This window comes from Nicotiana tabacum, chromosome 3, assembly GCF_000715075.1.
Source record: "Nicotiana tabacum cultivar K326 chromosome 3, ASM71507v2, whole genome shotgun sequence".
NCBI classification, from domain to species: Eukaryota; Viridiplantae; Streptophyta; class Magnoliopsida; order Solanales; family Solanaceae; genus Nicotiana; species Nicotiana tabacum.
The window spans coordinates 176,111,447-176,183,535 of NC_134082.1; the positions used below are offsets into that span (position 1 = coordinate 176,111,447).

The following is a 72,089-nucleotide window of genomic DNA, read 5'->3' on the forward strand; positions in this document are numbered from 1 at the left end:
CCCGTTAGGCCCGATTGAACCGGCTCAGGCCCGCCTACCGGTCCCGGGCTCGCAGTCTCAACCTGGAGGACCGACCCACAGTGGGCTCCAACGATCGTTTGGGACCGGACCGTTTGAACCGGCCCGTGGTCTCACGGTCCTAGGATGGGCCCGGCCCACCATACAACGGTAGATGAAAGTGAACGGAAGAACAAGTGAAGGTAACATATTCCTTTAAAGATTAATTAGCTACGGTTACGTCTTCATGTGGTTGGAGGGGTCCGTTTGTAATCCTCTTAAGACGATTTCTGAATACATATATAGTCGGACTGCTTTGAATTATATAAGTACTACCCAAATAAAAGGAAATAGACCAAATTTAAAATAGAAGGGCACGATAAGTTTTGTATTTGTAACTACAGCCAACTTATAGCAATATAATACACATTCGACTGTATGACCGAAAACTAACACTAATATATTTGGTTCCTAAAAGAGGAAGCAGAAGGATGGAGAAGAAGAAACGAAATTGAAACTAAGTGGTTTTAAATTTCTAAACAAACGAAAAAAAAACTGTTCATGATGTACTTTCACATTTTATAATTTTATTAAAAGGTAATTACCAAAAAAACTTCAGAATATTTCCTGGAAAAAAATTCTCTACTTACCTTTTAAAAACTGTTAAAATATCAATATATATATATATATATATATATATATATATATATATATTAAACCATCTTCAAGCGACTATGAAAGACAATTGTCAATAATTACAAAAAATTTACGTTATCAATAAGCAATTCCACGCCACTACTATTTTACTATACAGTCAGACATCTCTATAACAACATTCTTATATAATATCATTCACTATAAAAGCAAAGTTTTCCTCAGAACGATTTTTTAATTAAGCTATATTTTACCTCTCTATAACAGATTTTTACTTATAACAATAACAACCATATTTATAGCAGAACACTTTTTGTAAAATTACCCCTCTATAACAATCACATAGAGTCTTTAAGATTACTAATAATAATTCTAAAAATATGCCCATAATCTTTTCCGTTAAATAAAGTTCTATGTGAATATTCACACATGATATGTATTCTATTGGACAAATTCCAAAAAATATTTAGATAGAAAATATAACTTCAAACTCTCAGATTGTCTTCAAGGAAAGCTATGGAAAACCTTTTTGCTGAAAATTTGGATACAAATTTTCGCCAATTCAAGCATTATATCGCTAGTAAAGGAATAAAATATACTAAAAAAGTTATAATTACAAAGTTCTTCCATCAATCTTAAAAGAATTTATTTTTTTTTAGATAGCTTTAAAATGCCGCCTTAGAGTTTATATCTTTATACATTTAGTTATGAATTTATTAATAGTATATTAGCTTTCTTCAATCTTTAACTCGTGAAATATGCATATCTTTTGAGTTTTTAAACTTGAATAATTTTCTTATCTTTTATATGTAACATTAAAAAAAGGAAAAATAATTAATTTTTGAATATTTTTTGTTTATAATTGTCAAATAATATTTAAACGTCAAATGATGTTATAGGTGTATAATAGTTATTTACTGTAAAATTAAAAAAATATCGAAACAAATAAGACTGTTACAAAGAGTTTTTTTGGCGGTACCAAACGAGACAAATGGCCAATACCAATCTCTCTTCGACACAACAACCAAGCATTAAACAAACGGAAAAAGGTCATATACGTTTAAAACTAGAATATGGTAATGAATGAAGAACACGTATAGAAATTAAGGAAAGTCAACTACCCAACAAGCAAGAACTTTCCAACTTATTTCCCTTCTCTCTTCTCCCTGCAGCTTCATAGAAACTCAAGAATTTATCATCTCGACAAATGGTTGAACAACCCAAGAAACATCTTCACCATTTGAACATCATCACTTCGACGACTACACGTTTATACCTGACTCTTGACAAAGAAAATTAACGTCTTCTACTGGCCATAATTTTTCAGAGTACATATAAATGGCGGGGAATCTCATCGGAGGTGCAGCTTTAGGACAAGCATTCAGAATGTTATCCGAATCAATGTCACAAGTTGGCCAAACTTCCGTCTGTTTCGATTCCAATTTTCGACGATTAAAGTCGATCCTACAGTCAATTAAGCCTGTGCTTGAGGATATAGAGAGACTGAACAAAGCCTTGGAAGGTAGAGAATCAGAGATTGAGATATTCAAGAAGCGATTGGAGGAAGGGGAGAAGCTTGTTCGTAAATGCTCGAAAATCAAACGTTACAATCTGTGTAAAAGGTGGTACTATTCTAAGAAATTGGCAGATCTTGAAAACTCAACACTCAAGTTCTTTTCGGTTCATGGCTTAATACAAACATGCAGAGATCGGAAACAAATACTTGTTGCACTCAAAGAAGAAGGCGAGAAGTTGGATGAAATTTACTCAATTTTGAAGAATATGAAGCTTGATAAAAGCCGACTGATCTCTTCCACATAAACTGCATATTATCTGGCATCACCAGCTAAATGGTCACGACTCACGGCAAACGAAAATAATTTGCCAGAAAATGTTTACCTATGTCAAACTACAATTTTTATAGAATTACATCGGGTTTGTTGTTGTTGTAAACTACTATTTTTGCTTCAAGTACATAATCTCACACATCATCAAAAAAAATATAGTCATACCTAAATAATACAAAAAAAAAAATTATCCAAAGTAAATGCAACTGGGGTTTCAGATTTATCAATTGTTAGTGTAAAAAATACGTATCTGGTCATTTAAATTTTAAAAGCAGCATACTGGAAAGTCCCATATATAAGTTGGTAACGTACAAAGAAGTTGGTATGCTCTTTCAGTCATTCAAATTCAAATTAATGTGTTTGTGAAGAAATTTTAAATTCATATAGCTATTTATATTCCTGAGACAGTATTTCTGGATTTTTTTTTTTTTTTGTCTAAATAAAATTATGAGAAACATAATTGTGCAGGTAGTCTACCTTTTCTTTTGTTTCGACCAGTTCCAAATTTTTCCATCATAATTCATAATGAATATTGTGGAAACACCAAATCAAAAAAGACATAGTTTTTGTGGAGCTAACGTTTTGATTTTTAGAAAGACATGTTCAAACAAAACTTAAAAATAGAAGCGTATAATAGATAATAGACAACTATCTTTATATTATAATCGGCAAAGGGCCAAATATACTCATGTACTATCGGAAAAAGTTTAATTGTATCTCTCGTTATATTTTGAGTCCATATATACCCTTGTCGTTATATTATTGGTTCGAATATGTCCCTTTTTCCGTTAAGTTTGTCCAAAGTGGACATCTAATCCTACGTGACACCGACATTTAATGAGGTGGATATCATATAGCTTGCCTCAGTGCCCCTAACCCATTTAACCCCTCCCTTATTTTTTTTTTCCGCCACTAAAATTTTCTTCCCCTCCACCATTGTTGCCACCATTACCGCTCCCATGAAAAATATTGTATTTTAAATTTTAGTCTTTTATATATGGATTAGGGTGTTACAACCCATATTCACGTACGTTAGTTCATGCCGTAGGTTAGTCGACGTAAATCCAAGAAGAGATTATCTTTGAGATGATAAGAAGTTAATCCTATTGGTCATAAATGATACAAGGGTATATAAGGGTGGTTAACAAGTATTAGAAGTTAAACGAATCAAGGATGTTGTAACACGTATTTTCAGGTAAACCTGGAGGTGCTTAATATACTCAAGAGGTCGTGTTTTAAGGTATTTGAATCATATAATATCTATATCATAAGTCTTGAAGTCAAACGAGTTATGAAACAAAAGTCGTCAAAAGTTGCCGCAATTTAGGTTCAGAATTTTACTTAAACTTTAGGACAAATGTTACTAAGCTTTTCTTCCAATTTACTTGGAATTACGGGGTGATCTACCTACCAAATTGAAGATCTATGGGTCTAGTTTCCAAAGAATTAAACAGTTTGTCAATACGATCTCGGAGTAGAGAGATATTCGCATTTTTTGCGAGACTGCGCCAAGTAGCTCTCTATGGGGCCCACATAGGCGGTTTAAGACATATGGATATATATAAGATACCTCAACTCCATTTTAAATCATTATTTTTCAGTATATTCAACCTCGTTTTAACTCTTTATTTTTCAGTATCCTCAGAACCTAGACACCTAAAAATACTCTCTCAAGGTTCTCTCATGATCCAAGACCCAAACAACACAAATCAAGTGTCGGGAATCCCGTGGCGCTAGTAAGTTTCTTGCTCTTCTTGTTGTTGCTCATTTTGTGTTGTTCTAGCTCGTGTGGTAGGTTTTTTTAAGTGGTTTATGTTATGTAAATACTCCCTCAACTTTTTAATATCAACCTTAGGTGATTTCAAGTCTTCTAAAGTGATTTTAGTGCCGAAAAAAACCCTAATTGATTGCTAATTTCGCTTTCTTGTTCTTGTGACAGCATTGGAAGATATTTCGTGGAAAATTAAGGTCAAATTGGAGTTGTTCTTTCTGTTTAAAGGTAAGGAACCTCTTACTCTACATGTATTTAAGATTATCCAAGTTGCGTCTAAGTCATTGAAGCTAGAATTTGTGAAATATATATTGAAAGGCTTGGTAGTAATGTTGTTGGTTGGTGGACTATTTTGGGAGGCTCAATATTATTATTATTGATATTGTTTGGGTTGTTTGGTGAATATTTTGACTTGTTGAAAGTCATATAAATAGGGGAGGTGTTGTCCGTTTTATCGTAAAATAGGTTGTGGTCGATACATAATAGTTGCGATAACTTATTGTAGACTAAGGAGTCGTGACATTTGCATAACTTGAGGTTGGGCAATATATACAAGGTATATGAGGCTATCTCCTTCCTTCTTTTGCACGACTCCGATTGTAAATAAAGTAATGAATGAGCTTCCAAAGATACTCTATTCTTAGAAGCCAGCAGTACCTATATTATTTCTCATCTTATGGAGCGATTGATGTTGATGTTGCTTCTCTTATTGTTATGTTATCAATGTTGTTGGTACTTCCTGATTCTTGCAAGATTCATGACGAAGAGTTAGTCCTAATAACGTCTACAGAGGATACCGACCTTACGTCACTCTGAAAGGTCACAATATTATTCCAATGAGTCCAGTATGCATTATATATATATATATATATATATATATATATATATTTTTCTCTATCGAGTCGCGTTATAGTCATCTACAACACCTATTGTGCAACCACTGATCAGTTGGATTTTACCGAGCTCCACGTGGCCGGGTACGATTCTACCTAGTCTTATGATGGTCGGGTACGTTTTTACCGAGCCTATTACGATCGGGTACGATATGATGATGGTGATGCCCTTTCCCTCATATTTTTTAAATATATATATATATATATATATATATATATATATATATATATATATATATATATATATATATATGTGTGTGTGTGTGTGTGTGTGTGTGTGTGTGTGTGTGTGTGTGTATGTGTGTGTATCATGCATTTCATGTCAGTAGACCTCAGAGGTACCCAGATGTTACAGGTTGTTTATTCTCTATCCCTATTTACATTATTGTTCTTACTTATGCTTTCCTACCGCAGCTCCCCCACATAGTAGGTTGCTCAGTTCAACGTTTATTGGCGAGATCCTTTCTCCAGACTTGCCGTAGTCTTGGTATGCATTTTTGTTATAGACATTATGGGTATGTCGGGGCCCTGTTCCGGCAATGTTGCAGCACTTATATTCCTTTAGAGGCTCATAGACAGGTGTCGATTCATGTATAGTTTGGGATGCCTTGTCAGCTGATTTTTGTTGTATAGTCCTTCATGGCAGCGTGGTAGCTTGTAGCTTATATATAGTTTCTTAACAGTCTTGTCGTCCCATGTTATGTATGTTTATGCCATTATCTTTCATTGTTGGTTGTTCATGATCCATGTCTATTTATATTGATCTCGTCGGCCCTTAAAGATAATAAGGAAGGTTAGATAAAATGTACGTTGGTGCACGACAAGTATGGTTGGGTGCTAGTCATGACCTTCCAATTTGGGTCGTGACATAGGGGCTCTGAGGTGACATGTCATATGGCATCCACCTCATCAAACATCAGTGCCACGTAGGATTGGATGTCCATCTTGGACAAACTTAACAGAAGAAGGGTATATTTGAACCAATAGTATTAAGACATGAGTATATTTGGACCCAAAGGATAATGAAAGGTATATTTAAACGTTTTCTCATAGTAAGGAAGTATATTCGGCCCTTTGCCATATTTTAATTAATGAGGTAATGTTATTTACCAAACATTTTGTTTATTGTATTTATCTACGAATAAATTTGACCAATAGCCTATAGGAAAAAGAAGAAAAAAAACATGACTGTAGATCCTCCATTTATAGAATTCATTTCTTGTAATCCTTATACTATAGTTCTCTTGATATTCGAAAACTCGGTCATTGTACGCACGTGTAGTTTTGAAATAGGAGTATTTTTTCAGACATATAGATTATAATTTGAATTTAATTTTTGTAAATTCTAAGTGAAAAATTCTTTTAAGAACTTTTGCGAGAAAGGTAGAAAAAAGTATTTTGACAAAAGAAGAAGAAAAAAGGGGTAAGGTGAAATTCTTTACCATGTCCAGGAGTTTCACATGGAATTTTAAACTCCATAGTGGTTATTTTCTGTTAAAAAGCTAAAAAGCAGCTATTTTGCAGTAAATTTTATCCCTAGTAAGTGGACTTCAGATATAGAATAGTTCAAAAAATAAAAAGTTTGCCGTTTCCATTTCAGAATTTTCTACACGTCCACGGTCAAGTTTAAGTTAGTAGATGATGTATCTAAAGAGCTTTCTTTCCTTTTATATTAAAAAGACTCTACTTTTATATTAAAAGTATCAAATATTATTTTTTTAAATACCAATAAATTTATTGTTTTTAAAAATGGGGCGCCCAATATTTGGGTGCCTAAAGCACAAGTCTAACTACTCAACACATTAGAGCCGGCCAACATAGATTATTGGCCCTCATGGGTATGTGTGACATTTAGAGAAGGTGCTGTTGGGCAGGCAAATGATATGCGAAAGAAAAAGCTTAGAGCTCACCATTTTGACTCAAAGGCAAAGAAAAGGTCTAGGAGATGAGGTTGATCCAATTTCCAGGGTTAATTGAGTTGATTTGTTGCTCTTCCAGCATGGTTTTCGGCTTTTTTAGCGTACAATTGGGATGGAAAAATCTGTACTTGCACATTTACTATCATGTTGGTGATATCTTGAAGATACATGATTTATGTTTTTCTCTTCATACTCTCACATCTTTTGTGTGATTTCAGCCCTGCAGGTCACTGGTAGATCACTATAACCTCATTGCTTCTAGTAATTATTTTTTGTTATCAATTTTGAAATGTTACGGTAACTTTTGAATAACTCATTGAGTCAGATTTTAACTAAGAGCCCGTTTGGATTAGCTGATTTGAAGCAGCTAATAATTAGCTGCTAAAAAGCTCTTTTAAGTGTTGAAACTAATTTAATAAATAAGCAATTACGTATTTGGGTACAAGTACTAAAATTAATAATAAGTTGTTGCAGTATTTGATAAAAAAGTGATGATAAGCTCTTTTTCTGTTAAAATGACTTAAATAACCTTAGAACTATTTACACTTATAAGGGCGTAATTTCTTTAAAATTTTAGATTCCATATCGATTCAAATACAAAATATTTTATTTCTCATTTTATTTTAAAAACAATTGTGCTTAGATAAGATAATTTTTATGATAAATATAATTTATTTTATGATAAGCATATAATCATAAGTTATAATAATTAATAAATTGACAAAAGTTTCTCAGTAAAAAATAAACATAAACATGACAAAATATTTGATGCAATGAGTATCGATGTAGGAGTTTTGTTCTAGAAAAGAATATTTTAAGGATAAAATAGTAAAAATCTTGGTCAAACTTAAAGTGCTTATAAGTTAAAAATTTATAAGCTGAGAGTGACCAGCTTATGACTTTTGGCTTATTTTTGACTTATAAGCACTTGACTTATAAGCACTTGACTTATAAGCACTTTTAACTTTACCAAACACGTATATAAGTCGAAAAGTGTTTATAAGCTAGTTTGACCAATTTATAATATTAGTCAAATTTAACTCAAAATTTTGCACTATTTCATTTTCTTACTCTTTTCATGATGGATTGTACTTGAATGCTAGTTCCTACTATTTAGAAGCAGGAGTAAGTAGGACTTCGTCGTCCTGTTGCGGCTCAAAAGGTCAGTTTTACCCCTCTGCTTAGTTTACATTATTTCCTAGCTGAACTTAAATTGGGCCACTTTAGAGTTCTTTTGGGTAAAGAAATAGTGGTGTTTGCCTTTTAAATCGGGCGATGTAACGAGTACGGACATGTGTACATATTGTTTTGAGTTTTAATTTGGTCATCTATAATGCTTTTGCTAATTTCTGTGATTCAAGGAGAAAACTTGCATATAATTTTTGTTAATTTATAGCTCAAAGCAGTGTCTCAGCTTGGAGGGACAGTGGAAAACATGTCAGTAGTTGGCCTCTACTTTTTGAGATGGACAAAATTATTTCAGCATCTGATATGGAAAGAGTGACTTGTGCCCTGTGGTGACATCTCATTATATTTGGTATCTATTATTTAACCAAAAAGTGGGATTTCGGTCAAAGCAATATTTTAGAAGAACTCGGATTACTGATAATCAAAGAAAGTATAGAAGAAAGTAATTTTACTAGCAATGATATAACCAGAAGAAAACAAGTAAATCAGTATATTCAGATAGTCTTTCGAGTCATAATAAGGTCATTATGGACAATTAAAGACATTAAATGTTATGTTACATAATCATTGCATTTAATACAGATTCTCTAACGTTTTTAGTATTTAAGGCTCAATAAATACTGTATCTATACTCCTGTGAACTATCAGATTCATTCCCTTTGATTTGTGGACTTAAATAGGTACGGGCATTGAATCTTTTGAGTATCTGCCCATGCTTCCTCTTATGCCTCTGCTCGTATCTGTTGCAACTCGTGCCTCTTTGTCAATCATAACTTTTTGACCAGTCTACGTGTCATGGCACATCATCTTCCAATCACTTAAATATGTAAACTCAATTTTTCCCAATACAGATAGTCCCCCTACTTGCCATTTATTCATCAATTGAATATTTGGAAGTGGAATTCAGTAAAACGGAAATTTCTATCACCATTAATGCTTTAATAAAATCAACACTTCATTTGTTACTTCCATTTAATGCTCTTCACGCGTGGCACCCTTCTACTGGATCTGCGACGTTGCAACGCTTTTAGGGCTTTTTCACAACTTCACTAATCACGAAGCGTCAGTTCTCATTACGACTTTTCCATCAGTGCTCCTTTTCCTTTGACGGTTGCTTCGTAGTATAAATATAATTTTCTTCTTTGTCTTTATCACATAAAGTTTTCAAAATATTCAGTTCTTGAATCTTTGTTCGTTTCTTCCTCGTACTGTCATGTCTTCATCAAACCCTAACCCTAGAAGGGTCCCCATAGTCGATAACTCCCTGATGTCCCCAGTAGGAGTAGAAGATGAGGTAGGCTTCGTAACTTGGGATCTTCATCCTTGCGTGGCTCTTCTCTTCCTTCGCCTAGTTCTGGCCCCTCTTCTAGAACTAGGGGTTCTCTTTCACAAAGATCTTCTTCTAGGGGTAAAGAACCTTCTGAACCTCTTCGTGAACCTTTAGTAGAATAAATAGTTCCTGCGGAATTATCTTCTTTCAATGACAGAGAATCTCTTAGAAATCAAGTATCCTCTTTAGACCGTGCTGATATTTATCCCACTCAAATTACTGAAGGTTTGATTTCTTTAGTTCGTAGAGACTGCCATTGGGATCATGACTTTCCTATCATTATTCCCAATCCGAATGAAAGAATTACCTCCTACTTAACCGGATTTTCATTTATCTATACGTACCCTTTCACTTTAGGATTCAAACCTGCTATTGATTATGTTATTCTCGAGATCTGTCGTTTCTTTGATGTTTGCTTAGGTCAAATTGGCCCAATAATATGGAGGGTTATCGCCTGTTTGAGTCATTTGACCAACACAGCCAGTGTGCCTTTTACTTTCCCGCATCTGATTCACCTTTACTCCCCTAGACTCTTTTGCAATGGTGTTTTTACACTAGTGGCTAGGAGCAAAAAAGTTCTAGTTAGCCCTGAAGATGACAAAGACCGTGGCTGGTATGCCAGATTTGTTGCTGCCCCCACTGTTGGTTTAGTGGGTGATGAAAACGTTCACTTCCATGAGGAGTGGAATTTTGCACGTGAGTCTTCTAACTTTCTCGTACCTTTTTCTTCAATTTTGTTGATTTTTCTAATTTTGCCTTTTTTTCAGCAGCCATGGGAGTTGTAGAAGATGTTCCCAATTTTCGTGATTGGGTAGACAAGCTATTGAAGATTGCGCCAATGGATGGTAGATCTTGGAAGGCCATTTCTCAACGATTTGGTTGGAAAGTAAAAACTCATGGTAAGAGCTTTTACCTTACATATATTTTTTTATTTCTCTGAACTAATTTCAATCCTTCTTTCTATCAGGATTTTCTATTCAAGGAGTTACTGCCGAGGCGGTCACGGCTTCTCGTATCTCTTTGGAAAGGGACCAAGAAATAATCTTGGGTTCTTCATCGAAAAGAGAAGTCGTTAATGACCAAAGCTCTGAAGAAGAGGAAGACGGGGCTCTTTGATAACAAGGTCACGGGCTCGGAGACGTATCATTTTTGATGATGAAGAAGAAGTATCCCCTGGCCGTTATATTCCCCTTACCGAGTCTATTGAAGCCCCGGTAGTGATTCTTGACAATGATGTTGCTCCCGCTGCTGCTCATGACTCTGTTGAGCAGCTTTTTATCAGCGGGTTTGGTGGTGAAGGCTTAGGCCCAGTTTTGGATGAAGCACCTCTAGCTTCTTTTTCTACACTCGTGTCTGTGACTCCTTCTTTGCAGATCTCGACTGTTTTCGTTCCTCCCCAGATTGTTTTTACTACTTCTAATGTTCCTCCTTCAACAATTCCTCCCCCAATCATTCATTGTGCTGAAGTTGGCTCCTCAAGTAGGAGTGGTGCTATGAGGCAAGTGATTATTGAAGTCCCCGCTGAATGCAATCTCTTAAGGAAATCGGGTCAAGCAGATATATGGTTGAAACCTTTAATTGGACCAATTGAAAGAGCCAAGCTAGAGAGCCATAGCTTCTTGACTTTGATGAATGATATTGTGCACGCTTCTTTAAAGGTATTCCCCTTCTCTTTTCTCCTTTGTTGTGCTTTAAAATTTTGCTATCTTTGAGATTCTCATTTCCCTTCCTTTTTTTATAGGCCAATCTTATTGGCACAGAGATGATGAAAAGGGTTGCCCTCTCAGAGCAATTAGTGCGTGATTCTCAATTAGAGGCGTGCAATTAGAAGGAACAGTATGAAAGCCTTCAGATTGATGTGGAGTACTTAGAAGAAAGTAAGAGTACCTTGGAGCAGCAAGTACGGGCCTTGACTTTAAAGTTGGCAGTTGAAAAGGCTTCCTCAAGTCAAGCGGATAAAGAAAAGTCTCATATTGAAACCTCTTTCTCTGAGCAGCTATCCAAGGCAAGTGAAGAGATTAGAGAGTTGAAGGCTCTCTTGGATGAGAAAGAGGCTTATGCTGGAGAGCTCGTGCAGAATTTGACTCAAGCACAAGAAGACCTCCGAGCTTCTTCTGATAAGGTTTGTGCCTTGGAAAGTTCTCGTGCCTCTCTTCAAGCTTCTTACACTTCTGCCTTGGCTGAAAATGAGAAATTAAATAATGAAATTGCTAACTGGGAAAGGGATTATGAAATCCTTGAGGATAAATATGCCATTGAAGTGAGTTGGGTGTTTTTGAATTCTCGCCGTGATACCCTAGTTGAAGCTAGCCAAGAGACTTTTAACTTGAAATCTGAGTTAGCTAAAATCAATGAAACTATTGAGAAGACTCAGCAAACTCAAGATTTTCCTTCTCCTGTAACTGAAGCTTCCGTGAATGTTGAAGTTGATACGGGTATCCCAACTCCTTCAAGCCCAGTTAAGCCCGATGTTGTTGATGCACCTACTTCAATTCCTACATCTTCTTAGTGATAAGTTTAAGTCTCTTTTTTTTGGAAACATTGTCGTAAAACCCTTGGTCTCATTTAAGGGTTTGTTTTAGAAATTCAAGTCCCCGGACTTTTCATGGGGCAATTTGTATAAATAATTTGCAGTTTATGACTAAGTTTGTACTTAGTCTTAAGCTTTTTAATATTAAGAAGTTTTCTTGTTACTATCTTGAACTTCCGTTTAGTTTATCTTGCCTTTATTTCTAAGGACTTATAGAATAATTTGCATTCTTATTCTTCAAAAATGCTTCTATTAACTTCATGAATATTTACATTAATCATGAATTTATAAAAGAGGGCCCTTTTATATTCGACATTTAATGAAAAAGACGTCTCAACTTCATAATGGTGTTAACATACGATAAAAGAAATAGGAATACACATGTTTCTTTGAAATAACTTTGACAAGTTTTTATTTGAACTTTGTCTAGTTTTGAATAACACTTTATACGTATTTAAATTACATCTATAACTTTCTCGTAACTGTTTTTCTTGTAACAGATTTAAAAAGGAAAAATAAACACGAGGTTTTTATCTATAACTCATTTCAGTACATAGCCTTTACCCTAACTATGGTAAGGTAATAAACACGAAGTTTTTATCTATAACCCGTTTCAGTACATAGCCTTTACCCTAACTATGGTAAGGTTTTAAACACAAGGTTTTTATCTATAACCCGTTTCAGTACATAGCATTTACCTTAACTATGGTAAGGTTTTTCTTTGGCCTTAGCTCGTGACTTTGCTCTGTACTTCATTCAATGAGTGAACTTTTCAGGGCTTGATCTTCTTTGCCTTCCTTATACACATGCCCGTGTATATTATGCAGTCCCCAAAGTGTTTGAGCGTTGAAGTATGAAGCCTCGAGCACTTTATTGTTCCTCTCATTTGGTCCTTTCCCTGTAAAGGAAAAACATACGGGACTCGGAGGTACGATTATAGATGAAGACTCCTTAACCCTTTTGAATTTCTATTAGAATAATTGTAACCCTAGGCCAGGAAGTTTAATTTATTCCACGTGCCTTGCAGGTCGTGACTCATCATTTAGTATGGGTTAGCGTTTTGCCTATCATCTAAAATTGTTAGTAAAATTTTAACAATTCAAAAATAAAATTTTAAAATATGGATACCTGACAGTGGGTATTCTTCAGAAATAATATCTCTTTAGATGAACAGCATTCCATTGTGACGGAAGTATCTTGCCATCCATTGTTTCTAGCTCGTATGCTCATTTACCTGCAATATCATGAATTCTATAAGGTCCTTCCCATGTTGGATTTAATTTCCCTAAGTTAGCTGCCTTCGTAGATTGAAAAACCTTCTTGAGCACGAAGTCCCCAATTTTGAAGAATCTGAGGCATGCTTTTCGGTTGTAGTATCGTTCTATGACCTGCTTCTGTGCTTCCATTCTTATTAGTATAGCTTCTCTTCTTCCTTCAAGAAAATCAAGATTTACACGCATTTCCTTGTCATTAGATTCTTCTGTCGCCTGTGTGAATCGTCTACTCGGTTCTCCTATCTCAACTGGAATTAAAGTTTCAACTCCATAAACTAATGAAAATGGTGTTTCTCATATACTTGTTTTTGTTGTTGTGTGATATGCCCATAAAACACCAGGTAATACTTCTAGCCAGTTACCTTTGGATTCTTCTAAATGTTTCTTTAAATTGTTGATAATGACTTTGTTTGTTGACTCAGCTTGTCCATTACCCACCGGATGATAAGGTGTGGATGTAATCCTTTTGATTTGCCAATTTTGAAAGAACTCTGTGATTTGAGCGCCTATAAACTGAGGGCCATTATCACACACGATTTCCTTTGGCACACCGAATCGGCATATGATATTCCGCCAAATGAAATCTCTAACTTCCTTTTCTCGCTCATGTTTGAATGCTCCTGCCTCCACCCATTTAGTAAAATAATCAGTGAGTGCGAGCAAAAATTTTACCTGACCTTTTGCGTGTGGTAGTGGACCCACAATATCCATCCCCCACTTCATAAATGGCCACGGTGCAATGACCGGATATAGTAACTCTGCAGGACTATGCATATTATTACCGTACCTTTGGCATTTATCACATTTAACCACGAAACTTTCTGCTTCTTCTTCCATTTTGGGCCAATAATAACCTGCCCTAATTAAGGTTCTTACCAATGACCTTCCTCCTATGTGATTCCCACAATGCCCCTCGTGTATTTCTCTCATTACATATTCCATCTGAGAAGGTCCGAGGCATTTTGCTAAGGGACCACCGAACATTTTTCGGTAAAGATTGACTTGCTTTAAGCAATACCGAGCAGCCTTTTTTCGAAGCGCATGAGCTTTTTTCTTATCTTCAGGGATGGTACCATACTGCAAAAAAACAACAATCTCGTTCCTCCAATCCCAAGTTAAGTTATTAAAATTTACCTCATTCTTATCGAGGTCGAGAACTAAATGAAACAAATGAATAACTGAAGCATTTTCATCGCTTGCCACCTCTGCCGCAGATGCAAGATTAGCTAGGGTGTCGGCTTCAACATTTTCATCCCTTGGTATTAGTGTTACTTTCCAGGTTTGAAATTGCTTTATCAAGTCTCGTACCTTCGCTAAGTATTGTTGCATCCTTGGTTCCCTAGCCGTATAAGTCCTCAACATTTGATTAACTACGAGCTGTGAATCGCTTTTGATTATAATCTGATTTATGCCGAGTTCTCGTGCCAGTTCTAAACCTGCAATCACAGCTTCATACTTTACCTCATTGTTAGTTATAGAATGACATTTTACGGCTTGTCGAATGGTTTCACCCATAGGTGGTACCAAAACAATCCCTAAACCAGCACCTTTTACGTTAGATGAACCATCAGTAAACAAGGTCCAAGTTCCTGGGTTAGCTTCATTGAACACCTGCAACTCTTTTTTTGCTTCTAATTGCATCCCTTGGCTAAAATCAGCGACGAAATCAGCTAACACTTGAGATTTTAACTAACCTACCTGACAATTCATGCTTATGTAATATATTGTGTAATGGATAAGCAGTTACTACAGCAATAGGATGACATTGAAAATAAGGCCTTAATTTTCTAGATGTCATGATTAATGCAAGTGCAAGCTTTTCCAACCAAGGGTACCGTGTCTCTGCATCTAACAAAGATTTGCTAACATAGTAGATCGGAGATTGTTTACCTTGGTCCTCATGGACTAAAACAACACATACCGCTACTTCTGAAATAGCAAAGTAGATGAGCAGTCTTTCCCCAGCCTTGGGTTTTGCGAGCAACGGTGGGTTTGATAAATATGTCTTCAAATTTTTGAGTGTCTGCTGAAATTCCTCGTTCTATTCAAAGTGGTCTTGCTTTTTAAGAGCTGAAAAGAATTTAAAACATTTTTCTGATAATTTAGAAATGAATCTTCCCAAGGCTGCAATTCTTCCTGTCAACCTCTGTACTTCTTTTTTGCTTGAAAGCATATTAGGAATTTCTTCAATGGCCTTAATCTATGCGGGATTTACTTCAATACCACGGTTAGAAATAAGAAAACCCAAAAACTTACCTGACGCTACACCGAATGCACATTTCTCTAAATTTAATTTCATATTAAATTTGCGTAAAATCTGAAATGTATCAAACAAGTGTGATATATGATCTTTCGAATGCTGAGTTTTAACGAGCATATCGTCTATATAAACCTCTATGGTTTTTTCCAGATGTTCTTGAAACATTTTAGTAACCAGCCTTTGATATGTTGCACCAGCATTTTTTAGATCAAAAGGCATTACTTTATAACAGTAAGTCCCCTTGTCTGTTATGAATGAAGTTTTTTCTTTATCTACCGGATCCATTTTCATCTGATTGTACCCTGAATATGCATCTAAAAAACTTAATAGTTCATGCCCTGCAGTAGCATCAATTAGCTGATCTATATATGGTAGCAGAAAAGAATCTTTAGGACAAGCTTTATTAAGGTCTGTGTAATCCACACAAACTCGCCACTTACCATTCTTCTTTGGAACTACAATAGTATTGGCTAACCAATTAGGATACTTTACCTCGCGGATGGATCCAATCTTTAGCAATTTTTGAACCTCTTCTTGAATCACCTGATTCTTGAAAGTTCCTTGCTTTCTTTTCTTTTGTTTGATAGGAGGGTACGTTGGGTCCTCATTCAATTTGTAAGTCATTACCTCCGGTGGTATTCCTGTCATGTCAGAGTGGGACCAAGAAAAACAGTCCACGTTAGTTTTCAAAAAATTCAATGAACTTACCTCTCGTGCCTTGGCTTAGATTGGCCCCTACATAGACTTTCTTATCAGGCCATTGTTCAAATAACATCATAGCCTCTAGTTATTCAATTGTTGTTTTGATATTTTCGTTTTCTTCTGGTTCTTGAATGGTATTAGGCCTTGAATCCGCATCAGTCCGCCCTTGTTCAGTTGAGGTTTGTGATGTGGTGCCCTCAACTGTCTTCTGTGATTGCTATTTTTCTTCTGAATCTGCTACATAGTTGATGCTCCTGGATGTAAGTTGATCCCCGTGGATTTGATATATTCCCCATGGTGATGAAAATTTAATAACTTGATGCAAGGTTGAAGGAACAGCATCCATTTCATGGATTCATGGTCTCCCAAGGATCATATTGTAAGCCATCTTCATATCTACTACTTGAAACTTTGTATCTTTGATACCTCCTTCTGTGAATGTGGTGAGTGTTACCTCTCCTTTCGTCACAACACTAGAATTGTCAAATCCAGATAAAGTATGCGCTTTTGGTATTAATTTATCCTCAGCTTGCATCTCACGTAATACTCTTAGCAAAATAATATTCACGGAACTACCTGGATCAATCAAAACTCGTTTCATATTAGTATCATGTACTAAAAAGATATTACCAGGGCGTCGTTATGAGGAGATAATACGCCATCCGCATCAGCATCATCGAATGTAATGTTGTCTTCCTCTAATACATGTCGCACCGGTTTCCCTTGAGTAATTGTGACTTTGAAAATTTTATTAGCTGCAGCATACGTTACGCCATTGATGTCTTCACCCCTGCTTATAACGTTGACGGTTCTTTTGGGAGAAGGTGGTTTAGGGGGTTCTTGCTTATTCTTCATATAAGCTTGCTTCCCTTTCTCACTGAATAGCTCGGTGAGATATCCTTGTTTTAATAAATGATCAACTTCACTTCGTAAAAATCTACAGTCTGTTATTTTATGCCCATGATCATTATGAAACTCACACCAATGATCAGGGTTGCGCCTATTTGGATTCGATCTCCTCTCTTTTGGCCACCGTACCTTGTCACCCATGATTCTCAAAACAGCTATGAGCTCGGAAGTGCTCACATTGAAATTGTAACCACCAAATCTCGCCTTCAAAGTTCTATCATCATCTCGTGACTCATGGGTGTTTCGATCATTTCTAAATCTTGATGAAGAGCCTGGCTCTCTATTTCTTGATCTATGATCATACCTTTGATTGTCTTGTTTTGACCGTGAATCTTTTCCCGCAGGTCCCATGTATGGCTCGTACCTATTTTTACCGTACCTTTTTCAGTTTTCGCCCGTCTCGGACTTACTTTTTCTTCTTTTTGGAATCGTGAAACAGTATCTTCTTCTATCCTTAGCTTCGTGTTATATCTGTTGTAAACGTCATTCCATGTTGTAGCTGGGAATTCACAAAGACTTTCCTTGAGTCGCCTCGTAGCTTCTGAGCTCTTTTCATTCAAATTACTTGTGAAAGCTATAGCTACCCAATTATCAGGTACACGTGGTAATTTCATTCTTTCACGTTGGAATCTGTCCACGAATTCCCTAAGCAATTCTGAGTCCCCTTGCTTGATCTTGAAAATATCTTTCATTCTTTTTTCGACTTTTTGAGCTCCCGAATGTGATTTGATGAAAGAATCTGCAAGCTTAGCAAAAGAATTTATAGAATTTTCGGGTAAAAGAGAATACCATGTTAATGCACCCTTGGAGAGTGTTTCACCGAATTTTTTGACTAATACTGATTCAATCTCCTTCTTGGTCAAGTCGTTGCCTTTTACGCCTGTTGTGAATGCAGTCACGTAGTCTCGTGGGTCTGTTGTTCCATCGTATTTTGGAATATCAAGCATTTTGAATTTCTTTGAAATCGGGAGGGGAGCAGCACTTGACTTCCAGGGTTGTTACGTGTATTTATCCGTATCTATCCCTTTGATTACGGGTGGCACCCAGGGTATTTGCTCTATGCGGTCACTTTGCTCCTTGAGCTGTTTCTGCAATGTTAGTACTAAATTTTGTAAATCAGAATTGACTAAGTTACCTGGTTCTCCCTCATGTGATTCGCTGGGGGTTCCACCGCTACCTGAGTTGACAAGCCCGGAACGAGGGTTCTCCAAAGTGTTGTTGTTTGGAGTGGGTGTGGGTGGTGCAGTAGGTAACTGGCTAGCAAAAGCTCAAGAGCTTTACTGACCTGTGCAGCAATTAGTTTCTGCAAAAACTTCATCGATAGCTTCAATATTTTCAAATTGAGCGTTTCCATTCGTATGAGATCCATCAAGAGAGCCTTCACGAGACCGCCGAGGAGAGCCTCGTGGAGAAGGGACCGGGGTTTGATTACCCTGTGGATTTCCCTGAAGTTGTTGGTTTCCTTGAATGTTGTCATTGTTGTTCGACATGGTTGATGCAACAAGGAAAGTTAAGCTAAAAGAGGATAGATTATCAGATTCCCGGTAACGGAACCAATTTGTTTAACCAAAAAGTGGGATTTCGGTCAAAGCGATATTTTAGTAGAACTTGGGTTACTGATAATCAAAGAAAGTATAGAAGAAAGTAATTTTACTAGCAATGATATAACCAGAAGAAAACAAGTAAATCAGTACATTCAGATAGTCTTTCGTGTCCCTTACAATTGGTCCACTCTCCCCCTTTTATAGCTATTTTGGGGATATGCATTTTGCCTTTATCATAATAAGGTCATTATGGACAATTAAAGACATTAAATGTTACGTTACATAATCATTGCATTTAATATAGATTCTCTAACGTTTTTAGTATTTAAGGCTCAATAAATAATGTATCTATACTCCCGTGAACTGTCAGATTCAATCCTTTGATTTTTGGACTTAAATAGGTACGGGCGTTGAATCTTTTGAGTATCTGCTCGTGCTTCCTCTTATGCCTCTGCTCGTATCTGTTGCAACTCGTGCCTCTTTGCCAATCATAACGTTTTGACCAATCTACGTGTCATGGCACGTCATCTTCCAATCACTTAAATGTGTAAACTCAATTTTTCCCAATACATCTATATAGAAGGAATGTGTTTCCAAGACCTGTTGATTTGTCCATATTCATTTTATGGAATTGCTGGTGTCCCTCATCATCTACAGTATGATTGGATTCGATTCTTCACAACTGATTATCCGGGGAAAATTCCTAGAGGAGCAGACGTCCCAAGCGATGATGCCGGTGTGGAGCATCCAGATGGATTGCCTAAATGATTTGAATCGCGGGTAACCGAAAATTTTAGTTTGGAATGTTTCTTTCGAAGTAAGAAAGTGAATGCTCATGTGCTTAAATTAGCGTTATTAGGCTGGCCAAGGGGTGTCAGTTTTCTGAGAAATTTTATTCAAGCAAGTGCTAGTCTGGTTTCCTCTAGGGCACTACTATGTCGTACAAGTATCATTAAGTATTTATCGTTGTTGTAATATTTTATACAACACATTAATTAATAACGGGAGACAAAAAGACAGGAAGGTTGCCTGCCTTTCTGGCATTCATGGAAGTGATTGAAGGCTTGTGGCGTATGTTCACCCAAGATAGCTTTTTCCTTGCAATATTTCACTCTCTCCAATGTGAGTTCAACCAAGAGTGTCGAAAATTTGTGTTAGTTTGTATTTCTCAGTTGAAAATCTTAAACATCTGAAAATCAAAATTGTCGGCATGAAAACAGAACTTTGTATAACAATAATTTCTGGATTAGCGTAAACTCACCCCCCCCCCCCCCCACCAAAAAAAGAAAAGAAATTTATAAACGTTTTAATTCATGGCAAGAGTACATAGGACTATTAGAAGAGAGTAACTGATATTTGTTCTCACCACAATTTTTTGTAAGCCACAGTATTAGCTAGGATGACCTGGCAACAAATAGCACAACTCCTAGAACAATTGATATAACAAGAACCAAAACAACAATCATGAAGCTAAAACTAGATAGTTTCGTAGATTTCTGGTCACTTCCCAAGCTCGTACCAGCTCTATTCTGCCTTGAGAGAGAAGTGTCTGGCTTCGGTAGCAAGGAATATGGAATTGACACCTCCTTAAATGATTTTGTAGTGGTAGATACCAATGCAGGAGCTTCAGTTTCAGGCTCCAAGATCTTGGCAGAATCGTTCGGGAACTCTATAGACATGAGCTCGGCAAAATGATCCTTGAGAACCTAAGTCAAACTATAGCACATCAGAGCTGAATGTATGTTATAATCTCAAAATTATGACATTGTTTAGTTGGCATTGAGCAATATGGTAGGTAAAAAATGATCTAACAAATACAGCTCAAACAATTAATTTACCAATTAACTTAGTTGCCAAGGGAGATCCAATTCTTTAGCAGTTGAACCTTTAATGTACAGCCCCATACACAATTATCACAGGGAGACAACAAAATGTTGCAGTAAGATCTCAGCAAGAGTGACATCGACAAAAGTGTGCTCATGGTTCAGTGAGATAAAGGAAGAAGCTTCAGTTAACGACAACCAATATAGAGAGGTATTGGTTGAATCATTTTTATCCTAAAAATTCATAAGGAACACATTCCTTAAGGCGGTCAACTACTGAAGAACTGTACAAGAATCATGTATTCTACCACCAAGCTCTCATAGTGTTTTAGAGATGCAAACAAGCAAAGAAAGAAGTGCCTGCAGCTTCAGTATAGTTACAGGACTTTGAAGTAGTGCCTATTCCAACACATTCAACATCAAAGACATAACTTCTTCTGCTTTTAAGGCAAAAAGGCAATAAGACTAAAGAAAAATGTCATTTATGTTTCATTATAAGACCAATAAAACAAACTATAGCTGAGAAATATTACTTGCTTCACCAAAGAATATGGGCACAACTCACCTCAACTGATTCAGACGGTTGTATATAGTCACAAAGGAATGTATCAGCCAGCCAGGGTAGAAATACTCTTCGAGGAAATGACAGGCTGCACTCTTTTCTGTTTAAAAGATCAAGTTAACCATTTCAGCATCATTAAGAAGCCAACTGCTACCGACTACCGTCCAGTAAAAGATGAAGGTCAAAGTGTGAGAAACTACAAATCTGATAAGCAAAATGAAATTCTTTTAATCTGAGATTTTAATAACAATAATCACGCTACTCTATCAAAGAAAACTACAACAATATAAAAACGACTGTAATCATCATCGGTATGATCATCACGCCACTATGGTATGGAAACAACAGACAAGCTACTGACCATGATTCTCAGTTTAAATTCATTTAAATTCATCTAAGTCAGACCAACTACAGTACACACTAATGTTAATGATGGGGGATCTCCTGCACCAGGTTCAATTGTGGCCCAACTATACATACAGGAAGATATATGGCAAACGCATAACACTTCCACATGCTAGGAAAAAAAAAAGTGATCACCACTGAAAACAGAGGAACACTTGTCGAGAATGAGTTGTCACTATATGCCCCGAGTATCCCATATTCAACATGTAACGAAACAAACTGTGGCCCTGTATATTGACGTAATGGATCTTCCTTCTGTGAGTATAAGGTTATTTTCACCGACAAAGCAAAATAACTTAACTATCTGTACCTCATCAGGGAGTACATTTTGATTATGAATATGGTGTAAGCAGAACATGATAGAACGCTGCTCGGAGACAATAAACACAGCTAATGAGACCCACCAATAAGGTCAAAAAGAGGTCACATCTTTTTCAGTCATAGGGTCATAAATATGACCAATGAAAAATTAACTTTTGTAGTTCTACATAAGAAAATGATAGAGGAAGTGTCAAGTTCTCAATTTTGAATTTAAAGTTTATAAAGAGTCAAATGAATCTCTATAAAATACTAAAGCTTAGACCAGAAAAAAGATAAAGAACTAGAGAATTTTACAAACGGATGAGGATGTCATGGTGAAAAGAAGTCACAGAGTTGATTTTGGACATTTAGAGGAGAATAGATTCCATTAGACAGTGCTATACCTCAGTAACTGTAAATCAAGTTGCAGAACTGCACTCCCATTCAATATCTGGTTGCTGCTCTCTTCAGTTTTGTCATCTTTAGAATCTGATTCTCTGTCTGCCTCATCACACATGATATCCAATCTGCTTCTTAGACTCTTAATTATGTCTTCCTAAGCACCAAGAAGACCAGAAGTTAAATGCTGACCAAAAAACAAGAAGACAACCAGGATCCACGATTTAACATCAAGCAGAGCAAATGTAAGATAAATTCAAATTAACCACTAATCCAAACAGTAAAATACTCCTTTTGAGATAAAATCAACATTAAATCTAGAACCAGCTGTACTATGCATCTGTGATCTTGAGAAAACACAAAAGAAGCTTTCTGCTTCCAGTAATCCATCTAATATGCTCTGATTATATGGCTTTTTGGACGCCAACAAATGGAACCAGATCTATTGGAACATCTCTAACGTCCACGAATGCATAACCAAGAGAAATGTACTAAATTATTGAGTCCTTAAGCAAACACCATCAGATGCAAAGTTAGAATACCTTTATGTCAGTCAAAGCTTGAGAAACCAGTTCCTTCGAATTTGAGTAAGCATAGGAGCAGATAGAGCCACTGAAGACTAGAAGACCTATTACCTCCTTTTGGCTGCATGCTTCATAAAAACAAAATATAAAAAGAAAAGAATGAGAGAAAGATGAAATTATTTATACAGCAACTAGCTTATATTTAGTCAAATTCAAAAGAAAGGCTAATTGTGTAAATTGGAAAATGTTTACAGACCTTCCAAATACTTATCTTCCGTGAAAGGTAGGAGGAATTCAACATCATGTAAGCCGCCTGAATCAAATTGCTCGTCTTCAATTGCCTAGAAATGAAAGAAAAGAAGGTGAAATATAGCCCAGCATAGTTACCAGGGAAGGAGATCGGGTTCATATTTTGATAGAGGGTCAGCAAGCAAATCAAGTCTAAAGAAGCAGCCTATCACATATTTTAAGGCCACTTTGATATGTTATTTTACTCAAGAACCAGAACCATTTAGAGTGCGTCTTTTCTGTTAGATTCAAATGAAAGAAAGAAAAAAACAAGTGGCAACACCAGGAGGTAGTAAAATCATAAGGCGTGGACCTGAGGATGCAGAAGAGGAAAACTAGCATCCAAGTTTAAGGATATTGGTTGTTCTAGACTGATACCAGAAGTTCAGAGTTCATTACCAATTTCCCATCAATCAATGCCTTGGCACTTTTAAGCTCTTTGGCATGAATTGAAATTCCATGACGAAGAATGTCAGCCAATCTTTTGCTAATTAAATCCTCGGAAATGGGCAACCTGGAAACACATTGCTCAACCGTGACACAATTTTCTGAACTTCTCTGAGATCTCTAAAGGAATTCACTAAAAAGAATTAACAAACATAATTGATTTTTATAATTCAGGAAAAAACAGAAGGGTAGGAACAGGGGAAATAGTTCACGAGTTATATGGCGGTACTAACAAGGTAACACAAGTTTGAAGTGAACCATTTTTGTCGCAAACATGAACTAGGGGATGGTAACAGTGTCTTGAATGCACAATAATGGTTCCGATTTATCCATCAAGAGCCATGATTCTGACAGAAAATATCATATTTGACATACCTAATATTAGGAAAGTTAGAAAACTGAATATTTTTGCCACTGGCACGGTGGGTATACGTTAGTCTAGGAGATATATTATTTAGGGATACATCGAACGAAAAGCAAGTGTAAAGCAATAAAAAGTCAAAAACAGAGAAGAGAAAGTGTTTGACCTAATCTAGACGCAACCTCCAGTTCACCATCACATGGAGGTAGTAGTTTATTAATCATACTTCTTTACTGCACCAAAATGATCCTAACAGACTAAGAGTTATACTATAAATTGGCTGCAACCAACCAAAAGAGACGTTGAACACTTTATTGCGTACCACTTGATCTAAATTTGCAGCAGTTACACTTAATGGAACTAATATGATATTCAAATCCCCCTTCCTCTTTTTTCTCATCTCCCGTCCCCCTCCCTCAAAAAACAATCTCTTTCTTCCTTCTATCATACTAGTGCAGAAAAATATATCCAATGCCATACAGCCATACAAGCCAACAGTTGAACAACCAAAGTTTCCCAACATTTGAGACAAGCAAATTTTTGACTCGCGATTTTGGCTAATGTTCTTCAATGACACTAATATGACACTTCTCCTACCTCTCTACAATCCCACGGCAAAAGCGGAAGGATTTTTTGCCTCCTGGTCATGCCAAAACAAAAATATACTAACCAACAATCATACAATCAAAAATGAAACAAATGAGTTGCTTGAGATAGATGGAACTTCTTTTTTAATCTGAAATGTGGCACTAAGAAATCAGAGCTAGTGTTCTGTCCAATACATCAAAGAATGATATAGCAAATGAGCAATACCAGTAGCAAACGAAGTTCACCTTAAATCAAAGTTAAATGTGCATCTGAATGTCTGAAGGGTACTAAGAACTTTTCCCATTTTAAAGTCACAAGGTCGTAGACTACTCGACGTAATATTTGAAGCCAGCGAGCAATTTCGACAAGTCCACCTGGAATACATTGTTATCTGCTAAATCAATAATAAGGCCAACTTGAATATAACAACACATAGTTACACAAAGTTACCTCAAGGGACTGTAACCAATGTGAACAAGCAATCTCTCGTCCCAATCCACTTCCGACAGAGGGGCCGCTTCAGAAACTGCTTTTGCAGTCTTTACAGTTATACCATTAGCAAACGAGAAAGAGAGTAAGAATACCAATAATGATAGAATTTTTCATTGAAAAGTTATTACGAGTGATGGGAAATCGAAAATTATAAGTTTCATGTTTCACCAAATTTTTTCGGGAAGGTAACTGAAGTTAAAGAAAAAACAATGGAGACAGACTACACAAGAGCCTCATATTCAAGGAAATAACACAATACTGCAGTTCTGATAGACCTTCAGTACGAAGCGGTGAAGATGACTATAACTTCAAGTTATCATAGCAAAACCTGACAAAGTGTGATGGTTGAATTTTTGAATGAGCTCTCATTGGTCCAGACATAGATGCCAACCACCTTCATGCCACCCAATAGCATTCTCCCTACCTGAAAGATAAAGATATTAAACCATAAGCTACACAGAGGATTTTACATGATTTATAATATGCCGATGATTCACTAAGATGGCCTTTTCCATGAAATCTGAAGTTAGTGTCCAAAAGATTCAGGAAACAAAAAATTGACAAATCACTAGCAGAACATCCTAAGGTAAGGAGGGCAGGAGGAACTTTTTAAATCTGATATACCTATTTGAATGTTCTGACAAACAGAATTCATACACAAGTCTACAAAATTAAGAAAACAGATGGTAGTTTGTCGGGTAGAGAAGGTATTTGCATTATACAGAGTAGCAGCAGTAGAAGAATTATTGTTGCGTAATTTTAAGGACATCACAGAAAATGAAAGGCGCTTTACTGTAGGCACCAAGGCGCTACATGCACCTCAACACCTGCACGCTCTGTCAAGCAAAGGGCAGCACTAAATAATAAGAAGTCAGCAAAGCTATATTTTTAATTGTTAGAAGATAATGATATGTTTGTGAATAGGAAGAGAAAACAGAAATCTACAATTAGAAAACTAATCACTAATTTATATTTGGAACTTACAAACATATTTTAGCATCTGAATCGGTTCGGATTCATGCTGGGGCGGTCGACTACGGAAGCTATTCATCTTGTGTGGAGATTGATGGAGCAGTATAGGGAAAGGGAGAAAGACTTGCATATGGAGTTCATTAACCTAGAAAAAGCCTACGATAAAGTCTCAAGGGAGGTTTTATGAGATGTTTGGAGGCTAGCGGAGTTCCAATAGCTTACATTAGGGTGATTAAGGATATGTACCACGAAGCTAAGACTCGGGTGAGGACTGTGGGAGGAGACTCGGATTATTTCCGAGTGATAATGAGGTTGCATCAGGGATCAGCTCTTAGCCCATTTTTGTTTGCCCCGGTGATAGATGTGTTGACGCGACACATCCAAGTAGGTGTGCATTTGAATCGGTTTATTGATAAATCGAATCGATTATTTGTTATCGATTTATTGATATCGATTTATCGATTTCGATTTCGAAAATTTTCTTATCGAGTTATCGATTTCGATTTCGTCCTCTCCAGTTATCGATTTATCGATAAATCGATAAGATATACTAAAAAGACAACGAAACCTTTATTCTATAATACCCTTTTCCTTTACCCTAACTTATTATTTCCACTTTCCTCTACCCTTATTATTTCATAATTTCCTCTACCCTAGCCTATTATTTCATTTCACCCGCTCAGCCGCTTTTGTCCTCTCCAGATTCTGAAGGCTGAAGTTCCTCAAGAGTCAAGCCTCAACGTTTTTAGCAGAATTGTTCACTCAAAATTCCTCCTTTTTCGGTTTCTCCCACAGATCTGGTAATTCTCTTTCTCCAAATGGGTTCTTTCAGTTTTTAGAATTTTGTTCTTCACGTTTTTCTTGTTTGCATTTCACAGATCTTGTTTGTATGTGTTTCGTTAGTTTTGTACTTGAGAATAATTGAAATGAATGCTTTTATACACATCCTCTGTTTGGTTATATTGTATCTATAAGAGTTCAATCAGCTCTTTTAGTTCATCATAAATGCCCTTTTTTCTTGAATTTCAGTTAAGTTTTTTATTTTTATTTTGATATGTAGATTGAAGAGCGAGGAGTGCTGACTTCGTCTTGCTTTGCTTCATTCAACTCGTTTAACCGTTTAAGACTGTAAGTTACATTCTTCGTTCACTTCACATGGCTGAAAATGATAAAATTGATAAAGTGGTTGATGAAAGTAGAGGTTCCGAGTCTACTGCTGCAACTACTCACTCGACAGTTACAAAACAAAGGAAAAAACGATCTCGGGCATGGGATTTTTTTGAAGAAAAAGTTGATGCTAAAGGAAATAATAACTATGTATGTAGATTTTGTGGACAAGAATATTTTGTGACAAAAAGCAAAAGTACGACACAAATGAATAGTCATGTCGATAAATGTCCAAAGAATCCTTATAAAGTTGAAAAAGATCAAAAACTATTACAATATCAAGCATTATCGGGGGGTAATAAAGGTGATCTTATTCCATGGAAATTTGATCAAGAATAGTGTAGGATGGCCTTGTGTCGTATGGTGATTGTTGATGAACTTCCATTTAGTTTTGTTGAGAAAGAAGGCTTTAGAAACTTTATGAAAGTGGCACAACCTTGTTTTCATATTCCTTCCCGTATTACTGTTACATGGGATTGTTTTGCTCTTTTTAATGTGGAAAAAAATAAATTAATCAAGTTTCTTAAAGGAACAAGTCAAAGAGTAAGTCTTACCACTGATACATGGATTTCTATTCAAAAAATTAACTATATGTGCATCACAGCCCATTGGATTGATAGTGAATGGATTATGCATAAAAGAATTATTAACTTTTCTCCAATTACTAGTCATAAAGGTGAAGATATGGCAAGGTGTATTATTGATTATTTGCGTGAGTGGGGTTTGCAAAAGATTTTCACTGTCACAGTTGACAATGCTAGTTCAAATGATGTGACCGTGGAGAAGTTGTCTGACAAATTAGATGATTGGGGAACCAATTCCATGAATGGTCAACACCTTCACATAAGATGCATGGCTCATATTGTAAATCTTATTGTGAAAGATGGTTTAAAGAGTCAGGTATTTCTATTGCTCATGTTAGATGTGTAGTCAGATACATTAGACAGTCTCCTGCTAGGTTGAGGAAGTTTTAGGAATGTCGTGAAAGTGAAAATATTGTCAAGAAGTCTTTATGCTTAGATGTTCCTACAAGGTGGAATTCCACCTACTTGATGTTGAGCAGGGCTATTGAATGTGAGCATGCAATTAAAGAATATTCTGAACGTGATACCGGCTTGTCACGTTATCTTACGTTTGATGCTATTTCAGATGGAAAGCCTGTAAGTTTGCTTACAAGAACTGATTGGGATGATGTAAAGAGAATTGCACAATTTCTTGAAATATTTTATAATCTCACTTTGAAGGTGTCTGGATCACTTTATGTAACATCGAATTCCCATTTTCTTGAAATTGGTCAAGTTGTTGTTTACTTAAATCGATTAATAACATCTGAAGATGTACTTTTGAGTGAGATGGCATCAAGTATGTGGAAATAATTTGAGAAGTATTGGGGTGAACCAACAAAAATGAACAAAATGATTTCCATTGCTTGTGTTTTGGATCCTCGGTACAAGTTTACTACTGTTAGTTTTGTACTTAAGAAGATGTTTGGAGATGAAGGGACAATTATTGAAAAAGAGGTTCATACTTATATGAGTTCATTGTTTAGTGAGTATGTCTCTTAAGTCGGTTTCAAAAGATACTGGTGGTAAAGTTTCTACCTCTTTGCCAAGCTCTTCATTCAGCACAATGGAAACTTCAACTCCTGGTTTAGGTAAACTTTTAGATGAAATAAGGAAACATAAAGTTGCAAATGGTGGTGTAGATTCTAAAACAGAATTGGAAAAGTAACTTGCAGAAGATCCTGAAAATGAAAGACCGGACTTTGATATCTTGGCTTGGTGGAAGGTGAACTCACCTAGATTTCCTATTCTTGCTAAGATGACTCGAGATGTGCTTGTTATTCCTATTTCAAGTGTGGCATCTGAAAGTGCATTTAGTACCGGAGGGCGTATTCTTGACCAATTTAGGAGTTCATTAACTCCTAAATTGGTTGAAACTCTAGTGTGCCTTCAAGATTGGCTTCGAAGTGAATCGCTTCCTGTAAATGTTGAGGAAGATTTAGATTTTCTCGAGACACTCGAGGAAGGTATGTATATTTTAATTAATTTCATTGTATTGCTTAAGATAGTTAAATATATATTAATTGCTTTACTTGTTAATATATATTCTTATTAGATTTTACTAATCTTGACAAAGAAGCTTCCACCGACGATGTTTTCTAGAGTTTGTTAGCTGCTATGTAAGTTCTCCATTTTAAATAATATACTTGTAAAAGAATGTGATGTATTACAAAGTTCTTAATTTCTTTCAGGTTTAAAGCTTGGTAGAAACTATGCGATCAATCTAGATGTGGATCTTTTGGCTTTATCTTTTGTTCTGTGTTGCCTTACATATCTGAGTCTGCTTTGGCAATCTGATAGGATTTACTAGAGAGCTGGTGCTGAATCTCGTATGCTGTGTAATGTGTAATTCTACTAACTGATGTCAAACTTGTCCTTGTTGAGTATGTTGTTTGGGAAAAACCTTCAAAATCTGTGTTGGCCTTCTATTTACAAGGGTGTATCAGTGTTGCTCTTGCTTAACCCCACAGACATACTCACTCATGTACTTGATTTGCCTAGTTCTTTATGTCCAACTCCAGAAGCTTTGTTGGAAAAGGAGGTTGATTAAGAAGAGTCACAAGGCAGTGGCACAATGCCTGATTAAATGGAAGAACTTGGATGCTTCTCAGTCTACTTGGGAGTTTGATTCTGCTTTAAGAACCAGGTTTCCTTTATTCACCCTTGAGGACGAGGGTGTTGTTCATCCAGGGTATATTGATACACAAAATGGGTTATTCACCCTTAAGGACGAGGGTGTTGTTCATCTGGGGTATATTGATACACAAAATGAGGTAACGGGTGATATGGAGACCAGCTAAGAGCTAACTAGGCTAATGAGTAGGATTTTTCAAATTAAAGTTGTAATTTTATTTTGGCGGGAAAGTTAGTTAAGAGTATTTTCAGTACATTTATTTGAGCATTTCATTTTCGTCTGTCTAAGGGTATAAGGAGGATCTTGTAACTTGGATATCACACTTATGCTATGATAATACAACATGGTTCCTTATTCTAAACTTCTCGCTCTTCTCTCTCTTCCTTTCCCCCTTTTCTTCTTCTCATCGAATTGCTACTATTCTATTGTAGAGTGAAGCACCAGTGCTCCACCACACAATCTCAATACCATTGTTGCTTTGTCACCTGATAACTCAATTTGGTATCAATGTCTAATAATCTGCAACAACAACCCAGTAAAATCTCACTAGTGGGGTCTGGGGAAGGTAGTGTGTACGCAGACTTTACCACCCCTAAAGGGTAGAGAGGTTGTTTCCGAAAGACCCTCGGCTCAAGAGAACGAAAAGACAAAAGTAGACAATATTAGTATCACCACAGAAATCATAAGAAAAATAGGAACAACATGAAATCCAGAAGAAAGATGCAAAGCAAAACCAATAGCTAGTAAATAGGTTCTTCACTAAAAATAGTAAGACACAACATTGCCACTAGTTATCTTATACAAAAACCCTATGAGACTAGTCTCATAATCTAGCAGACATAAAATACACATAACAGAAAGTAGAGAAAAACAAAAAGGCTAAAAATTGAACCTGACGAGCGTGTTCAGCAACCCAATCTTGGTCAATGAACAATGCCGAAGAATCAGGCTGCGACTTCCCTTTCAATGCCTTTTTCCGATCATCTTTTACGCTGCCGCCGATTATGGAACAGGCCGGTTTACCGTCGTCGTTTGGCGGCGTTGGGATTAAATCAAATAGGAATCCTCGATCTAATTTCGAACTCAAATTCCCAATTACAAGCCCTACCTGTTAAAAAAATATCATCAGTGTTTATATGTAAATTCCGTTATACATGAATTGGATACCTGAGAAGGAAGTCGAGATTTGCCAAGCCGATTTTCAGCTAATTTGAGCTGTATTTCTTCTCCCACTACTGCTTTCACCATTTTTCTCCTTTTGCTTGCAGTCTTTGATTTCTGTTACTGTTTTTGACAGTTGAAGTAATTAAATAATTTGCTTACTTGGGATTCTCTTAATTAAAGACCAAACCTAGAACAAGCCCAAGCCCAATTGTCAAACTTGGAGGAAAGTATGGGTAGAGTCGGATTTAAATGCTGGAAACTATATGAGTAGTTATAATATATGGAATGTTTTACATTCCTATACAGTATATGAAACTATATTACCCTCCCTACTTAAGTTTTACTTTAATTATCTCCTATATACAAAATTACTAATTATGTACATTTTTAGAATTTAAGGATAATTAATCAATTCTTACAATCACTCTCACTCCCCCCACGATTCTCTCTCTTTATCTTACTCCCCCCACGTTTCTCTCTCCACATCTCATTCCCCTCCTAACGTATCTTGCACAAGAGAGCAGCAATTACACCATTGATAGCCATTAAAAGCTTTGAATTCGAATTTGGATTTTCAAAAAACATTATTTGTTTGAATTAGATGTTGTTGCAAAGAATTGAGAATTCTCTTTACGTCTCTCTCTATCTCTCAATCACTAATTTCAGTAATGTAAAGCAAAGGAAAAGAGAGCAGCAATTCCACCATTGAGAACCATTAAAAAGCTTTGAAGCTTTGAATTCGAATTTGGGTTTTTAAAAATTATTATTTGTTTGGATTGGGTGTTATTGCAAACAATTGGGAATATGGTTTGGAGTTTATATCTTAATTTTGTGGGATTTTGGTGAAGATTAGACTTGGTTTTGGCTGAATTTCAGATTAAAACTCGAAAAAGAAGAAGAAGACAACATAATATACATTATATTTATGAAATTATATTAAAATTGTAGAAAAATTGTAAAAAAAAAATTATATTATGTTGTTTATATATTTTTTCTTTTATTTATTTAACTATTGTATGAAAGTTGAACAACATTGTATAAAAATTATATTTAAGTTGTATGATATTGTAGTTGTATATAACTGAGTAGAAATAATATATGAAAATTGTAGATAAGTTGTATAATATATAATTAGTTGTATGAAATATGTTCTTACTATATATAAATCAGATACCAAATATACAAAAGAGATATTGTATAAATTTTGTGTAAAATTTATATTTAAGTTGTATGTGTATTGTAGTTGTATTTAACTGGGTAGAAATAATGTGTGAAAGTTGTAGATAAATTGTACAATATATAATTAGTTGTATAAAATTTATTTTTACTATATATAAATCAGATACATAATATACAAAAGACATATTGTATAAATTTTATATAAAATTTGCATTTAAGATTATACTATGTCCATGTCTTCATTAGGGAGGAAGAAGAGGTTGTTTTGTCTTCATTTACAGCTTCTCTCATCTCAAGTTCCGATACAAGAGTCTCTTTTATTGAATCTTTCAAATCAATTCTTTTAATCCTAACCAGTAACTACTTAAAAGGCTGCTTTCCTAGTTAACTTTCAGATTTACTTTGGCACACTTTGATTTCTAGATTATTTCATGTTACTTTGCAACTCTACTCTTCAAGGCAACTTGTTATGGACATTGCAAAAGTATTTTTGTGGCTGATGGTTATTTGTGTAATCTTATTCGCTTCTTATTGATCTGCTGAAAAATTTCAGATTAAACTCGGATGTGAAAATATGTATTATGCTCTTACACAATTATACTCATTTCTCTGAGTTACGAAAAAATGCAATTATTCTTTTGAGAGGAAGAAGGGTACATCTCTTTCAGTCAAGTAGAAATTGTTAAACAATTGCAAGAGCTAAATTTGCAAAGGAACATGCTGTGGTAAACAATTGACGAGCATTGCCGATGATTGGAGAAAAATAAGGAAAGAGAAGAAGAGAAAAAAAAAAGGAAAAGAGTGTAATTAAATCTTTTGATTGAAGGCACAATAATGAATTTGGGAGTTTTTTAAGGTGGATTGTATATATTTAGTAAATAAAACTTGTTTATGCCAAGTAATTAGCTAAACATGAATATTAAGGGTAATAAAGTTTCAAATAGTATATAGGAATGAAAAAAATAAATAATATCTACCAACATTTAGTTACTACCGAGTAGGCAGAAAAAATTATCAATGATATACAATATTCAAAAAATCTAGGCAAAAAAATAATTTTTTCCAATGGGTATGTTTGAAATTCATTCAAAACACATAAATAAAGTAATGTACAAAACTTAAGGGAGATTAGAGGTGATTTGGACTAGTTTGGAATCAAATTTTGTGATTAATGAATACAAAATTCAAAAAACACAGGCAAAAGTTATTTTGTAATGGGTACTGTTAAGATTTGTTGAAAATACATAAATAAGACAATATAAGAAATTTGAGGAATATTGGGGGTGATATGGACTAGTTTTGAGTCAAAAATCATAGTTTAAATTGAGTTTTATTTTATTTTATTTTACGATATATGTATCAAATATGTATCACACATACATTTTGTGAGCACGTGATTTTTGCTTCACGAATACAACTCCAAAAGAAATCAAAAAAATAAAACAAATGTCCCTTGTGTACAATTTTGAGAATTTTGCGTGGCATTCTCTGGATAATTATTCGTGTCTTATCCATAATTGTTTATTTTTTTTTAACTAATTAAAAAATACAAAAAAATATGTTGCATGCACATTTAGGATTTAATTGCACATTTAGGAATTAACTGAACCATGTTTTGATTTTAAAATAAAGAAAATCACAAAAATATGTATTTGTTCTATTTTGTTAATTAGTGTACAATTGTGGATTTTGTTTTTAAACTAAATATTTAACTTTGTGTGTTAATTATTATTAATGTCTAATTAATGTCTTTTTAAGTCAATTTTTATTTTTACAAGTTAATTTAGGAATTTTGGTATTTAGAAATTAAAATAAAAAAATAAAAATAAAAAAATAATAATAAAAGGAAAGAAAAACAAATGGAAACAAAGAGAAAACCGGACTGGGCTATTTCATTTGGGCGAAAATCAGGCCCAAATCTCACCCCCACCCGATCCAGTCCATCCAGCCTCGAAGACGTGCGAAACGACGTAGTGTGATATTGAAACTGCGTCGTTTCGTCGTCAAAGATCACAACCACTCGATCTGGATCAATCCAACGACTCTCGTCCCACAATCCCAACCTGTCTCAACCAACCCGACCCATCACCATCCCCAACCCGGTCCACCCTAAGCTAAACGGCGTCGTTAAACTTAAGTAATCAATCCAGCCCATTGATCTCATCAGATCGAACGGCCACGATTTGTTTTCCCCCTAAAATATAAACCCTATCTCCTACCCCGTCCCCCAATCCACTACCCCCATTCATTTGTCTCTCCCACAGAGACTAGACAACCCCTAGAACCCTAGCGCCGCCCTTCCACCCCCTCACCATTAAACCCGGCGGCAACAACGCCGGTGACCACCAAAATGACACCCCTGAGCCATCTCCCCATCCACAACACGAATCCATGAACCATTTGCCTCGAATCACCCCACATCTTCTCGAATCTTCAATCAAAGTTTCGAGCTGACCATGAAACCACCCCAATCCACCCCTAATTAACACCACACCACCACTAGGCTTCCCTCATCCCTAAACCATCAACATATTCCCTCGAATCCCGTTGGATCTCCTAGAATCTTCGATCAAAGATCTCCCCTCCAAGCCCTAGCCTATCCCTTTGACCCCAGACTAACACCCAAAAATCCCCTTTACCTCCTCGTCCTTAATCCCTAACCAAATTGGCTCGAACATGAGTAAAACCCGTTGAATGACGGATCTAGGGTTTTCAACGGTTCAAGACGTGTTAAAGCTTCAAGGTCGATTGGTTTCTATTCAGTATTGTAGGCCTATTTCTCACGAAATAGACGTATGATACTGACTAGGACTCAAGTTCGAAAGGGCATACTATTGAAATCCAAGAAAAGAATAGTAAGTTCTCCTTAATTTCTTTTGTTTCCTTCTATAGTTTTGTTTGTCTGTTTTTAAATTGTATCTTTGTCTTGATTTGTTTCTGGGCATTTGTTCAGTACTTCTTTCCTTCTCATCAGACCGTTTATTGGGTCCAGTTTCTCTAATTGTTTGTTTATATGTTGTAAACTGTTTGGTCAGTTTATTAGTTCGTTATGTGTGAGTCAGTTTAACATGATAGTTAGTTTTAATCCTAGTTTTGATTTCATAGTCCATTTCAGTAGTTTTCTTTTGTTGTTTAAGTAATGTATGACTTTGGTTCAGATTGTCCCCTATATGTGATGTGTGGCTTCTTTGTTTTTTGATATTTATCAATCTTCGTTAAGTTCAGTATATCGCAGGATTTCCTTTACTCTATTTAGCTTAATTTGGAATTGTGAATTAATCATTCCCATAATGTGCCACTGTTGACTGGAAGTTTGACCTGGATAGTTCAATAGGTTTGTGTTCTGATTCATGGTAATGTTGTTATTGGGTTTTCTGTTAAGCATTGATGAATTTTGGTTTCAGTTTTAGCTTCAGCTTCAATGTTTCTGCTAAGCTCTTTTGTTTGTTGATGTTGATTTTGTTCTGAAGTTTCAATCCAGAATTTAGGAGTTTGAATTGGTTATAGCTGCAGTTTTAATATAGATTTCAGAGTTTAGTTTGGATTGATATTGAATTGATAGCCCTGTTTTATGCACTTTAGATATAATTACTGGCCTTGTTTATTCATTTTAGATTTTGGACATTAGAAAGCATGTGAATTGTATTTCTTTAATGAATTAAAGTTAACTTGACAACATGTGCTGTGAGGACATATTCATGCTGCCCATACTTGTTTAGTTTAATAAAGGAAAACCATTTTAATAATGAAAAGAGGGATGTCAGGGAAATCTGATGGGGAATACTTTTCTTTTGAGCTTTGAGTGGAAAAACAGAAGGGATCGCATGGGAGAAAATCAGTTTTCTAATGGACCAAGTGCTAAAAGGGAGGCCTGTTGTGATATACAAAAGGGAGGGAGTTTTGAGAGGAGAAGGAGAGTCTTTAGAACTTAAGGGGGTCTATTTTTTGAACTAGAGAGAAAACAAAACAAAAGAGGCAAAAAGAAAACCCTCTTCAGATTCTTAGAACCTAAGACAATAGAGGTCTAAACACCAAGAAATTTTTCAGAGTCTAAGTAAAAGGAAAAATTGATTTCAGATTTTAAGAGCTAAAAAAAACTGAGAAATTTCTGCTTTTCCCTTCATTGTTGAAATCAGCACTAACTGTTATTGTTTCATTGAAGCTTCAAGCTTCTTTCTTTGAGTGTTCGAAAATCAGAAACTATTGTTCCACTGTGTTTCGGATTCACCTGTTTCTGCCTGTGATTAACATTGTGCTGGTTGTTACTGATGCTGCTACTGCTGTTTATTTGCTATCTGCTGCTGCTGATTTACCTCTCCTTCTTCTCACTTTCCAATTCAGGTACACACTCGAATTAGCAATTGATGTAATCACAAATGAGATCGGAATGAGTCGACTTTTCAGATTTGTAATCATGTGTTAATCTAGATGTATATAGGTGCAGTTTGTTTAAGTTGATAAGTAGAGATATGTATTCAGCTTGTTTGATTTGAATAGTATTACGAATTGTTAATTGGAGCCACATTTGGACTATTTAGTTTACTTTACTTGGTAATCAACCATGTTGTTGCTTCATGGTAATTAATACTTAGTTAGCTAAAGTTAAACTTGAAATAATGCAGATATATAGCTGATGTGAACTGGTATGCGACATTCATGACATTTCTGGTTTTAAGTTTAGTTTGCATTCGCATAGATTCGTATGGAATTTTTTTTAGTAAGTCATCAATGGCTTTTTCGTGGGTGTATAGGCAGATTTGGAGTGAAGGTTGATTTAGCTTACCTATGTTAGCATTAATGAAACAATCAAGTTAATTGGTGCATCCAAACTAAAATATGTTTTCGATTTATAATTGGAAGTCAGTGATTCAAATGTGTTCAGGGAACTTAACTTGCTATAATACTGCAAAGAATCGTTTTGGATTTCTCGACTAATTGGTTCAAGGTAAAAAATGAAAACGTTATATTACCATAACACACATTCTTAAGCTTTCCCTTTATTTGAGTAGTCTTTGAATTTATCGGATAGGGTATTGGACCATGTTGCGTTAAAATCCATAGGCAGTTGGGTATAGGTCGTTGCTTCAGTAATCAGTCCTCACAGCCTGGGCCTCAATACTCAACTGGACGGCCCGAGTCATGCTCAATTATGTGCCGGTTCAGGTTCAAACTTGGCAACTTATCAAACAATGTTAACAAATCTGGCCCCTTTTTCTTTATATTCTAAAGACAAACAGTATAGAAAATCATAGTCTTTTAGGATTGGCCTTAAAATGAATGAGACGAGCCTCGTCAAATAAAATGCATAACTTGTAGGGCCCTCTTTAAATGTATATATTAAAAATACTTAGAATACGTGATGAGCTGTCTAGCGAACTTCACGGCTTTCTCCAAAGATAATAACACGTTAGACTCTTTAAGCGCGATTTTAATTAAATTACATTCTTAAATTCGGGTGCGCATTTATGTGACCCAAATCCAAATCTCAACGAAATCGGAATGTATTAACAACCACGGTTGCATTGATTATGACGTGGTTCGAGATGCATTTTCACGACGTTGCAATTCAATTAAAAAATAATAATAAAAGCGGTTTAAACTTAATAAAAGCACACAAGTTATAGCATGTATTAAAATCAGATATTTAGCCATTATAACAATTTAAGCGACTGTGCTAGAACCACGGGATCCGTGGGTGCCTAACACCTTCCCTCGGGTCAACAGAATTCCTTACTTAGAATTTCTGGTTCGCAGACTTCATTTGGAAAGTCGAAAATTTCCTCGATTTGGGATTCAAGATAAACCGGTTTTTGGGACACCAAAAGCCAAACCTTTCCTAAGTGGCGACTATGAAATAAATAAATAATCCCATTTTCGAATAATGTCACGTAACAGTGGAAAAACTTCCTTTATACATTATCCTTCGGGGTAGATGTAAAAAGGAGGTGTGACAGCTCTGGCGACTCTGCTGGGTAAGAGACCCAGAACTTCGGTTCAGGGTTCAAGAATTCGAGCTTAGAATAACTGTTATAGCTGGTTTGTTTTATCTGATTTTTACATGTTGAGTCTAATGTGCTAAATGCCGCTTTTACCGCTTTGATATTATTTGGACTGTATATAAATTGCTACGAAACCCTCCTCTCTCTGAGTCTTCTAAATCATCTGGGAAGTGTGCACTTCGCGTGACTTCTTTTCTGTTAGAGTCTTATCCCAATTTTAGAACGAGGTTCGGACAAGTTGCAAAGCCGATGAAGCTTTTGTATTCCCGGTACGCTGCCCCCCTCGGCTCGAGATGTTCGCTCGGGTAAGCCAGGTCTAGAGCAATAAACCCAGGTTTTTAAACCTAGTATAACAAGCCTCATGTCGGATCCCTAGTAGGAACGTTTGTTTGCATCATGTGCATTTGACCTTGGAGACTCAACATAGGGGTTGGGTCTATCTAGGACAGGTACCCAAATGAAAAAGACCATCCTGATGCATCTTACATGCTATTTGCGCATCTGTTTGTTTCGGCTTGCATGTTGACCGACTTTCTAGAACAAAAAAAATCAAAAAAAAGAAGAGAAAATCAAAATAAATAATAATAAAAATAAATAACAATAATATATGAATAAGAGGTAGGTATTTAGAAAATTCTGAAATCTCCAAATGAGCCAAATTTTTCAACTACCATGTTCTGTCAAAACTAGCGAACTACGCTAGTTTGATTCTCACCGGATGTGGGATACGTAGGCAACCCCCATCGGGTCCAACTTCATTTTTGTAAAAATAGCACAAAAAGAATAAAAAAAATTTGTTTTGATTGTAAATAAGAAGGCGGTATCATTCTTGTCTAAAATAGTTGAATGTCCCCAAAAGGGCGCCGGAAGGCTGTTTTTGCAAGAACAACCACTTTTAGTAGTTTTTTTTAAAGGTTTTTGGTCGTTTAGCAAACACAGCCTTAAAATCTTCTTCCCCAAAGTGCTGAAAGGTCGTATTTGCAAAGCCATATTTTTTATGAAATAGTGATAACCTTTTTTTTAGTCCAGATGAGTCATAACCTTTTAAATTAAGTCACCTTAATAAATGTGCAGGATGAGCACAGATGAAAACGAACCCTTCGCAGCTCTTGAGGAGATCCCCTTACAGCTCCACATGTGGTGAAATGACCTAGGGAAAGGTAGCCGAGGAACTGTGATAAAAGTTTTGGGTGGTTTGGTTGGACTTTTTAACATCAAGCCAAGATTGGACGTGATTGAAGCCTTGATACCTTTTTGGGATCCGACTCGCAATGTGTTTCGCTTTTCTGATTTTGAGCTCACACCCACGCTAGAGGAAATTACGAGTTACGTCGGCCTTAGTGGAAACCTTAGAAGTTGGTACCCGGTGTCACCAAGACCAGTAACTCCTCACAAGTGCCTGGATATGTTGAGTATTACCCGAGACATTCAAGATGGGAATTTATCTGAAGGGTTCTGCACTTTCCAGTTCCTGTACCAACGTTATGGCAATCCCCAAGGTTTCGAAGCACCGAATACTGGCTGACCCATGCCGAAAATAAAGATAAATGGGAAGCAAGGCGGGGTTTTGGTTTTTATAGTAGCATTCTTGGGTGTTGTAATATGTCCGCGAAAAGATGGCAACATAGAATTGGGCCTCGTGGGAATGGTTGATGTCGCAATCAAGAAAGCTAATGGCACATTAGTTCCCCTGATCTTATCTGAGATTTACCGCGCTTTGACCGTCTGTCGAGAAGGGGGAAAATTCTTCCAAGGATGCAACTTACTACTACAACTGTGGATACTGGAACATCTCTGCCACCGTGTCGGGTATATGAACTACGGCATGACCGGTTTGGATTGCATCAAAGAATTTGAAAGCCGAGTGGTGGGGGTTGAATTTCCAGAGGGTACTGAAGCTTGGCTTGCCCGTTTGAGTTCTTTAACGTCGGATAAAATTGAGTGGACGTTTGGATGGCTCCCTGCCACCGAAGTCATATACATGTCAGCTAAAGTATGCTACTTTCTCCTAATGGGCATCCGGAGCATTCAGTCATATGCTCCTCACAGGGTTTTGCGCCAACTAGGAAGATTTCAAACCGTCCCCCATGACGAAGATTTGAGTGTACATGTCATCGAATTGGGCCCAAAGGCTGTATTTCCAGAAGGAAGAGTTCGCCAAGTTTGGAATGAGGGCAGATTTCTCGAACCCAAGACTATGGTGCGGGATCTAGCTAGAGGTGAGGTGGACCCCAATTATATGGTTTGGTTTGGAAAAAGATTTCAAATTCCTCGAGAGCCCGAGAGACCTGCTAAGAGACCTCATGTCCAACAATTCACTAACGACTCGCAGGAGCAGTGGGGCTGGTTGGCAAAAGAAGAAATTTATAGGGTTAAGATAAGTAAATTAGAGGGACAAATCAGGGACCTCAAATTTGGCCACAGTATCCAAGCTGCTGCAGATGAAGGGGAAAAGAAAAAGCTAACTCAGGAAAATGAAACTCTCAAGGCTCAAATCCATAAAATGAGAATGGCTGCTAGAAACCCCGAAAGAAGTCGGGCAGATGAAAGGCTTATAAGCGGTCTGAGAAGGAAAGTACTTGAGTGTCAAGATGACCTAGAAATATCCGAGGCTAGTCTAGCAAAAGTACAAGCACAATTGGCAGAGAATGCAAAAGGGCGGACAGAGTTTGCGCGACAAATGAAAAGAAAATATGAGGGGACAATCGCCAACTTAAAGAGAAAGCTAATCACCCTTGAAAGTGAGGCGGACAAACAGGCCAGGAATTTTAAAGCCGATAGGGAACATTGTTATGCTTTGATGGCCCAAATGGATGAAGATGTGCAACAATTACGGAATCAAAATCATCATAACACTCAAGTGTTGGAAGCCCGGAGTCAGCAAATTGGACGTTTACTTCAGGAAAAGGGTATTGTCCGACAGAGGATTAGAGCCATTGCCGACTACATCGTCATGAAATGTCACACATGTGAGGATATGACTCAGACCACTTTCTTCGCTGCTGTAATGACATTTGTCAGCCAGATAATGAATAATTTGAAGCGGCTTCAAGGGGATCTTGCACGTAGGCCCGTGAGACCGAATGATGTCCCACGGGACCCAGGAGTCGAAGCATTGATGTATTCATAATTTTTCACTTATTGAGTCTGTATTTTGGAAATTATTTTAGTCTGTTGGTAGTTTTAAAATTCCAAGAAAATGAGTAATTTGAAGTCTTTTGTAATAGGGAGTTTAGGAGTTTTTATTAATGAAAATTTGAAAATTCTCAAAAATTATTTATTTATTTTTCGCATTTGTTTTTCTTGAACTACGTAATTATCTGATTCACACGGCGTCGTGATACGTAGGCAATCCTCATCGGATCCGGTCACATTTTTGTAAATAACTCAAATAAAGAGAGGAAAGAAAAGAATGGAAAAGCGGAAATAAAGGAGAAGAGAAAAAAAAATAAAAAATAAAGCAGAGCCGGGATGAAACATGCAGCCGTTGCGAAACATGTAGAAACACATTTAACTGTATAGGTGCATCACACCCAACGTGCGATTTCCTATGTGTTGATTGTTTCAAACTAACTGGTTTGTTTGTCCAATCCAGAGGTTCTATAGAAAGGTGGTTGGTTTTGTGGTAGTCTGGCTTCACATTCATACTTCACAAGGTCAAAAGGAAGTGTTGAAATGTCTTCGGAAATTCCTCTGCAAACCGTTCCTATTCCAGAAAATAGTCCGATCTCGGCCATCCCAACTTCTGAGTCAGCGACGGTTGAGGAAAATAGAATTCTGCGTCTCCGCATGATGGAAATGTGGGATGCCTAGGCCAATGGGAAAGAACCGCCGAGTGCGATCCCTGGATTCCCTGAGCTTTTTCCCAGGGCAAGTGGGACCTCCAACATCCCCATAAGCTATCCAAATACCCCACTGGGATATCCTACCATTTCAGCCCACTTTGCTGGAACACCTTCTGAGTCTCGCCCCCGGGTGTTAGCTTCAAGTGCGGCTTCAAACATATTCATCGCGCCACCTTGTTCAGCTACGGCACAACCTGCTTTACCCAGGCCTAACTTTGATTCATCTTCCTTTACATTTCAAGCACCATCTTTCCCAGTGGAACCTCCTCAGTTTCCTACTTATACTTACCCTCAACCACCCCAACTTGAATTCACTGCGGGGCAGGAAAAGACCACCAAAACTCCTGAGCAAGAAGAGATTGTGAAGAAGATGAGGAGTATGGAACAGAGTCTCAAAAGCATACAAGGCTTGAGTGGGTAGAAAAGTGTATCCTATGCCGACTTATGCATGTTCGCTCATGTGCACCTACCATTGAGATTCAAAACCCCAAAATTTGAGAAGTATGATGGGCATGGTGATCCTATTACTCATCTCAAGAGATATTGCAATCAGCTGCGAGGAGCCGGTGGAAAGGAAGAACTACTCATGGCCTATTTCGGAGAAAGTCTGGTTGGCATCGCATCTGAGTGGTACATAGACCAGGATATATCCCGCTGGTACATCTGGGATGATCTTGCTAGATATTTCGTCAGGCAGTTCTAGTACAACATTGATATTGCTCCAGATAGGAACTCATTGACAAACTTGAAAAAGAAATCCTCAGAAAGCTTCCGAGAGGACGCAGTTAAATGGAGTGAGCAGGCATCTAGAGTAAAGCCTCCGATGGATGAGGTTGAAATGGTCACAGTTTTCCTTCAAGATCAGGAAGCTGACTACTTCCAGAATATGATGTCCGCAATGGGTAAACCGTTCGCTGAAGCTATCAAGATTGGCGAAATGGTTGAAAATGGGTTAAAACGGGTCGAATTCTAAGCCAATCCGCTATCAACTACCTCCCAAGACATTCAGGGTGGGTCTGGAGGAATAACAAAGGGAAAGAAAAGGGAAGAAACATTCATGGCAGTGTCGGATGCAAGGAGAAACCGTACCCCCAGATCCCTTTTCTCAGAAAGGACCCTGCAACACTATTACCCTCACCAAGATTTGGCCTATACTCCTCAGCCATACTCGGTCATGAATACTCAGCCTTATGTCCGGCCACAATAACAAGCCAACAGAAATCAAGCTCCATTTCCTAGAAACCAACCTCCTTACCAAACCCACTACAACCCCCGTCCTCCACAAAATAATTTTCACCCTCATGAACCGCCCAAGAGGCCAAATTTTACACCAATTGGCGAAACCTACTCCAGCATGTTGCCAAAGCTTGTTCAAATGGGTCTGCTACAGCCTGTTCCTCAAACCAGGCAAAACCCAGCATCACCCGCTTACAGAGCCGGTACCCGATGCGCCTATCACTCGGGGGCAGAAGGGCATGACACGGATGATTGCTGGACTCTGAAGAGAGCCGTGGAGAACTTGATAGAACAAAGGAAGATAATGTTGAGGGATGAAGAGGTTCCCAATGTGACCAACAACCCACTTCCAGCCCACAACAACGGGCCGATAATTGGAATGATTTGTGAGGATGAGGAATTTGACCCAACATTGAAGGCCATCATTGCCATTGCTGACAAAGAAAAGAAACCAAAAGTTGCCTCGAAGCAAGATAAAGGGGAGAAAAAGAAAGAAACTACCCCTCCAAAGTCAGAGAAGAAAATGGAAGTTGAGACCGGGGCAACGCCTCTCAAAGATGTTGTTCTCTACGTCCCTCAAGGTCGTAAAGAAAAGCAGATGACATTGAGTCCTCCCAGGAGATTCGAGCTAAACAAAACAACCCAGATGTATGTGCCCAAGGGGGTTTATGTGATGCGAGGGCCAATTAAACCATCAAGGCTGAATGAGCCCGTGGTTATTGGACGCGCGCCATAGAAGCCCATGAAAGATCCTACTATTGTGCCCTGGAACTACAACAAAACGGTGGTGACCTATAAGGGCAAAGAAATCCCAGGAAAAGTTCAAGAAAATAACCCTGTTGAAAAGTATTCCAATTTGGAATAGGTAAACAACGCTACTAGAAAGCGTTTCCCACTTAAGAAGCCTGTGAGTGCCGAAAAAGCGGAGGCTTTCTTCTAAAACATGAAAATGGCAGATTATGAGGTGATTGACCAGCTTCAAAAATTTCCCGAACAAGTCTCCTTGTTGTCTTTGTTGATGAATTCCGCCGAACATCAGAAGGTATTGATCAAGACCCTTAACGAAGCATATGTGCCTGTTGACATTTCTGTAGAGCAGTTGGAAAGAATGGCAGAAAGATTTTTCGCAATCAACCAGATCACTTTCAGCAAAAATGATTTACCCTCAGAAGGGGCCGCACATAACAAAGCCTTGCACCTAACAGTCAAATGCGAAGGGTACTACGTGAAAAGGGTAATGTTGGACGGAGGCTCTGGAGTAGACATTTGCCCACTTTCAACTCTACAGCACATGGAAATTGGGACCGAAATAATCCGACCCAAAAATGTCTGTGTACGTGCCTTCTATGGCATCAAAAGGGACACAATTGGAGAGATCGATCTAATTCTGACCATCGGCCCAGTAGACTTTGAAGTAACCTTCCAGGTTCTAGACATGGACACCTCCTACAACTTTCTTTTGGGGAGGCCATGGATTCATGCAGCAGGGGTTGTACCCTCCACTCTTCATCAGATGGTGAAGTTCGAGCATAAGGACCAAGTGGTCCACATAGAAGATGAGCAATCAATTTATCGGGACCCATCAGTCCCATGTCTTGAAGCAAGAGAGGGGAGTGAGCACATAGTTTATCAGGCTTTTGAAATTGTGATTGCAGACCAGTACAAAGAAGGAAACCCTTGCCCCCAACCCTTCCTTTCTAATGTATCAATCATGGTGGCCAAAGAAATGATCCGACATGGCTTCAAACTGGGGAAGGGACTTGGGAAATCATTGCAAGGGATAGTTGAACTTATCACCCTACCTACCAGTGAAAAGTTCTTCGGGGTAGGCTTCCGACCCACTCCAGCTGATAGAAGATGGGCAAATGATAGAAAGAATGATGGTTGGGATTTGCCTCAGCCGGTTCCGCATCTTTACAGAACATTTGTCAAGCCAAAATACCAGAAGAAAGAAGAAGATGAGGCCTTTACTGCCGAAGAGATTGAGGAGATCTGTGGGGCAATGAGGAAGATACTATATGAAACCCACATGGTCCAGCCAGGGGAGGGCTCAAGCACCGCTGAGGTGCTATATATGGGACCCAATGCCAAGCTACAGAATTGGAAGGCTACGCCATTCCCAATCAGGCGGGAGTCCCAGTAGACCTGTCCTGCCACTTTTTCTGCATCACGAGTTATTTCAGGGTGTAACTCGGATGTTTTTCTTTTAGTTTCCTGTCTTTTAAATACTAATGTGAACCTTGTTATCTTCAAAATTCAATGAAATGAAATTAATATTTCATCGTTCATCTCTCTTCATTCTTTCTAATTTTTGTTACTTTTTCTTATTTCTTCTTTCGGTTCTAATCATGCGGCTTTAAATAACATGACATGCTTGCGGACTTCATGCCCAGATCCAAACACGCTGTCTAATTGTGAAATAATGAACCAAGAACCAGAATATGATGAAGAAGAGGCTTTTAAGGAAATAAATCGAGAATTGGAACAATTTGAGAATAACCTAAGCCAAACCTAAATGAAACCGAGCCAGTTAATTTGGGTAGCTTGGAAGTGGTCAAAGAAACCAAGATAAGCATTCATATAGATGAAAGAACCAGGGACGCATTGATCCAACTTTTGTTTGAATTCAAAGATGTGTTTGCTTGGTCATACGATGATATGCCAGGATTAAGTGTCGATCTAGTGGTCCATAAATTGCCCACCTACCCCGATTATTCCCCCATCCAGCAAAAACAGAGGAAGTTCAAAGTTGATATCAGTGACAAGATCAAAGAAGAGGTCACAAAACAATTAAAGGCGGGGGTGATTCGAGTGGTCAGATACACCACATGGCTGGCTAATATTGTTCCTGTGCCAAAGAAAGATGGAAAAATTCGGGTGTGCGTTGACTACCGAGATCTTAACAAAGCAAGCCCCAAGGATAATTTCCCTTTGCCAAACATCCACATCCTTGTTGATAACTGCGCCAAACATGAAATACAGTCTTTTGTGGATTGTTACGCATGATACCATCAGGTGTTGATGGATGAAGAAGATGCAGAAAAGACAGCTTTTACCACACCATGGGGCACTTACTGTTATAGAGTCATGCCATTTGATCTGAAGAATGCCGGGGCAACCTACATGAGGGCCATGACCGCCATTTTTCATGATATGATGCACCAAGAGATAGAGGTGTATGTGGACGATGTAATCATCAAATCCAAAACCCAGGACGACCACGTTCGGGACTTGAGAAAATTCTTTGGGCGGCTGCGCAAATATGATTTGAAACTGAACCCAGCCAAATGTGCATTTGGAGTACCATCCGGCAAACTCTTGGGATTCATAGTCAGCCGGAGGGGCATCGAGTTAGATCCAACAAAGGTAAAGTCTATTCGGGAGTTGCCTCCTCCAAGAACCAAGAAAGATGTTATGAGTTTTTTGGGAAGATTGAATTACATCAGTCGTTTCATCACTCAGTTGACCTCCACGTGTGAACCCATATTTAAGTTGTTAAAGAAAGATGCGGCAATCAAATGGACAGTTGAATGTCAAGAAGCTTTTGATAAAATCAAGGAATATCTGTCAAATCCGCCAATCTTGGTCCCACCTGAGCCAGGGAGGCCTCTGTTCTTGTACCTGACCATCTTGGAAAATTCTTTTGGTTGTGTCCTCGGGCAACATGACGTGACCGGAAAGAAGGAGCAGGCTATTTACTATCTGCGCAAGAAGTTTACTAGTTATGAAGCCAAGTACACTTTATTGGAAAGAACTTGCTGTGCTTTGACATGGGTCGCTCAGAAGCTGAGGCATTATTTGCAAGCTTACACCACCTACCTCATAACCAGGTTGGATCCTTTAAAGTACATATTTCAGAAACCAATGCCCACTGGGAGATTAGCAAAGTGGCAGATCTTGCTCACGGAGTTTGACATAGTCTATGTCACTCGCACGACAATGAAAGCCCAGGCGTTAGCGGATCATTTGGCTGAGAACCCGATTGATGATGAGTACAAACCTTTGAGAACATACTTCCCAGATGAAGAAGTAAATTCAGTTGAGGCAATATTTGAAGACACTCATGCTTGGAAAATGTTCTTTGATGGGGCGGTAAATGCAAAAGGTGTTGGAATTGGGGCAATTTTGATCTCACCCACTGGTCAACACTATCCAGCCACAGCTCGGCTTCGGTTCTTCTGTATAAACAACACCGCCGAGTATGAAGCTTGCATTATGGGTATAAACATGGCAATCGACCAAAATGTCGAAGAGTTGTCGATCATGAGAGACTTAGATATAATTATCCGGCAAGCCCAAGGAGAATGGGAAACCCGAGATGTTAAGCTTATCCCTTACAAGAAGCATGTGGAAGACCTCAGCAAGCGATTCAAGTCGATAGAGTTCAGGTACATTCCTCGTTGTCACAATGAATTAGCCGACGCACTTGCTACTTTGGCCTCAATGCTGCCGTATCCAGGCAATGCTCACGTAGATCCCTTGGAAATTCAAATTCGGGAAAGGCATGGTTATTGTAATACAATTGAAGCAGCACCAAATACCCAACCATGGTACCATGACATCAAAAAGTTTCTGAAAACTCAAGAATACCCCGAGCAAGCCAGTGGAGACCAAAAGAGAACCATTAGGCGGCGCGCGAGTGGTTTCTTTTTGAGTGGGGTTGTCTTATACAAGAGAACTTCGGACCTCAATTTGTTAAGATGTGTTGACACAGAAGAGGCTGGAAGAATCATGCATGAGGTACATGCGGGAGTATGCGGGCCCCACATGAATGAGTATATTTTAGCAAAGAAAATCCTTCGAGCGGGTTATTACTGGATGACCATGGAAAAGGACTGTTTTAGTTTCGTTCGGAAGTGTCATCAGTGTCAGGTGCACGGTGATTTGATTCATGCACCTCTCACAGAATTGCATCCCATGTCTGCACCTTGGCCATTTGTTGCTTGGGGCATGGACGTCATTGGGCCAATCGAGCCAAAAGCCTCAAATGGACACCGATTCATATTAGTTGCCATTGACTACTTCACAAAATGGGTCGAAGCAATCACTCTCAAGTCTGTCACCAAGAAAGCTGTGGTAGATTTCGTGCACTCCAATCTTATATGTCGTTTTGGCATTCCTGCAACTATTATCACAGACAATGCTGCAAATTTGAATAGTCATTTGATGGAGGAGATATGTGAACAATTCAAGATAATGCACTGGAACTCTACTCCTTATCGGCCTAAAGGCAATGGTGTCGTTGAAGAAGCAAACAAAAACATCAAAAAGATTTTGAGAAAGATGATTCAAAGTTCGAGGTAGTGGCATGAAAAGCTGTTGTTTGCATTGTTGGGATATCGCACTACTGTGCGCACCTCAATTGGAGCCACCCCGTATCTTTTGGTTTATGGCACGGAAGCCGTAATACCCTCCGAGGTCGAAATCCCCTCTCTCCAAATCATTGTTGAAGCCGAAATTGAAGACAGTGAGTGGGTTAAGACCCGTCTGGAACAATTAACCTTGATCGATGAAAAATGAATGGTTGCGGTCTGCCACGGGCAGTTGTACCAACAAAGAATGGCTCGTGCCTATAACAAGAAAGTGCGACCTAGAAATTTTGAAGTGGGGCAACTCGTTTTAAGGCGTATTCTTCCCCATCACCAGGAAGCAAAAGGAAAATTCGCTCCTAATTGGAAGGGCTCATACGTCATCAGAAAGATATTGCCGAGAGGAGCATTGTATCTGGGCGATATCGAAGGAAATGATCCCGAAGCAGCTGTAAATGCGGATGCAGTCAAAAGGTACTGTGTTTAGTTTTTCTGTAACAACAACATTGTCCGATTGGGAGGACGAAGGCTTTTATTCTCGCTACCCAAACAATATCTAATCCTTTGCTAACCCTTTGAGCCGTTTACCTTTCTTTAATTACCCTCTTTGGAACCTGAAAGTGTCATTTAAAAAAAGGAGAAAACAAAACAAAACAGAAAAACAAAAGAAAAAAAAACAAGTTTCCTGAACTACGTCCGACTTGATTCCGAAAGGATACGTAGGCAGCCTCTCTTTGGGGTTCAGTCACACCAAAATAAAAGTCCAAATTCCCTCAAAAAATGAAATTGGGGCAGATGTTGTAATGGTCCTGCGATAATATCGTTTGAATGGTTCCAAAGTTGTAATTCGATCCAAATCATTTTTACCCAAATCCTTTCAAATCCTTCCGATCAATCAGTAAGAGTGTTCAAGGATCAGAGGATACAGCTACTTGGATCCAAGGCAAGAAAAATGAGAGAAATAAAATGAGAGAGTCTTATTGGTGAAAACCTACACGGGCACCATAAGGCAATGGCGAGCAGAAAAATCGAAAATGAGAGAGCTTGTTTAGTGAAAACTCGTAAAGAGTGCTATCAGGCGACGGTGAGAAGAGAAATGAGAGAGGTCGATTGGCGAAAACCCGCAAAGGGCGCCGTCGATCGAAAAGAAGACACTCCCCCACCATTGAAAGAGTCCTGGCCAGGTTTCTCGATTTGGAGATATAGTTCACAATGAGTTGGATAGTTGTGCGTATCGGGTATCTAGTCCAAGAAGCATGTCATGTCTATTGAAGTTTGCATGCACCCCAGATAAGTCCTTCTTTCCCCCAAAAGGGACACTTTCTTTAAATTCGTTTTTCTTGTCCTTTCTTTACTTTTCCTTGAATCCCTTTTGGTCTAACTCTATTGCGAAACTAATACGAAGAAAAGGTGGCAAGATTGGTTTTACAAGGTTTTGATTTAATAAAGCCAAGTCCAAAGAAAAGTACCCAGCCTCAGTGGGTGCATCAAGTCGATCCCAATTGGCTATGATAACTGATGCTTTGAAATCAGAGTTATTGAAGATGAAAAGAAATCCAAAGTCAAAAGCCCCTAGAAGCAGATTAAAATGAAAGGGCCAAAGACCTATACGGTTGAGCCGTCATGATAAATTTTGAAAAGTCGAGTTCTTCGGTTTTAGGAGAGAGACCAATCTTTAAGAAAAGCCAGCAAGCGGCAGAGGTTCTCGCCAAAAGAGTTGGGCCGAGATCAAGTGATCAAAAACAATGAAGGCCACAAAACCGACCACCGTTTCAAACTAACAATTGTTCTTTGTTTGAAAATTGAAATAGGTGCAATCCAAAGCAACAGTGCAAGAAGCAGGTGTAACCAAAATGGAAAAAGAAATGTGCAAGCGCTAGAAATAGCTTAGCAACAATAATCAACCCAAAAGGGAAGTCTCCTCCAAATTCTTTCCTGCATTTTTTTTACTAAAAATGAATTGAAAGAAAATATATAAGAAGAAAAAAAAGGTAGTTTAGAAGCCCCAAAATCAATCTTTTACCTGTTGCCAACGTTAGGGCTCCAATCCCTGAGTTGAGATTTTAGACATAGGGCCTCCATTCCCTAGTCGCCTTTTAGCCGACATTAGGGCTCCAATCCCTAAGTTGAGCGTTTCTTTAGCCGAAATTAGGGCTCCAATCCTTGAGTTGAGCATTTCCTTTGTCAACATTAGGGCTCCAATCCCTGAGTTGAGATTTTAGACATAGGGCCTCCATTCCCTAGTCGCCTTTTAGCCGACATTAGGGCTCCAATCCCTTAGTTGTGCATTTTATTTTTCCTTAGCCGACATTAGGGCTCCAATCCCTAAGTTGAGAATTCTTCCTTATCCGACATTAGGGCTCCAATCCCTGAGTTGAGCGTTTCCTTTGTCAACATTAGGGCTCCAATCCCTGAGTTGAGATTTTAGACATAATGTCTCCATTCCCTAGTCGCCTTTTAGCCGACATTAGGGCTCCAATCCCTGAGTTGAGCATTTCCTTTGTCAACACTAGGGCTCCAATCCCTGAGTTGAGCATTTTTCCTTAGCCGACATTAGGGCTCCAATCCCTAAGTTGAGCGAGTTTTCTTTAGCCAACATTAGGGCTCCAATCCCTGAGTTGAGCGATTTTTCCTTTAGCCAACATTAGGGCTCCAATCCCTGAGTTAAGCAAGTTTTCTTCAGCCGACATTAGGGCTTCAATCCCTGAGTTGAGCGTTTCCTTTGTCAATATTAGGGCTCTAATCCCTGAGTTGAGATTTTAGACATAGGGCTCCAATCCCTGAGTTGTGCGTTTTGTTTTTCCTTAGCCAACATTAAGAATCCAATCCCTAAGTTGAGCGAGTTTTCTTTAGCCAACATTAGGGCTCCAATCCCTGAGTTGCGTTGTTTTTCCTTTAGCCGACATTAGGGCTCCAATCCCTGAGTTGCGTGTTTTAGACTTGGGATTTCTAATCCCCTCATCGATTCCGCGGATTTTTATTGCAAATAACTCACGAAATTTTCCTAGTAAAACTGGGGCAGAAAATTTCGTTCGTTTGTTTGTTTTGATGCTTGAGCAGGTGTGACCTCGAGGCACAGGGATTGAGATGACCTACGGAGTGAGTCTCAATCCAGAATAAAGAAAAGAAGAAAAGAACGAAAAAAAATGAGCTCAAATATTGGAGAAAACAAAGGTGCGGATCGCTCGAAATCTGATTGAAGTCACAAGCTCCGCCAATCCTGTCTTACTCAATGCTGCAGAAATAAACAAGCACCTACAACTTGCGAGCATCAAGATTCAGATCGAAGTCTACAGCAAAATCAGCTAAGACTCAAGACCAAGTTTCAAGATAATTGTAGATAGGAATCTTGTAACTCATAGTTGATAGGCATAGCTAGCTTAGCTTCGATTTTCCCTTTTTTGTGTAATAAGGAGGTCAGCAGGCAGTAGCAGTAGCAGCAACATCGGTAACAGTAAAACCACAGCTCCTGGTAGTCCCAGCTACCAAAACTTCCCGAACTACATTGACTTGATTCCTTTTAGCCAAGGATATGTAGGAAACCTTCGAAGCAGAGGTTCGGTCAAAATCTTTCAAAAAAAAAATGCTTCACACGGAGTACTCAAACGGACAAAAATCACTTGTATCCGCTCACTTTATCTTTGTACGAAAACTCTTCGTGTTTTCGAACAAAGAGGGGCAGCTGTGAGCACGTGATTTTTGCTTCATGAATACAACTCCAAAAGAAATCAAAAAAATAAAACAAATGTCCCTTGTGTACAATTTTGAGAATTTTGCGTGGCATTCTGTAGATAATTATTCGTGTCTTGTCCATAATTGTTTATTTTTTCTTTTTTTTAACTAATTAAAAAATACAAAAATATATGTTACATGCACATTTAGGATTTAATTGCGCATTTAGGAATTAACTGAACCATGTTTTGATTTTAAAATAAAGAAAATCACAAAAATATGTATTTGTTCTATTTTGTTAATTAGTGTACAATTGTGGATTTTGTTTTTAAACTAAATATTTAACTTTGTGTGTTAATTATTATTAAGGTCTAATTAATGTCTTTTTAAGTCAATTTTTATTTTTACAACTTAATTTAGGAATTTTGGTATTTAGAAATTAAAAGAAAAAAAATAAAAAATAAAAAAATAATAATAAAAGGAAAGAAAAACAAATGGAAAGAAAGAGAAAACTGGACTGCGCTATTTCATTTGGGCGAAAATCAGGCCCAAATCTCACCCCCACCCGATCCAGTCCAGCCATCCTCGAAGACGTGCGAAACGACGTAGTGTGATAATGAAACTGCGTCGTTTCGTCGTCAAAGATCACAACCACTCGATCTGGATCAATCTAACGACTCTCGTCCCACAATCCCAACCCGTCTCAGCCAACCCGACCCATCACCATCCCCAACCCGGTCCACCCTAAGCTAAACGGCGTCGTTACACTTAAGTAATCAATCCAGGCCATTGATCTCATCAGATCGAACGGCCAGGATTTGTTTGCCCCCTAAAAATATCAACCCTATATCCTACCTCGTCCCCCAATCTACCACCCTCATCCATTCGTCTCTCCCACAGAGACTTGACAACCCCTAGAACCCTAGCGCCGCCCTTCCACCCCCTCACCATTAAACCCGGCAGCAACAACGCCGGTGACCACCAAAATGACACCCCTGAGCCATCTCCCCATCCACAACACGAATCCATGAACCATTTGCCTCGAATCACCCCACATCTTCTTGAATCTTCAATCGAAGTTTCGAGCTGACCATGAAACCACCCCAATCCACCCCTAATTAACACCACACCACCACTAGGCATCCCTCATCCCTAAACCATCAAAAGATACCATCGAATCCCGTTGGATCTCCTCGAATCTTCGATCAAAGATCTCCCCTCCAAGCCCTAGCCTGTCCCCTTGACCCCAGACTAACACCCAATAATCCCCTTTACCTCCTCGTCCTTAATCCCTAACCAAATTGGCTCGAACATGAGTAAAACCCATCGAATGACGGATCTAGGGTTTTCAACGGTTCAAGACGTGTCAAAGCTTCAAGGTCGATTGGTTTCTATTCAGTATTGTAGGCCTATTTCTCATGAAATAGACGTATGATACTGACTAGGACTCAAGTTCGAAAGGGCATACTATTGAAATCCGAGAAAAGAACAGTAAGTTCTCCTTAATTTCTTTTGTTTCCTTCTATAGTTTTGTTTGTCTGTTTTTAAATTGTATCTTGGTCTTGATTTGTTTCTGGGCATTTGTTCAGTACTTCTTTCCTTCTCATCAGACCGTTTATTGGGTCCAGTTTCTCTAATTGTTTGTTTATATGTTGTAAACTGTTTGGTCAGTTTATTAGTTCGTTATGTGTGAGTCAGTTTAACATGATAGTTAGTTTTAATCCTAGTTTTGATTTCATAGTCCATTTCAGTAGTTTTCTTTTGTTGTTTAAGTAATGTATGACTTTGGTTCAGATTGTCCCCTATATGTGATGTGTGGCTTCTTTGTTTTTTGATATTCATCAATCTTCGTTAAGTTTAGTATGTCGCAGGATTTCCTTCACTCTATTTAGCTTAATTTGGAATTGTGAATTAATCATTCCCATAATGTGCCACTGTTAACTGGAAGTTTGACCTGGATAGTTCAATAGGTTTGTGTTCTGATTCATGGTAATGCTGTTATTGGGTTTTCTGTTAAGCATTGATGAATTTTGGTTTCAGTTTTAGCTTCAGCTTCAATGTTTCTGCTAAGCTCTTTTGTTTGTTGATGTTGATTTTGTTCTGAAGTTTTAATCCAGAATTTAGGAGTTTGAATTGGTTATAGCTGCAGTTTTAACATAGATTTCAGAGTTTAGTTTGGATTGATATTGAATTGATAGCCCTGTTTTATGCACTTTAGATAGAATTACTGGCCCTGTTTATTCATTTTAGATTTTGGACATCAGAAAGCATGTGAATTGTATTTCCTTAAAGAATTAAAGTTAACTTGACAGCATGTGCTGTCAGGACATATTCATGCTGCCCATACTTGTTTAGTTTAATAAAGGAAAACCATTTTAATAATGAAAAGAGGGTTGTCAGGGGAATCTGATGGGGAATACTTTTCTTTTGAGCTTTGAGTGGAAAAACAGAATGGATCATATGGGAGAAAATCAGTTTTCTAATGGACCAAGTGCTAAAAGGGAGGCCTGTTGTGATATATAAAAGGGAGGGAGTTTTGAGAGGAGAAGGAGAGTCTTTAGAACTTAAGGGAGTCTATTTTTTGAACTAGAGAGAAAACAAAACAAAAGAGGCAAAAAGAAAAACCTCTTCAGATTCTTAGAACCTAAGACAATAGAGGCCTAAACACCAAGAAATTTTTCAGAGTCTAAGTAAAAGGAAAAATTGAATTCTAAACATTAGAATTTCAGATTTTAAGAGCTAAAAAAATTGAGAAAATTCTGCTTTTCCCTTCACTGTTGAAATCAACACTAACTGTTATTGTTTCATTGAAGCTTCAAGCTTCTTTCTTTGAGTGTTCGAAAATCAGAAACTATTGTTCCACTGTGTTTCAGATTCACCTGTTTCTGCCTGTGATTAACATTATGCTGGTTGTTACTGCTGCTGCTACTGCTGTTTATTTGCTATCTGCTGCTGCTGATTTACCTCTCCTTCTTCTCACTTTCCAATTCAGGTACACACTCGAATTAGCAATTGATGTAATCACAAATGAGATCGGAATGAGTCGACTTTTCAGATTTGTAATCATGTGTTAATCTAGATGTATATAGGTGCAGTTTGTTTAAGTTGATAAGTAGAGATATGTATTCAGCTTGTTTGATTTGAATAGTATTACGAATTGTTAATTTGAGCCACATTTGAACTATTTAGTTTACTTTACTTGGTAATCAACCATGATGTAGCTTCATGGTAATTAATACTTAGTTAGCTAAAGTTAAACTTGAAATAATGCAGATATATAGCTGATGTGAACTGGTATGCGACATTCATGACATTTCTGGTTTTAAGTATAGTTTGCATTCGCATAGATTCGTATGGAATTCTTTTTAGTAAGTCATCAATGGCTTTTTCGTGGGTGTATAGGCAGATTTGGAGTGAAGGTTGATTTAGCTTACCTATGTTAGCATTAATGAAACAATCAAGTTAATTGGTGCATCCAAACTAAAATCTGTTTTCGATTTATAATTGGAAGCCACTGATTCAAATGTGTTCAGGGAACTTAACTTGCTATAGTACTGCAAAGAATCGTTTTGGATTTCTCGACTAATTGGTTCAAGGTAAAAAATGAAAACGTTATATTACCATAACACACATTCTTAAGCTTTCCCTTTATTTGAGTAGTCTTTGAATTTATCGGATAGGGTATATGACCCTGTTGCGTTAAAATCCATAGGCAGTTGGGTATAGGTCGTTGCTTCAGTAATCAGTCCTCACAGCCTGGGCCTCAATACTCAACTAGACGGCCCGAGTCATGCTCAATTATGTTCCGGTTCAGGTTCAAACTTGGCAACTTATCAAACAATATTAACAAATCAGGCCCCTTTTTCTTTATATTCTAAAGACAAACAGTATAGAAAATCATAGTCTTTTAGGATTGGCCTTAAAATGAATGAGACGAGCCTTGTCAAATAAAATGCATAACTTGTGGGGCCCTCTTTAAATGTATATATTAAAAATACTTAGAATACGGGATGAGTTGTCTAGCGAACTTCACGGCTTTCCCCAAAGATAATAACGCGTTAGACTCTTTAGGCGCGATTTTAATTAAATTACATTCTTAAATTCGGGTGCGCATTTATGTGACCCAAATCTAAATCTCAACGAAATCGGAATGTATTAACAACCACAGGTGCATTGATTGTGACGTGGTTAGAGATGCATTTTCACGACGTTGCAATTCTATTAAAAAATAATAATAAAAGTGGTTTAAACTTAATAAAAGCACACAAGTTATAGCATGTATTAAAATCAGATATTTAGCCATTATAACAATTTAAGCGACCGTGCTAGAACCACGGGATCCGTGGGTGCCTAACACCTTCCCTCGGGTCAACAAAATTCCTTACTTAGAATTTCTGGTTCGCAGACTTCACTTGGAAAGTCGAAAATTTCCTTGATTTGGGATTCAAGATAAACCGGTGACTTGGGACACCAAAAGCCAAACCTTTCCCAAGTGGCGACTCTGAAATAAATAATTAATCCCATTTTCGAATAATATCACTTAACAGTGGAAAAACTCCCTTTATACATTATCCTTTGGGGTAGATGTAAAAAGGAGATGTGACAGCTCTGGCGAGCTGTGAGCACGTGATTTTTGCTTCACGAATACAACTCCAAAAGAAATCAAAAAAATAAAACAAATGTCCCTTGTGTACAATTTTGAGAATTTTGCGTGGCATTCTCTGGATAATTATTCGTGTCTTGTCCGTAATTGTTTATTTTATTTTTTTAACTAATTAAAAAATACTAAAATATATGTTGCATGCACATTTAGGATTTAATTGCGCATTTAGGAATTAACTGAACAATGTTTTGGTTTTAAAATAAAGAAAATCACAAAAATATGTATTTGTTCTATTTTGTCAATTAGTGTACAATTGTGGATTTTGTTTTTAAACTAAATATTTAACTTTGTGTGTTAATTATTATTAAGGTCTAATTAATGTCTTTTTAAGTCAATTTTTATTTTTACAAGTTAATTTAGGAATTTTGGTATTTAGAAATTAAAAGAAAAAAAATAATAATAAAAGGAAAGAAAAACAAATGGAATCAAAGAGAAAACCGGACTGGGCTATTTCATTAGGGCGAAAATCAGGCCCCAAATCTCACCCCCACCAGATCCAGTGCAGCCAGCCTCGAAGACGTGCGAAACGACGTAGTGTGATATTGAAACTGCGTCGTTTTGTCGTCAAAGATCACAGCCACTCGATCTGGATCAATCCAACGACTCTCGTCCCACAATCCCAACCCGTCTCAGCCAACCCGACCCATCACCATCCCCCAACCCGATCCACCCTAAGCTAAACGGCGTTGTTACACTTAAGTAATCAATCCAGGCCATTGATCTCATCAGATCGAACGATCAGGATTTGTTTTCCCCCTAAAAATATAAACCATATCTCCTACCCCGTCCCCCCAATCCACTACCCCCATCCATTTGTCTCTCCCACAGAGACTAGACAACCCCTAGAACCCTAGCGCCGCCCTTCCACCCCCTCACCATTAAACCTGGCGGCAACAACGCCGGTGACCGCCAAAATGACACCCCTGAGCCATCTCCCCATCCACAACACGAATCCATGAACCATTTGCCTCGAATCACCCCACATCTTCTCGAATCTTCAATCGAAGTTTCGAGCTGACCATGAAACCACCCCAATCCACCCCTAATTAACACCACACCACCACTAGGCTTTCCTCATCCCTAAACCATCAACAGATTCCCTCGAATCCCGTTAGATCTCCTCGAATCTTCGATCAAAGATCTCCCCTCCAAGCCCTAGCCTGTCCTCTTGACCCCAGACTAATACCCAATAATCCCCTTTACCTCCTCGTCCTTAATCCCTAACCAAATTGGCTTGAACATGAGTAAAACCCGTCGAATGACGAATCTAGGGTTTTCAACGGTTCAAGACGTGTCAAAGCTTCAAGGTCGATTGGTTTCTATTCAGTATTGTAGGCCTATTTCTCACGAAATAGACGTATGATACTGACTAGGACTCAAGTTCGAAAGGGCATACTGTTGAAATCCGAGAAAAGAACAGTAAGTTCTCCTTAATTTCTTTTGTTTCCTTCTATAGTTTTGTTTGTCTGTTTTTAAATTGTATCTTTGTCTTGATTTGTTTCTTGGCATTTGTTCAGTACTTCTTTCCTTCTCATCAGACCATTTATTGGGTCCAGTTTCTCTAATTGTTTGTTTATATGCTGTAAACTGTTTGGTCAGTTTATTAGTTCATTATGTGTGAGTCAGTTTAACATGATAGTTAGTTTTAATCCTGGTTTTGATTTCATAGTCCATTTCAGTAGTTTTCTTTTGTAATTTAAGTAATGTATGACTTTGGTTCAGATTGTCCCCTATATGTGATGTGTGGCTTCTTTGTTTTTTGATATTCATCAATCTTCGTTAAGTTCAGTGTATCGCAGGATTTCCTTTACTCTATTTAGCTTAATTTGGAATTGTGAATTAATCATTCCCATAATGTGCCACTGTTGACTGGAAGTTTGACCTGGATAGTTCAATAGGTTTGTGTTCTGATTCATGGTAATGTTGTTATTGGGTTTTCTGTTAAGCATTGATGAATTTTGGTTTCAGTTTTAGCTTCAGCTTCAATGTTTCTGCTAAGCTCTTTTGTTTGTTGATGTTTCTTTTGTTCTGAAGTTTCAATCCAGAATTTAGGAGTTTGAATTGGTTATAGTTGCAGTTTTAATATAGATTTCAGAGTTTAGTTTGGATGGATATTGAATTGATAGCCCTGTTTTATGCACTTTAGATAGAATTACTGGCCCTGTTTATTCATTTTAGATTTTGGACATCAGAAAACATGTGAATTGTATTTCTTTAATGAATTAAAGTTAACTTGACAGCATGTGCTATCAGGACATATTCATGTTGCCCATACTTGTTTAGTTTAATAAAGGAAAACCATTTTAATGATGAAAAGAGGGTTGTCAGGGGAATCTGATGGGGAATACTTTTCTTTTGAGCTTTGAGTGGAAAAATAGAAGGGATCACATGGGAGAAAATCAGTTTTCTAATGGACCAAGTGCTAAAAGGGAGGCCTGTTGTGATATAAAAGGGAGGGAGTTTTGAGAGGAGAAGGAGAGTCTTTAGAACTTAAGGGAGTCTATTTTTTGAACTAGAGAGAAAACAAAATAAAAGAGGCAAAAAGAAAAACCTCTTCAGATTCTTAGAACCTAAGACAATAGAGGTCTAAACACCAAGAAATTTTTCAGAGTCTAAGTAAAAGGAAAAATTGAATTCTAAACATTAGAATTTCAGATTTTAAGAGCTAAAAAAAACTGAGAAAATTCTGCTTTTCCCTTCACTGTTGAAATCAGCACTAACTGCTATTGTTTCATTGAAGCTTCAAGCTTATTTCTTTGAGTGTTCGAAAATCAGAAACTATTGTTCCACTGTGTTTCGGATTCACCTGTTTCTGCCTGTGATTAACATTGTGCTGGTTGTTACTGTTGCTGTTACTGCTGTTTATTTGCTATCTGCTGCTGCTGATTTACCTCTCCTTCTTCTCACTTTTCAATTCAGGTACACACTCGAATTAGCAATTGATGTAATCACAAATGAGATCGGAATGAGTCGACTTTTCAGATTTGTAATCATGTGTAAATCTAGATGTATATAGGTGCAGTTTGTTTAAGTTGATAAGTAGAGATATGTATTCAGCTTGTTTGATTTGAATAGTATTACGAATTGTTAATTGGAGCCACATTTGGACTATTTACTTTACTTTACTTGGTAATCAACCTTGCTGTAGCTTCATGGTAATTAATACTTAGTTAGCTAAAGTTAAACTTGAAATAATGCAGATATATAGCTGATGTGAACTGGTATGCGACATTCATGACATTTTTGGTTTTAAGTTTAGTTTGCATTCGCATAGATTCGTATGGAATTTTTTTTACTAAGTCATCAATGGCTTTTTCGTGGGTGTATAGGCAGATTTGGAGTGAAGGTTGATTTAGCTTACCTATGTTAGCATTAATGAAACAATCAAGTTAATTGGTGCATCCAAACTAAAATCTGTTTTCGATTTATAATTGGAAGCCAGTGATTCAAATGTGTTCAGGGAACTTAACTTGCTATAATACTGCAAAGAATCGTTTTGGATTTCACGACTAATTGGTTCAAGGTAAAAAATGAAAACGTTATATTACCATAACACACATTCTTAAGTTTTCCCTTTATTTGAGTAGTCTTTGAATTTATCGGATAGGGTATTGGACCCTGTTGCGTTAAAATCCATAGGCAGTTGGGTATAGGTCGTTGCTTCAGTAATCAGTCCTCACAACCTGGGCCTCAATACTCAACTGGACGGCCCGAGTCATGCTCAATTATGTGCCGGTTCAGGTTCAAACTTGGCAACTTATCAAACAATGTTAACAAATCAGGCCCCTTTTTCTTTATATTCTAAAGACAAAAAGTATAGAAAATCATAGTCTTTTAGGATTGGCCTTAAAATGAATGAGACGAGCCTTGTCAAATAAAATGCATAACTTGTGGGGCCCTCTTTAAATGTATATATTAAAAATACTTAGAATACGGGATGAGCTGTCTAGCGAACTTCACGGCTTTCCCCAAAGATAATAACGCGTTAGACTCTTTAGGCGCGATTTTAATTAAATTACGTTCTTAAATTCGGGTGCGCATTTGTGTGACCCAAATCCAAATCTCAACGAAATCGGAATGTATTAACAACCACGGGTGCATTGATTGCGACGTGGTTCGAGATGCATTTTCACGACGTTGCAATTCTATTAAAAAATAATAATAAAAGCGGTTTAAACTTAATAAAAGCACACAAGTTATAACATGTATTAAAATCAGATATTTAGCCATTATAACAATTTAAGCGACCGTGCTAGAACCACGGGATCCGTGGGTGCCTAACACCTTCCCTCGGGTCAACAGAATTCCTTACTTAGAATTTCTGGTTCGCAGACTTCATTTGGAAAGTCGAAAATTTCCTCGATTTGGGATTCAAGATAAACAGGTGACTTGGAACACCAAAAGCCAAACCTTTTCCAAGTGGCGGCTCTGAAATAAATAAATAATCCCATTTTCGAATAATGTCACTTAACAATGGAAAAACTCTCTTTATACATTATCCTTCGGGGTAGATGTAAAAAGGAGGTGTGACACATGTATACATGGATGTGCAGGAGATATACAAGTAGTACATACACAAAAAATATACGAGAGATATACAGTGAGATACACATAGATACACCGGAGATACATAGTTGAAGTGTCATATATTCGAGTAAACATGTAGCCATTTGATAATTCTTAGAACCCGCTCTTATATCTTTTAATAAAGTGTAATTTTATACTTTTAAAGTACTCCGTTGTTAGCTGAAACTTAATTAGAAGTTAAAGAAAAACTCTAAAATAGTCTTTCCATATTTCTTTTTAGTACCATAGCCATGTCCTAGTATAGATGAATTGAAATTTGAAAGCATCGGTATATCTGTCCACATGGCCTTTCAGCTTTCAGATTTTTAATAAAAATCTCATGATCATGTGTAATTCCTTGGAACAAAGTATTCATAAGTACCAAATAATAATATGGAGTATTAAGACTATTAATATTGATTGTCTTATTTCTTTAAACTAGTCTTAACAAGATAAATATGTCACCAATTGTTTCTACCTATATAACATGAATTGCCATTTTCTCTAGGTTTTCATGGATTCGTTTTGTCGACAAGAAATTTGAAGAAAAAAAAGCTTTATAAAATTTTATTCTCATATTAAAATCGAAATCTTTTAATGTTCTTACAAAAAAGAAAAAGAAATCTCTATAAATTAATGAGTGCAGGCAAAGAGTGGTCTATTTCTCAGGATTGGAGTAGTAAACCGTCGTACTTGCTCCAAAGTTTTTGAATTGTCTCACAAAATTAAATAATTATAGAAACTCAAACATAAATCCAAAACAAACACGTAATGTGAGTTATTTTCATAATATAATTTTATATCTTGAGGACATATTTCACTTACATATATAGAAACAAACCCCTGTTGTAATTGGCCCACACCCGTAACAACTTGTCTGAGGAGAAGTGCAATATGCTCCAACTCTGCCCTACATGATAAACAATAGACTTGGCTTCTTTTGCCAATCATAGTGTAAATTGTAAAATAGTATTGGACACGAGTTTAATGAAAGTACTCTCATGGCTTGTGATCTCCACAAGTCTTTTATTCTTGACATATATTGGGCTTATCTCTTCCCTTCTGGATATCTTTAACTACAACGAAATTGTGATGCACTTGTTGCATCATAATGTGCTACTCTTATTATTCAAAAATAGAGCTTGAAGCCGAAATATCTGGTAAAAGATGGAGGAATCTTTTAATCCACCATACGCTTAGGTGGTATTCCTATTTTATTTATTGCTCTTTCTTAGATATAACTCTCAATTCTCATATATCCTTTCCTGAAAAAATTCAAAATTAACATTGCCTACATATGTGTGGATTACAAGCTGATGATTAGGTGTACAAACGCTTCCATTGTAAATTCACAATCTTGAATGAAAAGTTGGAACTTCCATTTCTATACTCACCGACATTAATGGGTTGAAAAATCAGTTTTGACAGAGCCAAGGGAGGTTAAAGAGATCCAACCGCTAGTTTATTTTTTCTATCTCTTATTCAGTGTAGAATCATGTTTATTCAGGATTCTCAATCTTGTCCTTGGATTTAGCTATGAACTAATTTTCTCTTACTAGTAGTACTAGTATTAGTTTCGTTTAATTTCATTACATTTTCTTGCTTTTAAAAAAGCTAACCAACGACTGCGCTGCCAGTTGTCAATAGTGCATTATCAATACTTTTGCACGTGTTAGTACAAACCCACTATGAAAATAACATGCTATACAAAAAAGATACTTAGCAAATTAATATACGTTTGCTTTAATCGATAGCCATCTTAATCGGACACTCAATTTGCTTCTCTCAAGTGTCACAGTTGCTTAATGTGTTACGAAATCTTTACTTAGCACTCTATTCTTGTTTTATTATAGGGCAAATATTCGGAATTATTAAGACATAATTTGTTCGCTACTTTGAGCAATTGCCAACAAAGATGCTTCGTCAACTAGCCTAAAGTATACATTTTTTTTAGGAATCAATGAAGCATATGGTCCTTTTGTGGAGGATTGATGAGTCAGTCACTCCAACAAAAGCTCTTTTTTGGGTTAAGAATCTCATCAGATAAAGGTAACCTTTATCTCTTTCTATATTCATATGTATATTTATATGTGTAAACACACACACATATAGAAAGTGTGTGTTCAGTATTTACAGCAACTGTAATATTGTTCACATTTTTTTGTTCGAACCATATCTATATGGGAAATTTAATATATTTAATTTGTTTGTAATAATAAGTAATTACCTCTTTTAACGTCAAATAATCTATATTATATTAAATGCACGAATACTCTTAGCGAAATATTGTTCGACTTTTTTGTCCTTTAAAATAAATTTTATATTGGACAAAACTTTTATTTGAATTAAATTCTTAATATTTAGGACCTTAAAATGGCTAAAATTTTACTTATTACTTCTTTCCTTATTTAACTATGAAAGAGGTTTTCAATTAAATGTTTCCCTTATATAAACTTCTTTTAATATTCCTACCCAATCACTTACAATTCTTCTGTTAACTTTGACATTTAATAATAAAAATAAGCACTTTTAACTTCCCAAAAATTGGATTGTCTGGACATTCTTTAACTTCAACGTGACTTCATTTAAAAAGGAAATGGAGTCTTATCTTTTTGAATAAAAAGGTCAATTCTAGAAAAGTTAAAAGTGGAATATTGTAAAATAGACTTTAAAATCTTAAATGTTTAGCTCAATTAAAGTTTAATATTATTGGTGATTTTAATTTTATCTTGTAGATAAATATAATTTATCCTACATAGAATTATTTTTTAAATAAATAATTTAACTATTGAATCTAAATATAAATTAAGATTTGCTTCTTTTTAAAATTGCAATATGTTACCGTATATTCAAATTTTGGATTTGAATTTTAATCTAATGATTATTAGTTTGTCTATTTCATCATTCACGAGTCAATTTTCGAACCAATAAAAACTATAATTAATCTCATTATATATATGAATTATAATTAATTTCATATTATATTGAACTCCTTTCCTACTCAAAATATCTTTTTCTTTATCGATTTATGTATTGTAGTATTTGAAAACAACGCTCAATAAGCCGAACAAATAACTAAGAAAATAATTATATATAGAGAGAGTATAGTGGTTGAAAAAAGTTAATAACACTAACAATTCTTTAACACACAAATCAAAAATAAAATAGTGATCACTGATTTACAATTTAAAAATAGAATATGATTGGAAAAACAATAATTATTGAATATTTGAAATTTGGCATGAGCTAGCATTAACAATTCAATTCTATAGGTGTGACAAATAATTAAGTCACTGAATTAACTAATTAGCAAAATAATTCAACTCGATTCTTTTAATAATTCATCAAAAATTATTTTTCAAATTGACATAATAGGGTACATAACTTGTTCCCTTGAGAAAAGAAACGGCAGTGTAAAAATAAGAGATCGGTTATAGTATAATATCAAGAGTCAAATTTATTAAATTGCTATTCATTAATTATCAACACTCTTCACTCTCTTAGATTATATTTTACAACTTAAATACAATTTTTTAATATAATATTTATATGATTTTTAAAAATTATATACTAATTGAGTTGGGTGCATGCGCAACGCACGTAGCATAAGACTAGTTAACTTAAATAGTTTCATATTCTATTGTTTAATTTGTTTATACCGATTAGAAAAAATAATCAATAAATTTGATCGACTATTTGTGTAAAATTCTCTATTAACTTACGGATCACGCAATTTGAAAGAGAAGCTTCAACTAAAAATGTTAATAAAATTAGTACAATCATCTCAGAGGATTAGGTCAAAGACTTATCTTAGAATGAATATTGAGACAATAATAGGGTAGGACCACCCAAATAAACACATGGCTATTGTTATATTACTAGACCACTATGATCAAGAAAAGTCTACCATTTTGATTGGCAAAACGTACCACGAATATAGACTGGAAATATTTCATTCATGATTTTCGGTTTTTATCTTCCATTCCATGAAAAACATGTTTCCATATTTTTCTGTTAAGGGTTTCTTTTTCTTTCCATAAATAAATTCTACGAGGAATAGAGTACTGAAGATACTTTGGTGCAAGGTAGTCATACCAAAAGATTCTCGATTCGCTCGAGGGCGGCTCAACGAAATCGGAGGCCTAAAGCCAAAATTTAAGAAGATGTAAGGAAATAACATTAGTAATGTGACAACGGTTAGATAAATAGACACGATTAATTTAGATAACCAAGAAAAAATTTGTAAGGTCTTAACAAATTTTCTTTCAGATTTTAAGTTCTCTTTTAAGTATTCCATTGTATAACATTGTCCAATATTTTAAAATTTTGAGTTAAATTATTCTAATATTCATATCTATTAATAAAATATTTGATAACTAGAACCAATGTAGTATTTAAAATAAAATGTTAATGTCTTGTTAACTTAAAAAAAACTTTACTAATATAAATAATTATAACTAATAGAAAAAAATTTAGGGAGGCCTTTGACTCTTGGGGGCTAAACCAGAAGCTTTATTAGCCTTACCCAAGAGTCACTCATGGATTCGCTTCTTGTCACTAAAATATTACAATTTCCACCGGAAAAGATGCAAAAAAAGCTAATTAATTCTTCTAGCATTTTTAACAATGGAATGTGATATTTCAAAAGAAAAAAAAAAGTGTTCCCTCCTTCCTCTTTTTTCTCATCTCCTGTTCTCCCTCCCTCGAAAAACGAATTTCTTTCTTCCTTCTATAATATTAGTGCAGAAAAAATATACCCAATGTCATACTGCCATACAAGCCAACAGTTCAACAACCAAAGTTTCCCAATATTTGAGACAAATAATTTTTTAACTCGTGATTTTGGGTAATGTTCTTCAATTACACTTATATGGCACTTTTCCTACCTCTCTGCAATCCAAGGGCAAAAGCGGAAGGATTTTTTGCCTCCTGGTCATGCCAAAACAGAAATATACTGACCAGCAAATGAGTTGCTTGAGATAGATAAAACTTATTTTTTAATCTGAAATGTGGCACTAAGAAATAAGAGCTAGTGTTCTGTCCAATACATCAAAGAATGATATAACAAATGAGCAATACCAGTAGCAAACAAAGTTCACCTTAAATCAAAGTTAAATGTGCATCTGAATGCCTGAAGGGTACTAAGAACTTTTCCCATTTTAAAGTCACAAGGTCGTAGACTGCTTGACGTAATATTTGAAACCAGCGAGCAATTTCGACAAGTCCACCTGGAATACATTGTTATCTGCTAAATCAATAATAAGGGCCAACTTGAATATAACAACACATAGTTACACAAAGTTACCTCAAGGGACTGTAATCAATGTGAACAAGCAATCTCTCATCCCAATCACTTCCAACAGATGGGCCGCTTCAGAAACTGCTTTTGCAGTCTGTACAATTATACTATTAGCAAACGAGAAAGAGAGTAAAAATACCAATAATGACAGGACGTTTCATTGAAAAGTAATTACGAGTAATGGAAATTGGAAATTATAAGTTTCATCTTTCACTAAACTCTTTCCGGAAGGTAACTGAAGTTAAAAAAACAATGGAGACAGACTACATAAGAGCCTCCTATTCAAGGAAATAACACAATACTGCAGTTTTGATAGACCCTCAGTACGAAGCAGTGAAGATGACTATAACTTCAAGTTATGATAGCAAGACCTGACAAAATGTGATGGTTGAATTTTTGAATGAGCTCTCATTGGTCTAGACATAGATGCGAACCACCTTCATGCCACCCAATAACATTCTCCCAACCTGAAAGATAAAGATATTAAACCATAAGCTACATAGAGGATTTACATGATTTATAATATGTTGATGATTCGCTAAGATGGCCTTTTCCATGAAATCTGAAGTTCGTGTCCAAAAGATTCAGGAAACAAAATTTACAAGTCACAAGCAGAACACCCTAAGGTAAGGAGGGCAGCAAGAACTTTTTAAATCTGATATACCTATTTGAACTTTTTAAATTTGATATATCTATTTGAATGTTCTACAACAACAGCAACAACAACTTAGTAAGATTTCACAAGTGGGGTTTGGGGAGGGTAAAGTGTATACAGACCTTACCCCCACCCCCAGAGGGGTAGAGAAGTTGTTTTCGAAAGACTCTCGACTCAAAAAGAAGAAAATAAACAATAAACAAAAGACAATAGATCAATAACAACACTAGAAGATAAAAAAATCGTAACAGCATCATAAGAAATAGAAAAATAGATGTAAAAGAAATAACTATAAATAACAATACTACTATAGGAAATAGTGAGGAAACTACATAAACTACTAACAACCCACAGCGAAACATCAATAGGCTGACCCTGCCCCGGAACGCTCGACTCTCTCCTAACCTACAACCCTAATGCTCGACCTCCACCCCTTCCTATCCAGAACCATGTCCTCGAAAATATGTAGTCGCGTCATGTCCTGCCTGATCACCTCACCCCAATACTTCTTAGGTCATCCTATACCTCTTCTCGTACTTGTCAATGCTAACCGCTCACACCTCCTAATCGGGGCATCTATGCTTCTTCTCTGTACGTGCCCGAACCATCTAAGTCTCGCTTCCCGTATCTTGTTGTCCATGGGAGCCACGCCCACCTTCTCTCGAATATCTACACCTATTTGAATGTTCTGACAAACAGAATTCATATACAAGACTACAAAGTTAAGAAAACATATGGTAGTTTGTTGGGTAGAGAAGGTATTTGCATTATATAGAGTAGCAGCAGTAGAAGAATTATTGTTGCGTATTTTTAAGGACATCACAGAAAATGAAAGGTGATTTAGTGCAGGCACCAAGGCGCTACGTGCACCTCAACACCTGCACGATCTGTCAAGCAAAGGGCAACACTAAATAATAAGAAGTCGGGAAAGCTATATTTTTAATTCTTAGAAGATATTGATATATTTATGAATAGGAAGAGAAAAACAGAAATCTACAATTAGAAAACTAATCACTAATTTATATTTGGAACTTATAAACACATTTTAGCATCTGAATCAATTCGAATTCATGCCGGGCGGTCGGCTACGGAAGCTATTCATCTTGTGTGGAGATTGATGGAGCAGTATAGGGAGAGGGAGAATGACTTGCACATGGTATTCATTGACCAAGAAAAAACCTACGATAAAGTCCCAAGGGAGGTTTTATGGAGATTTTTGGAGGCTAGCGAAGTTCTAGTAGCTTACATTTGGGTGATTAAGGATATGTACCACGAAGCTAAGACTCGGGTGAGGACTGTGGGAGGAGACTTTGATTATTTCCGAGTGATGATGGAGTTACATCAGGGATCAACTCTTAGCCCATTTTTGTTTGTCGTGGCGATGGATGTGCTGACGCGACACATTCAAGGAGAGCTGCCATGGTGTATGTTATTTGCAGATGAGATAGTATTGATTGACGAGGCGCGTTGTGGGGTTAACGCTAGGCTGGAGATGTGGAGACATACTCGGGAGTCTAAAGATTTTAAGTTTAGTAGGATGAAAACAGAATATCCGGAGTGCAAGTTTAGTGTTGGGATGCATGAAGCAGAAGTAGACGTGAAGCTTGATACACAAGTCATCTCCAAGAGAGATCATTTCAAATATCTTGGGTTTGTAATACAAGGTAATCGGGAGATTGACGAGGATGTTATAGTAGAAAGAGTAGGGGTTGTTGCTTACAAACTTTTGTTACCCTCTGACAGAGGCGGATCCAGGATTTGATAGCTATGAGTGCCACTATTTAATGCAAACCGACCACTAGTGAAGAAGATTAAACTAGGGAGTTTATTTAGTCGATTCGATCTGTTTTGGATTACTTCGGTTCGGTTCGGTTCATTTTGAATTTATTCAATCCAATTTTTAGAAAAAATTATGCATAAATGAGTATATCATATGCCCCTTCAATCTACATATAGTTGATTAATATTATATTCTGTCTTTGATGCATCATTCTAAAAAATCTCTAAATTATTATGATAACAACAGATGGATAAAAGAGAAAATAATTAAAATTACATTCAAATAAAATTTGAAGATCCAGAAAAAGACAAAGAAGCAAATAAACAATATAAATAAATAATAAAAATGAGACTGCACAAAAAAGTAAATAACAAAGATGAAGAAAATAAAAAAATTAACAAAAGGAGCATAAAGAAAAGAAGGGAAAGGGGAAAAGGTAACAAAAGGAATAAAATTTGAAGATCCAGAAAAGACAAAGGAAGCTAATAAACAATATAAATAAGATTATAAATAAATCCAAAACAAACACGAAATGTGAGTTATTTTCATAATATAATTTTATATCTTGAGGACATATTTCACTTACATATGTAGAAACAAACCCCTGTTGTAATTGGCCCACACCCGTAACAACTTGTCTGAGGAGAAGTGCAATATGCTCCAACTCTGCCCTACATGATAAACAATAGACTTGGCTTCTTTTGCCAATCATAGTGTAAATTATAAAATAGTATTGGACACGAGTTTAATGAAAGTACTCTCATGGCTTGTGATCTCCACAAGTCTTTTATTCTTGACATATATTGGGCTTATCTCTTCCCTTCTGGATATCTTTAACTACAACAAAATTGTGATGCACTTGTTGCATCATAATGTGCTACTCTTATTATTCAAAAATAGAACTTGAAGCCGAAATATCTGGTAAAAGGTGGAGGAATCTTTTAATCCACCATACGCTTAGGTGGTATTCCTATTTTATTTATTGCTCTTTCTTAGATATAACTCTCAATTCTCATATATCCTTTTCTGAAAAAATTCAAAATTAACATTGCCTACATATGTGTGGATTACAAGCTGATGATTAGGTGTACAAACGCTTCCATTGTAAATTCACAATCTTTAATGAAAAGTTGGAACTTCCATTTCTATACTCACCAACATTAATGGGTTGAAAAATCAGTTTTGACAGAGCCAAGGGAGGTTAAAGAGATCCAACCACTAGTTTATTTTCTCTATCTCTTATTCAGTGTAGAATCATGTTTATTCAGGATTCTCAATCTTGTCCTTGGATTTAGCTATGAACTAATTTTCTCTTACTAGTAGTACTAGTATTAGTACCCGCGGATGCGCGGACACTAATCATGTTAAATATTTAAATTATTTAGATTGTATATAAATAATCTTAAAATTTACAAATATAGATAATCATTGGATATTAAGTACATGAAAAAAATTAACCATTTCTTTTATTTTTCTTTTTGGATACCATTCTTGCCGGTGTCATTGGATCCTAAAAATAGTCAAGAAGCAAAATAATAACTTATATTTATGGCAAAACAATCAAATGTTGAGACATTGAATGACTCTTTGGATAAGACTTAACTCTTTTACTACTACTTGAACTCTTATTTGGTGTGTTGATATCTCTTAAAAAATATTTCTTTCTTAAAATTTCAGTTTCAAAAATATTATTTTCCAATAATAATTATTTTTGTAATAATGTAATTGAAAATATTATTCTTAATTCAAAACTCATTTTAGTTGGCTATCTAAAAATATAAAAAATTCTTTAGCTAGTGAATTTGTTTTACTCTATTTCGATATTTGGTATTAACCATGTTAAATATCTGAGTTATTTGAATTATATGTAAATAACCTTAACATTTAAACCTTCTAAATAATTATACATAATCGTCATATATTAATTAAGAAACACTACATGAAAAAAGACTAATATTTTCTCAATTCTCGTAGTGATAATTTTATTTTTGCACTATTCTCATAGGTGTCATTGGAACCTAAAAATAGCCACAAAGTGAAATAATAACTCACATTTATGACAAAGCACAAAGGTTGACACGATATAAATGATTCTTTGATTACAACGTGACTCTTACACTACGACTTGAACTCTTATTTGGTATGATTTTATCTTTCAAAAAATATTTCTATTTTGAAATTTTAATTTCTGAAACTTTTTATATATTATAATAATGATTGTCTTTATAATGATGCAAGTGAAGATATTATCCTTAATTTAAAATTCACTTTAATCGGCTATCTAAAAATTTAAATAATTCTTTGGCCGGATTTATTTCAGTATGACTCTACTTTATGTTTATCGATATCTCTAGCCCCAGAATTTGAATTTTTAATACCCTATATATACAAAAATTTATTCATTGAATCATTAAATGTTAAACTAGTTGATTATTATTATAAAATATTGCATATATTGTCTTAAAATTGTTAAGTAGTTTATTTTTCGACACCATACTTGGCTTAACCTCAATGCAAACTACTCAAATTGCATTGCAATTCAAATTCGAATATCACATAAGTTTGTTAGTAATAGTGATTTTTTAAAAACGATACATAATGTAAATTAAAAAAAATATTCTAAGATATCCTTATCTTATAATCTATGTATTTGAGTTGAAAAAAATATATATTTGAAATCGATGAGATTAATTTTCAAAATTTTTATACTCAACAAAGATGAAACATAAAAGAAATTTGTTGTCATCTTTTATTTCTCGTTTTTAGATTTTTATAACATTTTTTTAATATATATTTTCTTTTATCTAATTTTTTATGTCATTATTTCTTTTGTTACAAAAAAATAATTTATTTCACTATAAAAGGATGAGTTTTAATAA

The 72,089-nt window shown here is 36.5% G+C and overlaps 2 protein-coding genes across 3 annotated transcripts; one reads left to right on the top strand and one right to left on the bottom strand.

The window, feature by feature from the left end:
• Nucleotides 1–1,989: 1,989 nt before the first annotated feature.
• LOC142178131 (RPW8-like protein 2) lies at nucleotides 1,990–2,472 on the top strand. The gene has a single exon (XM_075247463.1). It carries the CDS (start codon nucleotides 1,990–1,992, stop codon nucleotides 2,470–2,472), a length of 483 nt encoding a protein of 160 aa, XP_075103564.1.
• Nucleotides 2,473–20,128: 17,656 nt separating this feature from the next.
• LOC107822321 (uncharacterized) lies at nucleotides 20,129–31,206 on the bottom strand. Of its 2 annotated transcripts, none has more exons than XM_075250247.1 (11): nucleotides 31,011–31,206; nucleotides 30,736–30,951; nucleotides 25,336–25,431; nucleotides 24,966–25,054; nucleotides 24,761–24,889; nucleotides 23,519–23,633; nucleotides 23,088–23,172; nucleotides 22,850–22,959; nucleotides 22,313–22,464; nucleotides 21,207–21,303; nucleotides 20,129–20,534 (listed from the first exon to the last, which is right to left on the bottom strand). In XM_075250247.1, the coding sequence occupies exons 1-11, from the start codon at nucleotides 31,089–31,091 to the stop codon at nucleotides 20,451–20,453; spliced, it is 1,254 nt and encodes a 417-aa protein (XP_075106348.1). In that variant the 5' UTR covers nucleotides 31,092–31,206; the 3' UTR covers nucleotides 20,129–20,450. The 2 variants fall into 2 exon arrangements, with proteins under 2 accessions (XP_075106348.1, XP_075106347.1); XM_075250246.1 differs by having other exon boundaries at nucleotides 20,129–20,524; nucleotides 31,011–31,203.
• Between the last annotated feature and the right edge of the window lie 40,883 nt (nucleotides 31,207–72,089).

Bases quoted from the DNA above. Each gene is read 5' to 3' on its own strand.
- LOC107822321 (XM_075250246.1), bottom strand. From the start codon at position 31,091: ATGGTGAAAGCAGTAGTGGGAGAAGAAATACAGCTCAAATTAGCTGAA. The intron at 23,634-24,760 runs GTGAACTTCGTT...ATGTGTTTCCAG, and splicing joins ACATTTAACTTTGATTTAAG to GTTGCCCATTTCCGAGGATT. The intron at 23,173-23,518 runs GTAATGAACTCT...TTTCATTTCTAG, and splicing joins CATTGATTGATGGGAAATTG to GCAATTGAAGACGAGCAATT.
- LOC142178131 (XM_075247463.1), top strand. From the start codon at position 1,990: ATGGCGGGGAATCTCATCGGAGGTGCAGCTTTAGGACAAGCATTCAGA.